Below are 72,089 nucleotides of genomic sequence, written 5' to 3' on the forward strand. Positions count from 1 at the left end.
AAAACGTCGAGTTACAAAAGCAGAAAACTTCAAATCAATTTAATCAACAAACGAATTTTACATATTCTATATCTTAATAAGTAATACCAGCTGATTTTTATTATTTCATTTGAATGGAACTGACCTGAAAATCTGCCAAATAATAAAACAAAACAAATAATTTTCATCATTTCTATTGGATGGAGCTGACCTGGCTTTCAAAAAAATCCGTCATGAAATGTTTCAATCGACTTCTCTAAGAAAACATATTTTACTTGTGCTATATCTAAATGAATGCTTCTAGCTTATTTCCATCAATTTTCTTGGATGTAGCTGACCAGGCTCCTCAAAAATCGTTGAGAAACAAAACTAAAATAAAAATCCTTGCAACTTTCTCAACAATCTAATTTAAAATGATATACGTAAATTTATAATGCTAGCTGATTTCCATCACTTCTTTTTGAATGAAGCTGGCTATTAAAAAATCCGTTTAGTAACAGAACCAGACAATTTCCAGCCAACTCTATCAACAACCGAATTTTACAAATCTCATCTATTATATACTGGCTGGCCAGGTTCTGAAAATATGCCATGTAACAAAACCAGAAAAGTTCCAATTAACTTTCTCAACAGAAGAATTTACATGTTAAATATTTGATTTTGATGATTTTAATCTCCGATTCATGTTCTTAAAAACATCCAACAAGCAACCATAAAACTTTCAATCAACTCTCTAGACAAAATTTATTTGCTCTATATCGCAATAAGTTATACAACCTGATTTCCTAATTTTTCTTGGTTGGAGCCGATCTGGCTCCCAAAATATCTGTAAAGCAACAAATCCAGAAAACTTTAATCAACTTTTTTACGATCAAAATTTACAGGTTCTATATCTCAATAAGACATACTAGCTGAGTTATATCACTTATATTAAGCTGACCAGGTTTTTTAAAATATGTAAACTAACATAAAAATTTCAAATCATGTTTCCTGAAAAACTAATTTTGCATAAAATATATCTCAGTAGATAATACTAGCTGATTATCATTACTTGTCTTGGATGGACCAAACCATGCTCCTGAAAAATCCATCAATTAACAAAACCAGAATTTGTCCAATCAACATTTCAATAAACGAAGCTAATTTCCATCATTTATCTTGGATAGAGCTGACCAGGCTCCTGAAAAATCCGTCTTATTGCTCGACTAAAAAAATCTTATCTACTTTCCAACAAACTAATTTTACATATGCTATATCCCAATAAGTAATACTATCTGGTTTTCAGCACCTCTATTGGATGGAGCTGACTAGGCTCCTAAAATATCCGTAAAGTAACAAAACCAGTAAATTTCCAAACAATTTTCTTATTGTTGTCAATTTTACATGTTCTATATCTCAGTATGTCATACAAGCTGATTTTCATTACTTCTTTTGGATGAAGCTGACCAGGCTCCAAAAATATCCGTAAAGCAACAAAACCAGACAATTTCCAATCAACTTTCTTATTGTTGTTAATTTTACATATTCTGTATGTCATACTAGCTGGTTTTCATTACTTCTCTTGGATGGAGCTGACCAGGCTCTTAAAATGTCCTTCAAGCAACAAAACCAGGAAATTTACCATAAGCATTAATAAAAACACGTTTTCTTTATCTCAACTAGTAAAGCCAACTGATTTTCTTCACTTATCTTGGGTGAGGCTGACCAGATGACTGACAAATCCGTCAGGTAAAACCCAGAAAATATGTAATCAACTATCTTAACAAACAAAATCTACATGTTCTAAATCTCAATGAGTAATTATAGCTTATTTTCAGCATTTTTCTTGGTTGGAGCAGACCAGACTCCTAGAAAATCCGTTAAGTGACAGAACTAGAAAATTTTCAATCAACTTTCCAGCCAATAAAACTTACATATTCTATAACTCAATAAGTAATAAAAGCTGATTTTTATCACTTATCTTGGATGGAGCTGACCAGGATTCTGAAAAATCTATCATCTATCACAACGAGTTAACATATTATATATCCTAATAAGTAATACTATCTGATTTTCATCGCTTCTCTTGGATGGAGCTGACCAGGCTCCTAAAATATCCTTTAAGCAACATAACCAGAAAATTTTCAATAAACATTGATAAAACAACACATTTTCTATATCTCAATGTAAACTGATTTTCTTCACTTATACTGTGTGGAACTGACCAGATGCCTGAAAAATTATTCTATATATAGGTAAAACCCAGAAAATATGTAATCAACTATCTTAACAAACAAATCTACATTTCTATATCTCAATAAGTAATTATAGCTCACCTTCATCACTGTTGTTGTACGGAGCAGACCAGACTCCTATAAAATCCGTTAAGTGACAGAACCAGAAAATTGTCAATCAACTTTCCAACCAGTAAAATTTACATATTCTCAATTTACATATCTCAATAAGTAACAAAAGGCTCTCAAAAAAATCATTGCTTCTCAACAAATGAATTTACATGTTCTATATCTCAATAAATTTTTCATCGTTAAAAATGTAAACGTGCTTCTCTTCATTACTTTATAAATCTTCATATGATTTCTTATTCAAACTACAGAAATCTCATTAGCATTGGCGACAGTAGCCCACTCGCTCTGTCTTTCAGCTCTCATACTTCCTCCTTCTAGCATATACAGAATTCTGCTCATCTGCGTTGTCAGCTGTAGCCCACTCGCTCTGCTGTTTTATTCTTCATTTCTCTTTCTTGTTAAGCATCATGCAGGAATCCGCCCTTCTGCATTGCTAGCAGTAGCCCACTCGCTCTGCTTTTTGTTTTTTTTCTTGAATTCTCTTTATTATTCTTTCTTTTTTTTTTTAGTATCATACAGGAATCCGCTCATCTGCATTGCTGGCAGTAGCCCACTCGCTCTGCTATTTTTTAATTCATTTTTTTTTTCAATCATAATGCAGGAATCCGCTCATCTGCATTGACAGCAGTAGCCCACACGCTCCGCTTTTTTTTTTAATTCTTCCTTATGACAAGTACGATGCAGGAATCCGCTCATCTGCATACTGAACAGTAGCCCACTCGCTCTGCTTTATCTTTTGATACTTCATATAATTCTTATATGCCGAACAATATGCTAGATTCGCTCGTCTGCAATGCTAGAAGTAGCCCACTCGCTCGATCTATGAACTGATTACTTTTTTTTTTTAAATTATTCATCTCCAGGCATTCCATACGAATTCGCTAATTTGATTTTATTTTTCAAAACAGTTTAAGTCAATTTTAGGCTTGCTTTTCTACATAATGTAAAACTTGTCAAAAAACGATAAGCGGCTTAAGGTTAGAGCAATTTCTAGCAGCCATTATTTTCTTTAATTTAAGGATATTTTCATAAATTTCTTCTGATAATTTGCGATACATTCATGTTTAGCTAAACATGGCCGACCAATCCGGACGGACTTGTACCTTTATTATGTCGAAATACATCACGAATAAGAACTGAACAGGGGTAATTTTATGCTCCATATATACATTTCCAAATTAAAGCTTCAATTTAACTTTCAATCCCATGTGCGTAAGAAGTCATCCATCACTGCTCAATTGCAAAGTCTGAAATCAATCAATTTTCGATTAATTCTCTAAGTGCCAATAAATAAGCAAAACATTTGTTTATTTTCTTTCTAAAAGTGTTGGTCGGTCGTTGCTCATAATGATCAAAGTGGATCCGAAATATGAGTGTTACATCAAAACAAAACTCTCCACTGGCGGTCCAACGCAAAGCCAAAATGCGTAAATGGCATATTTTCCAATCTGAATGGATTCTACCGACAACTTTGGAAACAAAAACGCCAGTCATTTTATTGATGGTGTTTTAAACCATAAGATACCATTTGATTTTATAAAAACTTTATTACCTCACAACTGATCATCAGTTACTTTTCACTCTAAATCTGTTTCAATCTAAATATCTTACCTCAGAATTTTGACCACCATGCATGCGATCTTCCCCTCTGTCCACTACAGACCACACCAAACTTGACCTTCCACATAATACTTCGTCGTACAAAACAAAAGACACTTTACACAATAATATTTCCTACTGTAATTTGTCACAAAAACTACCGGCTGCGCCATGTCGTATTCTTTCAAACAAGTAAAAACTATTTTTTTCTTCAATGGCATCACCAGCCGTTATTTTCTTTTCTATTTTTCGCCATTTTCACAAACCGATCAAAACCGAGTTAAACACGCACCAACTGAACCGTCCGTGTCAAAAATCGTTCTTAGACTGAGGAGGATGCGCACCGATACCGACTCCGACACCGAAAAACATCCTCTCTCTTTTCTTCCTTCACTTCGCTTCGTTCCATTCAGCGTCAGCGGCTACGACTCAATCCACGTATTTCTCTCCTGCATTCATTCAGCTCAACCCCTCTGCCGTCGGAAAACCTGGGTTTGGCACTTACAATTACACTGACGGGAATTCTCTAGCGATTATAATATGTAGTGTTGATTCTTTTTTTTTTTTTGTTTCGAGTATAATCTTTATATTACTTTTCCGATGCAATAGATATACTAATGTATATATTTTATTTATTTACTCACTAATACTACAGTATTGTTCAAATTAACGGAGGTGTACGGTAGTACGATGATTTTTGTTTATTTTATCATTCATCATAATGGGCTCCGCCGGCTACGCTGCCTCCTTCCTTCACCGCGGTAACCACATTTAGGCTCCAAGCACAATGTGAACGGCAACGCGGTACAACGGCAAAACGGCATGCCCATCTTGATCTACACTTTACTTATCAATCCCGTGTTGACTAAATCCTTTTCAACATTGACTTGACAAGTAGAGTGTAGCTCAAGATGGGGTTGCCGTTTTGCCGTTGTACCGCGCTGCCGCTCACATTGTGCTTGAGGCTTTACCGCTTCGTTCGGTTATGACCGCATCCGGTAAACACCTCCATTTGAAATGACATTTTGTTTCAACTGCGATCAAAGAAAAATGCTTTTCTTGACCATTTCTTGCAAGATTTTTTTCACGCATCGAGATAGGTGATTACTTTTCTGTTGAAGTGCCTACTTCGCTTTAGGGTGCAAAAACATGTTTTGAAAGAAATAACAATTTATGATGCCAACTTGGCTTTATTGATTTTCATTCATTGGCGTTATGAAATTCGTGAATGAACCCTAAACACTCTTGTGAAACAAGACATGCATGTGGCGATAGTGTGAAACGTCAAACGCGAAAAATGATACGCGCGCCTCTGGTTGTGAGGTTTGAATCACAGATGTCTGTGTTTGAATCATAGAAAATTTGAAATGATCGTTTAATGAATGGTCGTTGGAAATTTCTTCAGTGTAACATTTGTTTGTCTGTACCTAAATGTCCGTTATGGGAGAAAAATCACTCTGACACCTCATCTCGATATCACGAATACTTACGACCAATTCAGCAGTGATATGCAATAATATATGGGTAGCTAACAAAAGCCACCGTAGTAAATCAATGTTTGAAAGAAATTGACTGCTGATAGTTTCATCAGATCAGCAGAATAGATCTGTTTCAAATGAGGTTTTTCGAATCAAATAACATAACATCGAGCATGTAATCTTAAATATTATTTTTTATTTTTGTGCACATTTTCATTCCTACTTAAGTAACTTACTTCAAAGGGGAAACTACGCTAGACTTAGTTGTAAAATCTTGTTACAAGATCTCTCAAAATATCACTTTCTTTGGTGTTGTCATCTTTGCTTTGGCAGGGCCTCGTTTTCTGCTTTGGCAGTATCTGATTTGAGAATTATCGTTCGTTTTCTTTGGCATCGATTCAATTAATTCTAATCTAAATTTCTAAAATCGTAACTATTCGTCATTGGCTCACTGAAAGCACACGGCGCCAATTTCGATCCAGAACTGTTGATTCGACTCGCCAACATCCCTCACGGCTATGTCAATTATCGGCAGCCTCGTTGGTTTCTCCGTCTTATAGGATAAAATTGTTTGAGCATAGGTCGAACTTCGATGTTGACACTCATCCAGGACCGCGTCGTATCGCAATCTCTGAGGACCTCTTGCCGTCAGTTCAGCATCATTCCATGCTAGAAGCTTCAAGCTCTGTCGATAACTATTTTTCTCCTTATTGAAGAATGCTATGCTGTTTTTGCAGTGATAGGTTACATTTTGCGTTGCCGATCCAGACAATAGTTGAAGGAATCCGATTTGATTACTATCAGCCTTATATGTTATTTTCATACCGGTTTCCATCTCGCCTAACCAAACTTCATGTTCTTCACCCACGTAATGCAGTTCTTTTGTTCGCAAAGGTTGTGGGAGAATACATGATGATCTCTTCTCAGCATCACAATATACTAGAATTGCATCTCGCACATCACCTTCATTTGGATCAATCCAGTAATGTCCGGATTTGTACTCTGGGTAGGCAGCAAAAAGATCTCTACAAGTTTTAGCTGGTGATGATTGCTTACCGTCAGGTTTTTTGAATGTATTGAAAGTAGTTTTCAGTCGTTCGTAAGCTGTCTCAACCAGTTTTCGCCTTTCTTCGTCTGTTAGTTCAAAAACTTTGTTGAATTGCATTGGTTCATCTCCTTGGTTTGGATCTGGTCCTTTCATGTTGCTAACCTGACCATGACCTAATAAAGCAGCCAATGCTGCTGCATCATAGCCAATGCCATCGCCTGGTGGTCCGGGAGGACCTGGAGGACCAGCTGGACCAACTGGTCCTGGTTTTCCATCATTTCCAGGAGAGCCTCGTGGACCCGCAATACCCAAGATTCCCTGAGGGCCAGGAGAACCATCTCTACCAGGTGGACCTCGTGGGCCAGATTCACCAGGTTTTCCAGGCTGACCTGCAGCACCAGTGTCACCCTTATCTCCAGGAAGTCCAGCAGGACCGGGTAGACCTTGCAGACCGATTAAACCTCGATGCCCTTTCACTCCCTTGGCGCCAGGTTCACCGGCATCTCCCTTTGAGCCTTCCGATCCTGGTGGACCGGGTTTTCCGCGAGGACCTGTGGGTCCATCGATACCTTGTGGACCTGTTTCACCTCGTAAACCTCGTTCTCCTGTTTGACCAATGAGACCCTGAGGTCCTGGAGGACCAGGCAGCCCAGGAGCACCAGGCAAACCTTGACTACCTGGTGTACCAACAGGGCCCTTATCACCGGTACGTCCTGCAATTCCTGGAGGTCCCTGTTTACCAGGTACACCTTCAATACCAGGATCACCGGCTGGACCTTGCTGACCAGGTGGTCCAGCGATTCCCATGGGTCCTGGTGGCCCATCATTTCCAGGCTTGCCAGACTGTCCAGGTTCCCCAGCAGCACCTCGTAGACCTCTTGCTCCAGGTTGACCTATCATTAAATACTAAATTAATCAAGGAATCATCAAATAAGAAACACATTAAAACATACCACTTGGTCCAGGAAGGCCAGGCAATCCACGATCACCATGAGGCCCTTGAGGTCCTGGGTTCCCTGGAGGACCTGCAGGACCATCACTTCCAGCTGCTCCTTTGAGTCCCTCTGTTCCAGGCTGACCAGGCATTCCTTGAAGACAAAAATATATTACCGTCTGGTATGAACATTTGAGAGCTCCACTAACCTGCAGGACCTGGGTTGCCAGGTCTACCAGTATCGCCTGGATTCCCTTTCAAACCAGGAATTCCTGCACTTCCAGGTGGACCTGGGTTTCCAGGTTGACCCTATAAAGGCAAATGATTTGAATATGCTCAATTGACGAACGTATCGAACATACCGCTGCGCCTTGATCACCGGGTCTTCCAGGAGGCCCCATAGACCCAGCTTCTCCTCTTAAACCAGGTTCACCGCGCGCTCCCTTACTGCCAGTCAAACCAACTAAACCTTGTGGTCCCTGTTCACCAGGTGCACCAGGGTTGCCACTATTTCCTTGTTCTCCTTTCAAGCCCATCGAACCACGATCACCTTTTGGCCCAGGTAATCCACTTGTACCCTGCGGGCCAGGGAATCCTTGTAATCCTTGTGGTCCCACAGGACCACGTTCTCCAATTGCTCCTGGTGTACCAGGCTCTCCTGGAATACCTGGTGTACCCGGTTCCCCCTTTTCGGCAGGTTCTCCTGGTGGACCTGTTTGACCCATGGGGCCTTGAAGACCTCGTTCGCCTTGTCTACCAGCTGGGCCTTCTGGACCGATTGGACCCAGAGAACCTCTTTCTCCCTTTTCACCTGCCGGTCCTGGTAATCCTCTCAATCCTGGCATACCAATCATACCGGGAGCTCCCTGATGACCCTTCATGCCAACTGGACCTGGTGAACCCTATTCACATATTTTCTTCCATTAATAGATTATAGATAATAATAATAATGTCAATAATACATACCGGAGGTCCATCATTTCCTTGTGACCCTGGTTCTCCTCGCAAACCAGGTGTTCCTGGTGTACCTATTGGTCCTCTTTCTCCAGGGAAGCCTCGTTCGCCTCTGATACCAGTTTGACCAGCTGGTCCAACAGGACCAGGTTGTCCATTTTGACCATCTTTCCCTGGTGCTCCTGGGTTGCCTGGTGTTCCTGGTAATCCCTGGAAACCTCGTGGCCCTGTAAGACATAATTGTTAATTCATATTGTCGTTGTAATTAGAATGAGCTTCATATATACCGCCAGGTCCTGGTGGGCCTCTATCCCCATCGTTTCCGGGTGGGCCAGGTGGTCCTGACACGCCAGGTGGACCATCTTTTCCCGCATCTCCTCGGGGACCTTGTGCTCCTGGAGGTCCTATGTCTCCATCCTTTCCAGGCTCACCGGGGAAACCTATGAATACAAAAGTATCAGAGTGTACAAAGTTTATTATTTTGTTAATTATTAATTATGTTTTACCCTTATCTCCTGGAAGACCTATGGGTCCTGGAAGACCTTGAAGTCCTTGTGATCCTGGTTCCCCAGTCTGAAAAATCCATTATTTTAATGAACATATCTTATGCATAAAATAAATTTCTATACTTTTCCATCCGCTCCAGCAGGGCCTCTTTCGCCAGGCGCACCAGATTTTCCTTGGGCACCTGGTTTGCCAGTCATTCCTCTTAATCCTTGAATTCCTGGTTGACCTGGTGCTCCAGGATCACCCGTTGATCCTTTGTTGCCCTGCGGGCCAGGTGCACCTCTGTCACCGCTTTGTCCCTTTATTCCTTGAGCTCCATCTGGACCAGGTAATCCAGGGACACCAGGTAATCCTCGTTCTCCCTGCGGACCTGTTAGACCGGTGGGTCCTTTCATGCCACGTTTGCCACGCTTTCCTTCGGGACCAACAGCACCTGGAACTCCTCGTGGACCTGGCATTCCATCTTCTCCTTTGATTCCCGCATCTCCCTTGTAACCTCGCTCCCCAGGTAGGCCCTAAAAGAAATAACTAAATTATTTCCTTTCGTTTTCAGAACCATGTTATGGTTCATACAGGTTCTCCTTTGATTCCTGGATCTCCGGGACTACCGTTTGAACCTGGAGCCCCACGAGGTCCAGGGAAGCCTGGTGGACCAGCCATACCAGGAGCACCGACGGAGCCTTTTTCGCCAGAAGCGCCATCTTTGCCTGGAGGGCCATTCAAACCTGGTTCACCAGGTTGGCCCGGTCTCCCAGATTCTCCTCGTGGTCCTTGGGGACCTTGACTGCCTGAATTTGATCAAATTAAAATATATGATGTATTTCTGATTTTTAGATGGATTACAAATTTATTTACCTTTTGGTCCCTGTGCTCCCATGTCACCTTTGTTTCCAGGCGTGCCAGGGAAACCAGGAGGGCCTGATTTACCAACTGGCCCAGGTTGACCTGGAGGTCCAGCGATGCCATCAATGCCTCTCAATCCTGCCGGTCCTGGTGGTCCTTCGCGTCCTCTTTCACCGCGCGGTCCGGCTGGGCCCTAAATATAAATGTGCTTTAGAAGTGTTGTTTCTAGTTTTATATAAAGCTATATTACAATTGGTCCTGGTGCGCCGATCGGACCTATCGTTCCTACTGAGCCCTTTTCTCCCGGTGCCCCTAGTTCTCCTTTTGGACCATCTTGGCCAGGCAATCCTTGGTGACCTTTGATGCCAGGCATTCCGGGTAAGCCCGGTAATCCTCGTGGCCCTGGTGCTCCGACAGTTCCCTGTGGTCCTTGTTCGCCGTCATCACCAGGCGCTCCATCCTTTCCAGGGGGACCTGGGAGACCACGTGGACCTGATGGACCCGAGATACCTTGTGGACCAGGTTCTCCTGGTTCACCGCGCATGCCTTGAAAACCTTGAGGTCCTGAAACTCCGGATGGACCAGGAGGACCCCTAGGGCCAACAGGGCCAACTTGGGCTTGCATGAATTGGAAGTTGTCTGGTGAAGGCCCTTTGTCTGAACCAGCCATTGACTCTTGAAGCTGCTGTGTGTAAAACGTTAAATCTGGTGGTGGTCCGGGTGGACCTGGTTGTCCAGGAACTCCAGGTGTACCGGGTGTACCCGGTAGTCCAGCTTCTCCAGGGACCCCAGGTTGACCACTTGGGGCCAATGGCGCTCGGTTTCCGATTTGTGCTGCATCGAATTCCGGTATTTCGGTCGTAGTCGTGGTCGTAGTTGTCGTTGTTGTGGTGCTCGGTGGAATAATTTCCACGTTTACATCGGCTTTAATCTTAGGGCAGTCAGCTTCATCGCAGATCACAATACTGTTGCGGCACTGGCAGGTGGCACATCCTTTGTAGCCTGACTGGAACTGATCTTGCTCCCGGTACCATTTACCCTCGTAAAAACAAGTAAACGGCTGCACGATGGATTCGGGCTCCAATGGACTCACGCTGACAGTGATGTGGGGCGATGGTACTTCACCACGTGGAATTTCGTCATCAGGCTGGCGGAATGTCGACTCTGTTCCGCGATTGCCTGTAAGTAGGAAGTGGTAAGTCAATTTTTAGTTCTGAATAATAGGTTAGTGTGAATTTTATTTCAAAAGGTGAGGTGGTCAAAACTCCCAATACCATCTAATTTTGGTAAATATGAAAAATGTGCAACATTTCAAAAGGTAGTGACAGAAGTACTGTGTGTTGTCCAATAAGTATTTTAAATTATTTTTTAAGTTTTTGCTGCAACTTTTGTAAATTGATGCTGAGATCTATGCTTGTGCTGGAATATATTGTATTTATTTATTATTCATATCTTCGACTTAGTCTTAGATATGAGAAAATACAATATTACATAAAAGGTGTAACACCATATTTATTAACCTACTTATAAAAACAGCTTTCGGCACATTCAAAACGAATATATCGGTGTGCTAGAATAGAATGAGTGCTAATGAAGATAATAAATTTTTTCTCGCCAATTTCTCTCTTCTGCATGACTTCTTCAAAACTATAGGCCTCAATCAAAGATTTTCCAGAAATTATACACTGGTTTCATCAGTAATCTTCCACAGGTATTGCTAAAATTTTGTTAAAGTTCATGTTGAATATACTCTGGTGTCCACAGGGGACTTTTTCAGCAAATCTAGAAATAAATATATTCAAGAACTCTTCGAAAACTTCCACCAGAATTTTCTAATGAATCGATAGTTTATGAATCATTTGTACGTTAAGATTTTTTTCAGAAATTAATTTTAAGAATATCACCCAAAATTACTCCAAGGAGTATTTGATGAATACGACCAAGGGGTTTTTAGAATCCATTCCAATATATTATCTAAGAATTCATCCTGAAGAACATTTTTTTTTCAATTATATGTAAACAATTCAAACATACGACTTTTTTTTAGAGAACATTTAAAGAATTTTTTATGCGGTGAACTTGAATTTCTTTTAAAAATCCATCAAGTTTTTTGAATAATTTTTCTTAGATTTCCACTGCAATAATTCTAGAATCTTTTCTAGCCTTCGTTCACTAACTTAATTAAAGACATTTTAAAGCATTGCGGGGATCAGATAGCCGTGACGGTAAATGCGCAGCTATTCAAGAAGACCAAGCTGAGGGTCGTGGGTTAGATTCACGCCGATCGAAGTTATTTTTGGATTGGAAATTTTCTCGACTTCCTAGGGCATAGAGTATCTTCGTACCTGCCACACGATATACACATGCGAAATGAGTCAGTTGTAATAGGAAATTCTAAGTTAACAACTGTGGAAGTGCTAAGCTGAGAAGCAAGCACTGTCTCAGTTACGCTTGCTTTAAAATTTGAGAATCTTCTAGAAATGTCTTCAGGGATTGCTCTAAGCAATTCTTATCGAGATCCTACAATGATTTGTTCAAGAGTACATTATACGTATTTTACTAAAGAGTATGCAAGTATTTCTCAAACATTGGAATTTTTTCCTTTTCTTATATTCCTTGTGAGTTTTCCTGGAATCTCCGAAGAAGGAATCTCTCTAAGATTTATACTTTTGAAGAAAATTCTGATCAAGAAAAATAGTGAGTTTCTGGAAATTGTTAGAAAAAAACTAAAGCAATTAATGGCTAACATCCTTAAGAAATTCTTGTAGCAACTTTTGAAGAAATCGCTGGTGTTTTTTTTTTGACAAAGTATTTAGATAGAATTCTTGAAGAAATGCTTTGACAAACATCCTAGGAAATTTAAGAAGCATTAAAAAGGAGGTATTCTTAACTGAATCTTAAAAAGTAGAATGGTTCAAAAAAAAAAAAACCTAAACGTAAATGGATCTTGTGGAGTACCAGAGCGTCCTCCGCAATATTGTTCCCTTCCAGCGCTGCTCGAAGCAAAGAGACAGGTAACCTTGTGTTCATCCTAGATAATTAGCTGTCCTTCCATAGTTTCCAATAAGCTAAATAAGAGTGTGATGGTAAATCCATCTACTATTGATTTTGTCTTAACCGACTCTAGTCATCTTTGTAGCCAATTGATTACTCATGCTGATTTTGATTCTGATCATGTCCCTGTTACATTTCAAATATAAGGAATTGGCAATTTCAACGCACTTGCGATCCTGCTATGAAAATTATATGGCAGGATATGTAGAAAGAAATCAAGAAACGTTTTGCACAATTAAGAAACAAAAATTTTGAAAATAAGATTTCTCAATTGGACCCTGGCTCTAAGCTCTTTTGGAAATTATCTAAAATTTTGAAAAATCTCAGAAGCCAATACCGGCATTGAAAGAGGAAAACAAATTATTACTAACTAATTGCGAAAAAGCTCATAAACTTGCTTTGCAGTTTGAAAGGGCGCATAATTTTAATTTAGGACTTACTAGTCCAATAAAACAACATGTTACTCAGGACTTCGAAAATAATCTCAATCAAGAGAACGTTTTCGATAATTCCTGGCAGACTGATTTGGAAGAAGTGAGAACTATTATTAAAAAAAAAAACAAAAATATAAAAGCTCCTGGCGATGATGGAATTTTCTACATCCTCATCAAAAAACTTCCAGAAAATAGCTAATCATTTTTAGTTGATTTATTTAAGAAATGTTTTCAATTAGCATATTTTCCTGACAAATGGAAAAATGCTAAGGTTTTTCCAGTTTTAAAACCAGACAAAAATCCTACAGAAGTTTCTAGCTATCGTCTAATCAGTTTGCTTTCCTCCATCAGTAAACTTTTTGAAAAGGTTATTTTAAACAGAATGATGGCCCACATCAACGAAAATTCAATTTTTGCCAATGAACAGTTCCGATTCCGCCATTGACATTCAACTACTCATCAACTTTTACGTGTAACAAATTTGATCCGTTTCAACAAATCTGAAGGCTATTCTACTGGTCTTGCTCTTCTAGACATAGAAAAAGCATTCGACAGTGTTTGGCATGAAGGTTTGATTGTAAAATTAAAAAACTTTAATTTTCCAACATACATTGTTAGAATAATTCAAAGTTATCTGTCAAATCGTACACTTCAGGTTAATTATCAGAACTCCAGATCTGAAAGACTTCCTGTAAGAGCTGGTGTTCCCCAAGGCAGCATTTTGGGACCAATATTATACAATATTTTTACATCTGAATTATCTGAGTTACCTCAGGGATGTTTAAAATCCTTGTTTGCGAGTGACACAGGCCTCTCCGCCAAAGGACGAAATCTGCGTGTCATCTGTAGTCGATTGCAAAAAAGTTTGGATATTTTTTCTTCATACTTGCAAAAATGGAAGATTTCTCCTAATGCTTCCAAAACTCAACTAATAATATTCCCACATAAACCAAAGGCTTTGAAACCTTCAAGTAGACATGTTGTCACGATGAGATGGGTTCCAATAAATTGGTCAGATGGAGTTAAGTATCTAGGGCTCATGCTAGATAAGAATTTAACTTTCAAAAATCACATTACATTCAAGCCATATGTAACAATATTATTATAAATTAATAGAAAATCAAAACTTTGTCTTAAGAACAAGCTTTTGATATTCAAACAAATTTTCAGGCCTGAATGATTCTGAAGCTTCCTCCCTGGTATAGTACCAATGAGTTACATAGAATATCCAATGTTGAAACATTGGAACAAATGTCAAATAAAATAAATAATAATTTCAGGCAAAAATCGTTACAATCTTCTATTGCCACGATTAATGAGTTATATGTTTAGGTTAAGTTAGGTTAAGTAAATTGAAAACGTTTTTTTTTCTTATAAGCAGGTGAAATCGACTCACCTGTTAAAAAATCTGAACTGCTACGGCAAATGAAATGTAATATGTTGTTAACAAAATGTTAATAAAATCTTATATTTGTTTTACCGAATTTGGGTGATAGTGTTTTCTAATAACACAGAACACCTAGATATAAGAAATGAATGTAATGTTTGGAATTATACTAATAAACAAATATAAAAAGAGTGTGATGGTGGTAGGTCATTTGGCATAAAGTCATTTGGTATATAGCCGTTTGGCATAATGAACGTTTGGCATAACAATCTTTTGGCATAATGAATTTGAAACCAAGAATTTCTTAAGAATACATTCGTTTTTAAGGTTGTCTTGAATCCTACTGACGACATCAGGCTTATTTTGAAATCGATCGGTACAAAAAATGCCTCTTTATTCAAAAAGGCATATTACGTCACATTGATTAAGAATAGTGAGAAAAATATTTATGAATAATGAAAAATGAATTAACAAAGAAAAAATGAATGAATGGAAAAACAGAATTTAGTGCTGTACCATTTTGTATTCTTTAACAGACACGCGTATTTCGACCTCAAATATAACAGCGCCGGTCACGCCCTTACGGTCACCGGGGAAGGTAAGGAATGTTAGTATGGCATCCATTGTTTACTATACACCGAGTATACCTCTGCATCCTTATGGTTGTCAAGGGAAGGGAAAAACTTAGTAAGAAAGATTCACCTTGGTAAGTGACGTGATTCAAGGAATCTCAATTAAAAAAGTTATCTATTGACATAGATGAAGAATGAATATGAAATATGTCGATACCTATGGTGACAAGCCATTTAAAAATTTACTTTATAACAAAACAGGACATGTCTGGACAAACATTTGAGAAAGGCATATCAACATTGGTAAACAATGGCTTTGCAAGGTGCTTCTTCTTCTTCTTCTTGGCATTTTCGTGCTCACTGGGACAGATCCTGCTTCTCAGCTTAGCTGCTTCTTATGAGCACTTCCACAGTTATTAACTGAGAGCTTTCTTTGCCAAAGTTGCCATTTTGCATTCGTATATCGTGTGGCAGGTACGATTATACTCTATGCCCAGGGAAGTCAAGAAAATTTCCATTACGAAAAGATCATGGACCGACCGGAAATCGAACTCATACACCTTCAGCATGGCTTTGCTTTGTAGCCGCGGACTCTAACCTCTTGGCTAAGGAAGGCGCTGTTGAGCCTAATTTAACTAGATCATGCTCACCAAGGATCCCAATCAAGTTGCTTGAAATTCTCTGGAAAAATTACATTAAACATTACTGCAGGAAGATCCTTTGCATACTTATCATATATGAATTCCAATTCTTAAAATATCATCAAGTAGTTCATTAACAATTTGTTTAAGATTTTCAGGAATTAATGAGGATTTTTTTAAGAAAAAAAAAATACAAGAAATACTAGGAATAGGAAAAAAAAACTTGAAGATTATCATTTCTTCCTAAAGTTTGTCCTCAGATTGCTTCAACAAATCTTTCAGAAAATCTCACGGAAATTCTTTTGGATTGCAAATTATCTTGGACTTCCTGGAGAAAACAAAAAATGATTCTTCCAGGTGTTACTCTAAGAAGGGTTCCTCCTAATATTCCTCAAGATTTTCATAAGCAATTGAAAAGGCCTCAATTGGGAAAATGTTCTTAGTAATTTGTCAGAGAAGTTATCTACAGACCTATCTATTCTTTTTTCATAGAAAATTCTCGAAGCATAATTTTAGATTTTTCTAAAAAATCAATTCAAAACACTCTCAGTAATAATATTTTAAAATTTCTACAAACATGCTTACCAAAGAAAATGTTGAATTAAATTCAAACATTCATGTGAAGTTTCTACTTTAAACTGTTTATTCAATTTTTTTTCCGCGAGAATACTAAAAATTTAGTAAATTTGTTCGGGGATTTCTACCCTGTCCTTTGGTTCAGAAAAGGGTATGGGCGCGTTCTGCCAACTCGGTCGAGGCAGATTTCTTGTGTGAACAAGTCACAACATGGACGTTCTAAAGTGCCAGAATGAAGTGTTGTGCTTGTGGGGAGCACTTGAAGATGGGATGAAAGGTCATTACTTCGCGTTCATGCTTTACTCCTGCTTATCTTAAAAGTTATATTTCTATAACCGACTCAAAGTTTAACTATCTAAATTAACAGTTGCAAATATAATAATCGCTCTGAGCTCACTAACATGTCGTCGCGTTAATTTTATCATAATGATCTTTTATCTACATCCGTCGAACCATTCTGAATGGCCGTTGTGAGAATATCACCAAGAACTTCTCACATGCAATAAAGCTGAATTGTCCTACATTGAAACATTGAGGTTTTCGCTCTTTTGGATTCATTTTTTGTTGTTTGTCATCAGTATTGTTGAGATGTCCTCAATGCCGCACATGGCGTACAGTTATCATTGCCATGGAGTTTCTTGTAAGCTGCATGGGGATTGTTACCATGGGAATCCAAAGAGCGAATTTTGTATGATTTCATTGTAGGCCAATACAGCAATAAAGCATGTAACAATCACTAACATTTCTTCTCTCTTTATCCTTGTTTTCATATCTAACCCGCCATTACAACGAGGAAAAATCCATTGGAGAGGAAAGACATGCAGCGTACTGGCCGAGAAAAGATAAGTATCATGTTTTTGTAAATATTCTTATTAATGATTGCAAGGTGAAAAAGATTAACTAAATTTTTAACTAATAACAAACTTGTTCCACAGAGCTATTTACAAAATACCACCCAAAATCCCTCCTTTCCCATATCCTTAGGCAAAACACTTCACTACCGCTATATGTATGACTGATTCATGTTCTTTTGATCTTGCATCATTCATACGTGTATTGGTAGTCAAGAGTAGAAGCAAAACTTAAAGAACCTTCTGGTCAAAGATGTTGCGTTGCCTACTTCCCAAACTCCAAAATTCCCTCGGTGTATTATGGACGGTGTGAGTTTTCAAACTTATGCTGGAGACTTGGCCCCTGACCCCCTTGTACATCAATAAAATAAAATAAAATAAAATAAAAAATTTGTTCAGGGATTTCTTTAGAGAATTATATTACTGTTTTCCGTGGGATGTATTCCTAGGATTGCTCCAAAACGTTCAGCCTAATTTTTCTTTTACAAATTTCGTTACAAATTACTGTACCAATCAATCCATTTCTATATCAAATTTATATCATATTTGTAAGGTAACACATGCAAACAAGTTTTGGAAGAACTTATTAATTCCAATTCTAAGTTGGACAGTTTCAGCTCCGGAAAAACTTCTGGATTCATATAAGATAAGAACAGGAAAGATCAAGTGCACGCTATGTCTGAACCAGACGATTATAAAAATCGAATGTACATCGGATTTTTTCTCGCTAGACTTTAGTATTTGGGTTATATTTTCATAATCGGAACGTTTTAAAATATTCCATCGGTGAAATTTTGATTTTTTTCAATTTTTAGCCATTTTTCATACTAAATCCCATAAAAATCACGTTTTCGACGCATTTCCGCCCATACAAAATGTATGGAAAAAATTTCACCGATAGAATATTTTAAAACCTTCCGATTATGAAAATATAGACCAAATACTGATCTCTAGCGAGAAAAAATCTGATGTACATTCGATTTTTATAATCGTCTGGTTCAGACATAGCGTGAAGTGGTTTGGGGACACAATTTTTATTATTGTGAAGAAGTTAAACGCTAAAATATTGATGGTATTTATAATGTTAGATTCAATTGAATTTCAATCTTGGAGGAATTGTTTGTATCACTTTAAATTGTTTTGGAGGAAAGATTTTAGTACACAGTTTTCCAAGAAAGCGTCATGCGAAGGAAGGAGAAACAACAATTTTATTGCAAGAGGAATTTGTAATAAACTTTTTGAGAAAACTATTTGATGAAACTTTCACGGTAATTCTCAGTATGAGATTTGACAGAATCAATTAGTTTTTGGAAGAATTGCAAGGAAACAGTTTTGAACTTTTGTGGAACATATTCCAGCATCAATAGTGAATAAAAAGAAGACTTAGAAAAAATGGACTTAGGGCCGATTTCTTCACCATGGCTTAAGCCGTAAACCACACTTACCCATATAGTTAAACTAGGTTTAGGACCTAAGCGGTGGTGAAGAAATCGGCCCTTAGAAGTAAGAAAATTTGTAGCAAAAGTTCTAAACCATATTTCGACATTTATTTGAGAAAATTGATCGAACTAAAATTTATCAAGAAATATCGAAGGGAGATTTCAAAAATTTTGAAATTTGTGAAGCTTAAGAATTCAAAGCACAAGCTTTCTTGGAAAAATGTAGTTCAGAGCAATAAGTTTATTCAAGCAAAATTATTTTAAAATAATTGAAGCTACCTATTTTACTTCAATTTGTTGAACTTCTTCAAGCCAGGTTATATTTCTGCCTTTCATCTGAAGTAAACTTAGCCGCGTTTAAATTCCTTGGTAAGATCTGATATGAATTAATCCTTATTTTTCGTCAAAAATTCTTGCTTTCTATTGTCTAAGAAATTCTGTAGTAATTTTGCTTACGTTTCAATTAATTTTGTCGGATATTATGCGTACGTATAACGTACGGATTTCTATAATAGAATCTTATAAGGAAAGTCAACATCACCTGATACCTCGAGCAGGGCAGCCTCCAAAAACATTGGAAATAGTAATGCAGTAAATATTATACTTCAGGCTAAAACGTTTAAAACAGCATTGTTCCCTTTTTACCTTTTACAGATACCTGATTGATGATTAATTAGTATAATGGAACTTCGCATAATTTTATATTTCGAGTTGGGTGAAGCTTCAGATCAATTCTTGAGCGGCAGGCACAAACAAAATTCCCAATAAAAAAAAATTTCCGAATGAGAGCTGAACATATAACAACACAACTACCATCGAGGTAGCTACGAAAACCAAAATTGATTATGGTTCTATAACTTGATATCGAGATACAGAGAGTTGACAGCACTAATATTACTTGGATTGTAATAGTTTGGATTCATGCCGTCTAACAAAATTGTACATTACTGTCAAAGCAGAATTACAGCCGCCTAAGACAAATATTCAGCAGACAGTTTCATACTTTGTACCTAGATAGTTGTAACTACGGAACTTCACATCATCGGATGTGTAACTGTTCCATTTTTGGTCAATTCCAAGTACCACTAGACAAACTGATCTCGGTGATTTCAGTTGATCTTAATTCACATGGCATGGAGCTATAGGATAGTTTTCCATATGCGTTTTACAATACTCTTTCCATAACTAAAAAAGCAAAACTAGAATATATGTTTTCGCGATTTTCCTTTTTTGGAACATATATCCCAATGGCGGGAAACATATTACTGAAATTTGCTCCTGAATAAAATATGTGTTATGTGAGCTTTCAAGTTTGTAAAACTATTGAAAATCAATCAGATTTGCGCTTCCAAAGCTTTCGTATAATATTGAGTTTGGAATCTAAACTATTGCAATGCAACAGTGTTGCATCTTAACCTTGCCCATGCCCATGACCTTACCATTCTCTCCATCATAGTCCCGCTCGCCATCCCCATAATCGTAGCTGTCGTAATTGTCGTACTCGGGATACGCCGGAGGAGCATCCGCCTGGGGTCTCTCCCGCGGTTTTTTGGCCAACGCTTTCGGCTTCAATTTGATAACTTTCTTCGACTTCTTCTTCACCTTCTTCACCACCTGTACCGTTCCATCTTCTTCCGATCGAACCTGATCGATCAGTATCACAGCTATCAACAGCAACGGCAGCAGAGCCGTATGCCTGATTCGGAACTTCATATCTGAACTGGGAGGATATTGCTACAGCAGCACAACAGAGTGGACACTTAGCACATTGTTTCTGAGTTCACCACACTTCCTGGGGTTGACGTAGGTACTGGGGAGCGCACAAGAGGCGCGTTGATCCTGCAATGAAGAAGGAAACACTCAATTTTGCACTTCTAATCGCGCTCGCACTTTTTTTGGGTATAAAGTTGATAACAATGTTGATTGCCGGTCAGAACCGGCTCGTAGCACATGAGAAAACGCGGAAGAATCATGTTGAGTAATTTTGCGTTTGCTTCTAGGGTTCACTGATAACGGGCGTTTATGTTGGATTCGAATACTGGCTGCGCTGCATCACGAGATTTTGGCGGTTATGAAGGAAAACGCGAGCTGGTCTAATTTTGTTGTAATAAAATTATGTCACTGAAGAAATGAGCCTGCTGATAAGGCTACAGTATTTTTAGATAATTTCACTTCTTTGTTGTACAGAGACACTGGATACAAGCACTTTTTCAAATACAGAATTTCATCCAATTGGGATAGCTAACGATCTCTTTTCAAATCGACGGTTCTTCAGTGACATCATGTTTCTCACTCAAATCATCAATCTTCTATTTAAAAATATAGATCAGCAATGAATCAATCACTTCTAACTAATGAAGTCTTTCAAAGACATCACTTGTAACAATCATGATAACATCGCCAGTAACAACTCATCACATCTGAGGTAAAGCATATCCTTGCAAGGCACTCACTTCTTCCAGATATCCTGTTTGGAAGAAGTCAGGAGATCACTGCTGCATCACTACCAAGGGGTCACTTTTTCACCAGCCTTACCACTTTTATCGAGTCGAATTTCCAAACCGCGCGCGCGAGAAGATCCAGAACAACTGAATTTGTTCTCGCGCATGGTGAGCTTTTTATAGCGTGAAAGGCGCCAACGCATCTCGACAAGATCGTCTTCGCAGACGCATTGGGCGCGATCAAAGTGCGGTGGTTGGAAGCGATGGCGAAATGGGAGATTGAAATTTGTTACATTATGATTACTATTCCATACATCTTTTTTGCGAATCGTTGAATGAACGAGATTGGGATAGATTTGTCATACAATATCGAAAGATTTAGAAGCTAAGGACGTTTTAGGAGCCAGTATATAGGCACGCAATATAAGCACCTATGCATTAGGCCGTCCCTTATTTTTCGAAAATGCGAAATGGTATAAGTTCGTCATTGTAAAGTGCTCGTTTTGGTAAGAAAAAAATCAGGTAAAAATTTGAAGTCCGTATGTGGCCGCTAAGTGGTCCCCCAACGACCCTAAAGGTATTAGACGTAGATGACCCAGTGCGAAAAATCGAGCTGGCTGCTCTAGTGTACGCAACATGAGTACGAAAAGACACTAGTAACAAGGACTAAGGACAATTTGTTACTGATGGTTTTTCGTACTCATGCTGCATGAACAGCGAGCTCGATTTTTCGCACTGGGTCATCTACGTCTAATACCTTTAGGGTCGTTAGGGGACTACTTAGCGGCCACAAACGGACTTCAAATTTTTACCTGATTTTTTTCTTACCAAAACGAGCACTTTACAATGACGAACTTATAACATTTTGCATTTTCGAAAAATGAAGGACGTCTACTATGCATCTATAGCATACCGTAACTTGATATTATTCAGTAGTTTCGATATCGACTAAACCTTAATTTTGATTTTTTTTTGGGTATTAGAAAAATGTTTGAAACAGCTAAAAATACCTCAATTAGGAATTGCCGAACTACAATAGAAACAATTCAATTCTTTATGAAAACCCATTCTATATTATTTAAGTATTGCAAAACCTGATCCAATTATCAGTTTGATATTTGTAGCAAATTTATGATATTATTATGTTTGATGTCTCTTTCGCAGAACACGGTTTCCACAGAGATGATAAATTAAAAAAATCAACTTCAACAAATTTGTGATATTTGTTCAAAAATAACTTTTTTATCCTTTTTCCACGACTTTGATCGACTATTTTTTTTTTACGAAAAAAGTTTTGTTTTTCATTTCAAGTTCTCAAACAAACAATGTTGCAATTAAGCTAAATTTCGTCCCCTAACACCCTCTTTTACGGTAACTTCAATATTCTCCTATGGTAACTAAAGCAGCAATTTTCTCCTGCTTAGTTTGCTTTACAAATAATGTCATGAAACACTTCCGATGTGCCATCAGAGGAGGTTCTTTGAGAGAACATATGTTGTTAATATATGACGTAACACATCTTTTTAAACATTTTTTAAACAAAACTCTAAGTTTTATGTGTTTAATATTGACTCTTTTACCACTACATTTCATTCAATAAATTTCAATCCACAGATTCGGCTGCCTAACCTGTATGCTTAATTTTCTAACCAAAATATGCCCTAAAACACTCAGCATCACCAAATTCTAGCGATCACGTTTCCTGCGGTGATCTCATAATGCTCTAGATTGGAATGATAATCGCTAAAACATTCTTCGCAAAACATTGTTGAGCCAACAAATGGGTATCATACTGCGCATGAAAGCATTGCGTTAGTCAATTGCACTAGATCGAGTCAATCGAATTGAAGTTCACCGGCAATTAGAATCAAACGGACACCCATATGTAGATCAGTACTCAGTCAGTAGTGGGTTAATAGGTAGCAGACATAGACCCAGTTCACACTTGTAAGTTCAATCAAAGTGCGTCCCCGGTTGACGCTTCCCAATTCACCGATCCTCTCCATTCGTCACGATATCAAGTGAATCTAAAATGCATTATTCACACGTATGTCGCAGTGGTCGGTTCTCTTCTTGGGGCTTTTCTTAGCCTGGTGTTAAGACCGTGGCTACAAACCATAGCCATGCTGGGTTCGATTTCCGGTCGATCCAAGATCTTTTCGTAATTAATTAATTACTACCACACGATACACGAATGTAAAAATATTAACTTTGGCAAAGAAAGTTCTAAATGAATATGCTCATAGAACACTTAACTCAGAAGCAAGCTCTGGTGCAAAGGGACGTAATTCCAAGAAGATGTTTCTCTTATTATATTTTAAGCTTCTCTATATGCTAAAACTGAATGACGATCTACTGGCTACTTGTGGGGCAAAAGAACTCTGCTTTTCCCATTATTTCGGCACGGCCGGCGTGAAAGATCCCAGCTGATGGCGACAAGTTTAGAGCGCTCGACGAATCTGGCAATAGCAGAATATGTAGCGCCACATGCGTTCTGGACAGCACCAGCGTGGTGATGTTGGCGAAGATTAGGAATTGCGATACCAAGCATGATTTGTGTGGATTCTAATGAGTTAGATATGATCATATGCATATCTGTCTTTTTTCTAGGATATGAAAATGTATTGAAAACTATTGTGTGGATTCGGAAAATTTCAAATTGGAAGATTTCTTAGTTTCCGCTGGCTTTTTTTATACCTTGCTAAATAATTAAATGTTTGTATCTATGGGATGGTACACAAATAATGTCGCGCTAAATTTCAACTTTTTTGACCACCTCCCCCACCCTTCCTATGTCACGTAATTGTATGAGTCCTCTGAAAATTTTGTAAGGCTTGTCACGCTTGGCGCGTGACATGATTGGTGCATGACCCCTAAGTCGGTGTCAAATTGTTTCTTTGGAATATGTTTAAAAATCTTCCTTTAGTTAATTAATGTCCTCAGAATTTATTTACCACGTAGTGTTTTTTTTCTCGAAAAAAAATGTGTTTTTATTACGAAATATACCTTTATCCTTGGAATTTCTTTTAAATAGATTTGAACAAAGCGTTCAAATTTCCAGGAGCAGAATTTAGCCAGACAAAACCTCTAGCGCGTTAGGAGTGCATTTTTTCGGGTTGGTGTCAATGGAGATTTATCTTGAATTTGTTTGTTCTTCAATTTGATGATAAAAGTTAGTTGGAAATTTCGCCGCATAGGTGGCGCTGCGATGCAAACTATTTTGTTTTGCGTCCTACAGCTTTCGCGTCTTCGACAATGTTTTAGAACGTGTAAAAATACGACAAGTTGTCGAAGACACCATAGTTCTAGGACTTCAAATAACAAAGTTATGGTAAAAAATGTATAAATCACTAAAATTTTACGTTTTTTCTACTTTTACGTCACAATCGTGGAATGTTTCATTATAAAAACCATGCGTCGCTTAATTTCGATAAAATACATGTACTGTATGAAAAAATTCTTATTTTAATATAAATATTTGAATTTTTGAACAAATTATTGTAAAAATATCATAATTTTTAACATAACTTTACTCAAAAAGTTGCAAGTTTTTGCAAAAACTCATCAATGTTCCGAAATACACTATATTTCATCTGCCAAATGTCAAAGTTTGTCACATGTATATTATGATATATTTGAGATATCTATATTCAAAATAACCATCTCTTCTTATAAATAGAATGGACTTATTATTTATTTTATCATTATATACTACAAGAGTTTTGACACATTGCGTCAGTTGAGACGTTTGAACCATTTTTAATCTGAACGATGTGCAAATTAGCGGGGTACAGATTAAAAAGTGTTCAGATTAAATGTGGTCAAATCAACGGGGGTACCCGGTAGTATTTTTAACACTTCAGTCGTCGCGCTGTTGAATTTTGTACAACACTGCTGAAAAAACCTCACTTTTCGTTCACAGGAGCAGCGCGGTGGGTCTGACGGTGGCAAACCGCGCGACGACTGGAAGGTTAACACTATATGAAATTATTTCGTACATAGCAACTGCAGAATATAAATTATTATTTTTTTATATATTGCGCCTTTTGACAGTTATTTTTACGAAGTTCGGTGTTTGTTCTAGAAAATAATGAAAAGCTACAAATTGAACTTTAACACTTCACTGCACTTTCGCAAACGATTTTTTTTAAAGGCATTTGCTTGCCTGAGTTGTGATTTTAAGTGTTTTGTCTTCGACAATGTTTTAGAACGTGTAAAAATACGACAAATTGTCGACTTATGGAACGGAGTGAAGTGAGATGGAACGGAACGAAGAATCAAAACAAAACAGTAAAAGAGGTAATCAGAAACACGTTTCTGGGTGGCTAGATGTTCAAATTAAAAATGAGCCCCGATATTTTGCATGAGGTGCCGTTCAAATTAGCGGGGCTGCACGGTATTATTTTTAGCATGGGACAGTACACTTTCTGAACTTTCTCAAATATTCTGAAAAAGTGTTTAAGAACTATGGTGAAAGGTGCTTTGAAATATCTTTTTATCAATGACAATTTGTTTTTTTTTCTGAAGCTCGATTCGTTACGAACTTTTTTCTCGGATATTTGTTTAAGAATTTCCAATAATGCTTAAAATACTCAATGTATCAATTCATTTACAGTATTGAAGTTTGCGTTACAATTTTCACGCTAGGAAACAGTTGATGATGGCTTAAGAATATAAATTGTAGCAGGAAAACGAAATTTTGTTTAATTCTAATACAGATAAATTCTAATATAGGTATTAGAAAGTATCTTTCTCTCAAGCAATAATTATTGAACCAAACATAAAGCAGAGCTTAAATGCTTTATAGCAATAAATATAATTTATAGTCAAAAGCATGCATTATAGCCAGAAACATGCTTTATAGCTTGCAAGCCGTATGGTACCATAAACAATATAGTTTCTGTACCGTTGACGTTGTGTGGCGCTAGCATGCGTTTATAGCGTTTACTGCCATGGACTTTATACATGAAGATAAGAGTCACTGTGACTTCATTACCTGACGAATAATTACAAGGAGTTAGACACACAGGTTGTGAAGGGTAAATTTGGTGTAAATTCAAACTTTCATGGCTGTCTTAAAAAATGATGATATTTGATGCGTCCGGAAGCTGTAGTAATATGATTTCATGACATATTTTAGTTCATAATAAAAATTCCATAGCCTAATCGGTTTAGTATCATATTAGTTTTTTCATATGATTTGTCTTATAACCTTCATTGTCTTTGGGCCGTTTTTTAATTATCATTATAAAGATTGCAAGGTTTCGTCCGTAAACCACGTGGATCAGATCTGGCCTAAGATCACGGTCTATACTAATTAGAAAATGTTGATATGTACAAAATATCAGGGGATTCTTAACATTCAAAAAATTATCACGTGGTTTATGAACAGCCCCTAAGAAAGATATGGGAGATGGAATTTTAAATTTGTTTTGTTATTTTAATCGTCACCCTGCAGCAGGTCACCGGTGTGCGAGGGGATGTGTCTAAATTGGAACATGTCACTAACCAACAATGATAGCACTTGACCTACTGACCAAATTTTCCAAACTCGTAGATTTTCTAAGCAGACAGCATCCTGAGATATCTGTGAATCAAAAATTGCATGCTTGGTCGAATAAAATTTGGTCGAAAGTACATTTAGTCGAAGAAACATCTGGTCGAATGGATATTTGGTAGAAAAACAATTCGTCAGACGACATTTGGTCGAATAACGTTTAGTCGAACGGTCGAAATAGTTTATTGAAAGATTGAAAGGCATATGGTTTGAACTCTATAACATTTGATAGAAAGTTTATTGACCATGAGCATGAGAATGGGGTCATGCACAAATTACGTCACGCTTCAAGGGGAGGAGGGGGTCAAGCCAAGCGTGACAAGCCTTACAAAATTTTCGTAGGACTCATACAAAAAACGTGACAAAGGGGGGGGGGAGGTGGTCGAAAAAGTCGAAATTTAGCGTGACATAATTTGTGTACCATCCCAATGAACATTGATGATCATACATTCGATTAACAGTTATCGCTTAGGTTAACTGGTATAAATTATCCATTACCAAATAACCATTCGACCGAATGGCCGTACAACCAAACGTCACTAGACCAAATATCGATTCACTAGATGTTTTAAAGTCCAAATGTCCATTTGACCAACCGTCCCTTCTACCAAATGTCCTAAAGTCAAAGAGAGTATTTAGAAATAGTTTGATCAAAAATATCTCAGCAAGAAAATTGTGCTTGTTCTATATATTGGGTGAAGTAAGGCAAGTAACTGAGGTGACAAAACTCGGCTTGCTTCCATTGAGATCAGCTCGTCTTGACTCGCAGAACAAGCATGAAAAAGAGTATTACGACAAAATGCTACTCTCGACAATAATCGGACTAAACGTTGTTTCTATACTATTTAGTTTCGACCAAATGTTCTTTTGACGAAATGTGAGTTCGATCAAATGTCAGAGGATTTCTATCGTAATAAAATGTTTTTGACCAAGATGAAATGCCTGTTTGACCAAACGTACTTTCGACTTAATGTCATTCGAATAAATTTCATTCGTCCAAATGTCCTTAGACCAAATGTCATAGATACGTCCAAAATTAGTTTGATCGTTTTAACCCTCAAAGCCCCGGGGCAGACCCTTTATTTGCAATCGACTGGTGCTCAGAAACTAATAAGTTTTACAAAATGCGGTTTTCACTATGTTCGATGGGATGAGTTAGACTTCCTGCGAGTGGTGTTTTCAAACCGGAAGTTCAAGTCTGGACATGTTTTTCAACCGGAAATAAGTGTTCCCTAGTCACATTTTTTACAACTTTAACAACGAAAAAAATGTCAAACGATAGGTTTTAGGCCTTTTTTTTAACATTATGTATCGGACCACGGCAATAATACATCATTTTGTTTATTTTCTTGCATGGGACCAAAGCCGGAACCTGGTTCCGGAAGTACTATACGGGTTGGTGCCGCGGTCAAGAAACACATGTAAATTTGTCCCAAAGCAACAATGCGGCTCCTTGAAATCATTTCAGAAAACCAATACACGACATCAACTCTCAATATTGTAAATTTTACCATATATCCAAGGCTGGGTTGTAGGGTCACTTCCGGTGAACCGGGGGACAAACATGGATGTACTCAAAACTAAGCTTGCGACTACTCGAACTTCATGAAATAGTTTAAGCGTTGCTGTAAGATTATGATTCTTGCCTATATGAACACTTCGGCCAGATTTCCAAACATTGACCGGATTCAGAGGTCACTTCCAGCGAATCTAGAGATAAACATAAATAACAGGTAAAACTAAACATCTTCTTCTATCTGGCGTTACGTCCCAACTGGGACAAAGCCTGCTTCTCAGCTTAGTGTTCTTATTAGCACTTACACAGTTATTAACTAAGAGCTTTCTATGCCAATTGACTATTTTTGCATGTGTATATCGTGCGGCAGGTACGAAGATACTCTATGCCCTGGGATGTCGAGAAAGTTTCCAACCCGAAAAGATCCCCGACCGGTGGGATTCGAACCCACGACCCTCAGCTTGGTCTTGCTGAATAGCTGCACGTTTACCGCTACGGTTATCTGGGCTCCTCACTAGACATGCGACCGCTCAAACTTCATGAAAGAACCTCAGCATTGCTGTAAGACCATGCTTTTTGCATGTATGGACACTTTGGCCAGATGACTGAACAATGACCGGATTTCGAGGTCACTTCCGGTGAATCAGGAACAAACATAGATAATTGAAAAAAATAGGCATGCAACCGTTCAGGCATCAGAAAATAATCTCAGCGTTGCTGTAAGAACATGCTTTTTTGCGTACTGATGCGTCGGTTAGATGAACAGAAAATGGTCGGTTTCTGAAGTCACTTCCGGTGATTCAGGGAACAAACATGAATAAAAGGTAAAACTAGAAATGCGACATTTCCATTATGGGTGTGCTGGAAATGCGACTACTCAAACTTCATAAAACAACCTCAGCGTTGCTTTATGAACATGCTTCTTACATGTACTGTTACTTCGGCCATATAACTAGACAGTAACCAGATTCTGAGTTCACTCCCTGTGATCCAAGAGACAAGTACAAATTAAGTAAAACTGGACATGTGACTACTCAAACTTCATAAATTATACTTATCGTTTCTGTAAGAACATGTTTCTTGCATACTCCAGCCAAGATTCGTTCTGCTGAATCAGGAAACAAATATGAAAAAAGAAATCGATTCCACTCATTTATACACTAATGAGCTATGGTAAAAGGCGAATTAAAAGTCTTATTTTTTATATCTGCCTTTTAACACTTCAGTCGTCGCGCTGTTGTATTTTGTACAACGCTGTTGAAAAAATCTCGCTTTTCGTCCAAAACAGCGGCGTGGTGGTTCTGACGGCGGCAAACCGCGCGATGACTGGAAGGTTAAGGGTCCCAAACGATTTTTTCAAAACCTCGGGAGTAAAACAGTTCATAATTTTGTTAAGGCGAAGTAGGCCGTCATTGAAATTTGTACGCGTCGTTGATGATTGTTGCTAATTCATTTCACGATTTCGAATTAAAGAAAATCAGTTGGTTTTGCACTGACACAGCTGAAAAAGTATCAGCATACTTTATGCATGTTAGCGCGTACAGTGATACTTTTTCAAGTCAATATAAACTATCAAGATTAAGTTTTCTCACTTTGAAATACAAGCTTAAAAGTCATTATTGTTGCTAAAACGAATGACGGGCTGCTTTGCCTTAAGTTCAAGAGTTTCTTTAAACGATTATGTAATACCAGCTTTGGTCTCTCTACTCACCTAACTTCTACATACATATTGACAAATGTGCCAGCGGCACATTACTAAACTCGTTTCATAGAATTTTCACATATACACATGAAAATCATGAAATTGTGTTTGTGTTTAACGTTCAACGCTCCGTTATTGTTATCATCGTCATCCTCGAAACTTTAAAAGCAGTTTTTTTTGTTCAAAACTAAATATTATTGGATAAAAATGAGTTCACTGTGTTTCGGTTTGAGAATAGAATACAGTGAACACATTTTCCTGTAAATGTTCTTGATTTTGAACGGAAAAACTGCTCTTGAAAATTCAAAATCAATGACGGATCCTGTCCCCTTAATTATTTCAAATACGAGATGACCAAGAAGTAGAAAATGTGTTTGGACCACAACCTGTACAATTACCTTTTTCTAGATAATCTATTATGTTATCAGTATTTCATACTTCTAGTCAACCTCCCTGACTACCTAGACAATTGTTCGGGATATTGGTGCCATGCGAGGTAATAATTGTTTTATAGTTTAGTCATAACAAGATTAGATAACGGGTTGCATTGTGCGCGTCAGTTTGATATCTAATCGAAGTTGGAATACGTCGCCGTTGTCATGCATTTATTTCGATAGATGACACCGAGAACGAAACACTTGTCAAGCTATACTTCTCTTTACATTGTAGAGCAATAAATGTTTTTATATTCGATACAAAATTCAGTTACAACCGACTCATCCATTTTTCTTGCTGAATATTGACTTTTACAAGATACTTTCGGACGATAGGTCCCAATCAAAACACGATTGCGATTGCAAAACACGGTACACTTCTACATTTTATTATCACAAAAAGTATCGAAAAATCATAGCATCATACGCCAAGCATTTCACAAGTGTCTTTATCTCCTGGTAGACACTGTTGGAACTGGTAGCTGAAGATGGATCCGTCCATGCACTCCAGCTGCTGCACTATCCCATTGTGGCAGCGGAAATATTTTGAACAGTCACTCGGATGGGGCAGATACTCGGTACTGACGTTGGAGCAGATGATATCCGGAGACGAGTTGTCTGTATCTTCACTCGGAGTTTCTTCCTTCCGTACGCAAGTACTGTCTTCAATGCATTTCAATCGCTGGAGGTCGGGTATGAATCCAGGACTGCTACAACGGAAGCCTTGGTTGTAGGCACCATCCAAACACTCGAATTTGACGTTACAACAGCTGGGCGACGACATCCAGAATGATCCGCTTGTTTCAGCGCAGTAGATAGGAGGCTCGTCCAAGGGAAATGTATCACAGAATTGCGTCTCACCAACTGTAATTGTAGTAACTGTAGTCGGTTCGAGTGTGGTAGTTGTTATCCGCACTGTGGTAGTTGTCGTAGGAGCTACAGTACTTGAAGTATCAATACAGGTAGGCTCCTCAATGCACTTCACCGTTTCACTATCCGGAATGAATCCAGAAACACTACATCTTAAGCCCTGGTTGTACTCTCCATTGACACACTCCCACTTCACGTTGCAGCAGGTCGGCGAATACATCCAGAATGTACCCTCGGAATCCGCGCATTCGTCGCGTGCTTCTTCATCCGGGAATGAGCTGCACCAATCCAGACCTTGTCGATTGTCACGTTCTGAAGAACCGCTTCCAGCGTGTATCGAGAAAACCACCAACACCGTCGTCAATCCGACGAAAACGATTACGTTCATTCTAGAAATTCTTGTGCAACTATCGGAACGCGTTACCCGTTGCAGCAGTTGCGTTTGCGAAGCGTACTTCAACTGTTGCGGAGAAAATCTTGCTCCAGACGCCCGGGACGATCATTTTAACAGCAAATGAATCTATTGACTGGCCCGTAATAGCTCTTTATTTGGAGTCTTATCTCAACGGTTCGTCGTCCGTAAGACAAGAGTATGCGACGGTAGGCTCTTCTCTTCGTCTTTTGGTCGTTCGCACATGGCGTCGTCGTCGCGCTGACTGAATGATTCGTGGGGTGCTACGTCATTATTCGATACATGTCTAGGCAGAGGGTCATATGCGTACATTCTTAATACAATGTTTAATGCACCAATGATAAGAAATGAATGTTTGAAACTGAGGTTCAAGGCTGAGAGAAAGTACAATTCTAAAGTGATGATACAGATGAATAGGGGTCGTCCATCAACTACGAAAAGGTTCTATGGTGTGAGATAAAACTTCCAATTAGACGAATCAATATTGAATTGTTATGTTCTCAACTGTTAGCAGAACTTCCGGTAAATAAAGCTTATCATCCAAGGCTACCTTATCAGAAAAGATGCGGAAGCTAAGCATTACGAATAACAATAGGGCGTCACTTCAATGGACTACCTGCTTCACTCAAGTTCACAGTTGATCAATAGAACTAATATACTTTTAAAATGTGGAAATAGATCCTAATTAAAATTGGGCGCAATAAAAAATAATGAAAACTTTTGCCGAAATGAAATATATTTAGGGTAAATCGCCAAATGTTGAACGGTTAAGAAAGACGTTTTTATGTTATTTGATTTTAATGGAAATTCTGATAGAAAGGTTTCTAAAAATGCATTCAACACCGTAGGCGATTGTTTAACATTATTCCTGCTACATTTTTGGCACTGTAATGTCCATTTTGAAATAAAAAAATATATATTTTAAAAGATAGTTCTATATACAATTCTCGAAAACTTATTCAAATAGTCTCAAGTCAAAAAAGTGAAGAAACTTACTTTATTGATCCTACGTGTTTCGCAGACGAAATTCCACATGTTCCGCTCCTACCCAACTAGATTTTTCACTTTTAGAACGTTTAATTTCCGGATTTACAAAACGACGAAAGTAAGATTTTCAACTTTCGCAACCTAACCACTACTTTCGCCGCCCCGCTGTATAGAGAGACAAAGTGACTTAACCACGAATCAAAACAAAACACTATTTGAGCCGATTTTACACTGGTAGAAAAACGTCGAAAGTAACTGTATGAAACGGCTTATCATTTTGTTACAATTATTTTTGTTGAAAATAATAGAAACTACCTAATTTTTGGACGCGATCTGATTATATGCAAAATTTGAGCGATGTATACGGCGAAAAAATGTTAAAAAGGTGATTCATTTTAAAACAGTTTTAGAAGACAGGTTGTGATTCTTCTCAATTAGTTTTCTCAAAAGCGTATAAACGTTACTTACGTCGATTTGAAAAAGTAATCGAGAATTGTTGAACACATGCATAACCCATCTTATCTTAATGTTGAACGATTGTCGCTAAATGTTGACCGCTTTACTCCCGCACTCATTCAACTTGAAAGTTCACGCTCCGCGTCGGCTGTGAGGTCCGCGAAGCACTTTCCCTGACCACTCTGGGCTGAGACGGAAGTGAATCGTCCCCTTCGGCACTCCATAAACTTTAGCGGCTTCTCCTAATGTACATTACCTTCGACATTACAGCATCGATCGCGAGATTGAGGTTATACTCCGGATAAATCGGCAGCCGATGCGTAATTGATGTAAACAAACAAACAGTGATGGCATTGATGCCATAGTGAAGATAGTGAAATTCGAAAAAGATTCAGGGTATAGCCAGGGATGCAATTAATTATACTTTGCTGAATCGCGTTTTTCATGATTGCAACTGATACCATTATAGGATTTTTTTTTAATAATAATTATTCAACAGACAATTAAAGCAATAAACAATACTATATTGTGTAATGCAATATTCTATTTCAATATAGGTGTTTGCTAAGAAAATAAAAAATCTGGCACTACTGTTGATTAAACCAAGCCTGTCATGTTATGCTAGTGTTCAACAAATGGAAAATGTACGTGAAACGAAAGTGCAATTGAAAATGTTCTTATGTAATTAAAAGGTACGAGTAAATTGTACAGATGTTTAGAAAATAACTAAAGCAGACTTTTACTCATACCATCGGACGGGGCTACTTTGGACACTCATCTTTTGTATTTATTACCAGCATAAATATTGATCTGAGCAATTTTGTGTCTTCAGCACTTTTATTAACCAATATATGCTCTACCACTAAGCATGATTTTTTCTTGGAACAACATCAACAATAACAGGATAAACAAGAAAGCATTTCAAAAAAGCCCGAATAAATATTCACAAGGTATAAAACATTGGCTATACACACATTGTTTGAATTTTATCCATGTCGTGGCAACTTATTGGGAGCATCACAAAACTATCGAATCGTCATGTTTCATGAAAATCTTGTGATTTGTTTTGCTTAAAATTGTTGTTTTATTAAAATAATTGATAAATAAGACCTTTTTGCGACTTTTATTTTATTATAATGTTTTGGTTTGTGTATTTTATAACATAAAAAAATAATAATAAATGTTTGTAAAAGTGAATAGACATAAAACACACATATTTCAATACGTACCAATGCCAAATTCACAACATAATCTCTAAAAAAAAACAGTTTTTTGTCATATTTTACATGAATTTGTAGTACAGAACAGTTGCATCTTTCAAATGCTTAAATTAAACTACTCTTAAGCCAGCTCTAAACTGCTAAGAAGCTAAAGGCATATTACAAAAACTTACTTTTTTACGATCTTGCTAAACTTTGCTTCATAGATTGCGTTTTTAATGAAAATTATTTACTGGTATTAAATTAGTTACCGGTATTAATGTGATCCTTCAACATATCGTTCATATAACAGTAAGAATAAAAAAAAGAGTTTTTGTACATAATTCATTTATCATCGCAGTACCTAGTAGTTACGTCGTTCGTTTATGTCAACTTGAAAATCGAGCATTCGTAACTGATGGTTCCATTTTAGAGGAGGTTGAATATTTATGTTTCATACTGCAAACTGAAAATAGTGAATGGCATGTTTCGCTGATATTTGATATATATGTGTAATTGATTCTAGCTTTGCAATTTTCTACATTAAGTTTATCAATGAAAAACGTTCAATAACATCACAGTGGACGACAATCTATTGAATCAGTTTGAAAGTTATAAGGAAAAATCATTTCATTACGAAATTATGAAAATGTCCAAAGTAGCCCCTTTGTTGTCTTGAAGGACACACTTTTTTCGCTATTCAAGCATTTTTTTTTATTTCTTGATGGATTTACCTCATATTTTGCACATTTGTTACGCACATATGAGCGGTTCCAAAGAAAATGATGACTTTTTTTCCCAAATTTCATTGTTATATTTTTTGATTTGGATGAAATTTTGCACATGCTTTCTTTATGCCCAAAAATGCCTTTTTGCATCATCGGCTCACCATTTTGACTCTAGCCTTATTTTTGAGAAGGGCCTAAGAAAAAAATCCTTAATAATTTTAAAAAAATTATAACTTAGAAACGGTTTGTCCGATCAGTTTGGTGCCTTCCGCAAAGTTTTAGGTTATTGTTGGGACTATCTGGAAAAAAAAATATACACTGTAAAATTTTTTTTGTAATTTTTTATATATCGAAAATAAAACTTAAAAATCAATTTTCTCAAAAATCGTATTTTTGATTTTTTTTATTTTTTTATATGTTATAGTAGACAAAAAAATGAAGTCTTTTGCACAGTGGGTCAAGATGGAGAAATCTTGGACAAAAAAGTTATAATTTTTTGAAAATAGGTGAATTTTGGAAAATGGTCATAATACACTTTTTAAATTTTTTTAAACTCGATTTTAAGAAAGTACGCAAAATTTACAATAAAAAAGGTATTCAGAAAAATCAGGGTAACTTTTACCATTTTAAAGATACAGCGATTTTAATACAAAATTATGATATACCCAAGTAACCAGTAAGCACGATAATGCGGCACGGTAATTATGATGCTGATTAAGGGCTTATTATTAGTGCTTATGGTTACTTGGGTAATTTTCAATTTTCGTTCATTATAATATAACTTAGAAACGGTTTGTCCGATCAGTTTGGAGTCTTCCACAAAGTTTTAGGTTATTGTTGGGACTATCTGGAAAAAAATATACACTGTAAAAAAAACGTTGTAATTTTTTATATATCGAAAATAAAGCTTAAAATCAATTTTCTCAAAAATCGTATTATTGTTTTTTTTATTTTTTATATGTTAAAGTAAACAAAAAATGAAGTCTTTTGCACAGTGGGTCAAGATGGAGAAATCATGGACAAAATAGTTATGATTTTTTAAAAAAGGTTGATTTTTCAATATGGTCTAAATAAACTTTTTGAATGCTTTTCGACCCGATATTATGAAAGTACGCAAAATTTTCGACATGTTCGAAAAAACCAAGATTTTTTATCAAAGCAATTGCAAATTTTCTAAAACATCTGAAAAAAAGATATGGGATTGGTTTTAATGAAGTATAAGTCATTCATCAATAATTGGACTATCAGAATCACAGGTATTCGAAACCATGAAAATTGAGCCGTCGCATGCCTGGTTTCGGTACAAAAACTGAAATGTCCCACAATACGGGTATCTCCGGTGATCATTCCTGGGTTATTTCATGGTAACAATGAGCCAGAGTGGTCATTCATCTAAAATTGAACTAGAAGAGTCACAGGTATTCAAAATCATGAAGATTGAGCCGTCACATGCCTAGTTTTTGTACAAAAACTGAAATGTCCCACAATACGGGTATTTCCGGTGGCCATTCCTGGGTTGTTTCGGTGGGCCAGAAGAACCAAAGTGGTCATTCATCAATAATTGAACTATCAGAATCACAGGTATTCGAAACCATGAAAATTGAGCCGTCGCATGCCTGGTTTTGGTACAAAAACTGAAATGTCCCACAATACGGGTATCTCCGGTGATCATTCCTGGGTTATTTCATGGTAACAATGAGCCAGAGTGGTCATGCATCTAAAATTGAACTAGTTGAGTCACAGGTATTCAAAATCATGAAGATTGAGCCGTCGCATGCCTAGTTTTGGTACAAAAACTGAAATGTCCCACAATACGGGTATTTCCGGTGGCCATTCCTGGGTTATTTGGGTGGGCCAGAAGTACCAACGTGGTCACTCATCAATAATTGAACTATCAGAATCACAGAATCACAGGTATTCGAAACCATGAAAATTGAGCCGTCGCATGCCTGGTTTTGGTACAAAAACTGAAATGTCCCACAATACGGGTATCTCCGGTGGCCATTCCTGGGTTATTTGGGTGGGCCAGAAGAACCAACGTGGTCACTCATCAATAATTGAACTAGAAGAGTCACAGGTATCCAGAATCATGAAGAATGAGCCGTCGCATGCCTACTTTTGGTACTAAAACTGAAATGTCCCACAATACGGGTATTTCCTGTGGTAATTCCTGGGTTGTTTCGGTGGGCCATAAGAACCAAATATCATCAAGTATCATCAATAATTGAACTATCAGAATCACAGGTATTCGAAACCATGGAAATTGAGCCGTCGCATGCCTGGTTTCGGTACAAAAACTGAAATGTCCCACAATACGGGTATCTCCGGTGGTCATTTCTGGGATATTTCGTGGTAACAATGAGCCAGAGTGGTCATTCATCAATAATTGAACTAGAAGAGTCACAGGTATTCAAAATCATGAAGATTGAACCGTCGCATGCCTAGTTTTTGTACAAAAACTAAAATGTCCCACAATACGGGTATTTCCGGTGGCCAATCCTGGGTTGTTTCGGTGGGCCAGAAGAACCAAAGTGGTCATTCATCAATAATTGAACTATCAGAATCACAGGTATTCGAAACCATGAAAATTGAGCCGTCGCATGCCTGGTTTCGGTACAAAAACTGAAATGTCCCACAATACGGGTATCTCCGGTGGCCATTCCTGGGTTATTTGGGTGGGCCAGAAGAACCAACGTAGTCACTCATCAATAATTGAACTATCAGAATCACAGGTATTCGAAACCATGAAGAATGAGCCGTCGCATGACTACTTTTGGTACAAAAACTGAATTGTCCCACAATACGGGTATCTACGGTGGTCATTCCTGGGTTATTTGGGTGGGCCAGAAGAACCAACGTAGTCACTCATCAATAATTGAACTATCAGAATCACAGGTATTCGAAACCATGAAAATTGAGCCGTCGCATGCCTGGTTTTGGTACAAAAACTGAAATGTCCCACAATACGGGTATTTCCGGTGGCCATTCCTGGGTTATTTGGGTGGGCCAGAAGTACCAACGTGGTCACTCATCTAAAATTGAACTAGAAGAGTCACAGGTATTCAAAATCATGAAGATTGAGCCGTCACATGCCTATTTTTTGTACAAAAACTAAAATGTCCCACAATACGGGTATTTCCGGTGGCCATTCCTGGGTTGTTTCGGTGGGCCATAAGAACCAAAGTGGTCATTCATCAATAATTGAACTATCAGAATCACAGGTATTCGAAACCATGAAAATTGAGCCGTCGCATGCCTGATTTTGGTACAAAAACTGAAATGTCCCACAATACGGGTATCTCCGGTGGTCATTTCTGGGATATTTCGTGGTAACAATGAGCCAGAGTGGTCATTCATCAATAATTGAACTAGAAGAGTCACAGGTATTCAAAATCATGAAGATTGAACCGTCGCATGCCTAGTTTTTGTACAAAAACTAAAATGTCCCACAATACGGGTATTTCCGGTGGCCATTCCTGAGTCGTTTCGGTGGGCCAGAAGAACCAAAGTGGTCATTCATCAATAATTGAACTAGCAGAGTCACAGAGATGCAAAATTATGAAGATTGAGCCGTCGCATGCCTACTTTTGGTGCTAAAACTTTGTGGTTCCATATTACGGGTTTCCCGGTGGCCATTCTGGTGCTCCAAAACGACCAGAATAACCATCCATTCATTCTTTTGGCAACATACATCCAAACATAAAAAATCGTAAAGAATTGGACACAATTTATTTGGGTTTGGGGTTCAAATCTGAGTAATTTCATCGAATTGTCCACCTCCCGGGACTTCAGGAACCGGTTCCGCATGGACCATACTGAACCGAATTTTTCAGGGAATGTGCGCCGGTAATTGGTTCTTTATTACAGAAAAAAATTATGCCAAAACATACATCAACCGAATTGTGCCGATGTGAATTACATATACAGTACTGCGATGGAAACTTACTTTTCGGATGTTCCGGGTTTCCGGAACCGGGTATGAATAACTAAGTGATTTGAGAATCTCTACTCACAGTCCACGTGAATACCTGTGCAACAATATGAGGACGGTTCAGATTACTTGTTTAGTTACGAAACTACAGGTCGTCAAAGTAAGGGTCTTTAAAGGGAATTTTTTCATATGCAGCAGGTTCCCGGTGGCCACAGTGACCAAATCCGGATCTCCGGGAGGGTTTCAGAAACTAGACATGTGTGCCCTTCATTTAAGCCCAACAGAACTAAATTCGGTCAACACACTGATTTTTGCGAGATGTTTGAATTTTCGGGTCAAAAACGACCCTAAGTCACAATTTGTAACTTTTTTTTATGGAAGCTCCCCTAGGGGTCATTCTAAACTTTTGTTCCCACAAAAACAAAATTTTCTCACAAAAAAATAATTGTCAGAAAGTTTCAAATTGCTAGGTTATTTCAATCAAAAGTAACATTGATTTGAATTTTGAAATGGGTCGAAAAAGACCCAAGGTCCTTACTAAGGTTAAAATTGGGCGCAATAAAAAATAATGAAAACTTTTGCCGAAATGAAATATACCTAAACCTTTAAAAATAAAGTTATATAAAATTGAAATCTTTTGAATCTGCACATTATTGTATTGATAAATCCCCAACAAATCGCAGCAAATCCTTCAGAGAAAAAAGCCGTTGAAATGAAATGCCTTAGTAGATAAGTTCAACAATAAACAACCATCATGGTTGTTTCTTTCCACAGGGGAGGACCACATGCATGCTTTTGAGCAAATTCGGTAATATCTTTAATCAGTCTAGACTATTTCCTGGGTCAACCGATTCATCGTATAATCTTTCATAGCACTTTGGGGTAAAAGCACCGGTTTTAACCAGCCTAAGAGAAAATGTCAATAAAATATTGTATGAGAAGCCGTATTTATATGATAAATATGTCAAATGCAAGCTTTCAATGTATATTATGAATGTAAAATATCAAAACTGAGTTAAAACCATTTATTCGCTTTGAAAATCACGTTGGTCAATATAGGCCACCAGAACCAGTTTCGGTCAGAGATTTAATTTCAGTTCCTAAATTGGCCAAACGCTTTGATGGGTGGCCAAATTAGGAATACCCTGGTCAAATTAGGCGTTTGGGAGTTAAAATTATAAGGGAAATTAATTGTTTTTCTTATGCTTTGAATCGATTTGGACGAGTAAATGAATGTAGCTCTGTCATGTGAATGTGATCTATTGAACACAAAAGGTTTCATATTCTGATTGCCTATGTAAAACGGTGTATAATCCACTATGGCTACAACTGGCGTATGGCCAAAACCGGCGCTTCTACCCTACGATAAATCGTATCGTCTGGGGGTTAGGTGACGAGACGCCGAATGCCAAACGTGGAAAGAACAAAACGTTGAAATGACAAAGCGTCAAAAGGAGAGAATTGGGAGAGCACGAAAATATCTTGGAAGAATGATTCTGTTCCGGAAGAATAAAAAAATCATTAGGGTAAACAGGTATATTACATCCCGCGCCCCTAAAGAAAAACTGCACTATCGCAGTAGCAAATGCATTACTTCTATAGTTTTTGATGTCAAGGTGTTGTTTATTAAGTTGGTCATGCAATGCAAGCAACTTTTTCATGCCAGACTGCTAAAAAAAGCGTACAAGACGTTTTTTGTAAACGGCCTAAATCTTGACGTTTGGAAACTGCCCGGTTAATATGCCCTTCCCGTAGAAAAAAGTACACAGCGTTGTCGAAATGTTTCCAAGTCGAATTCCACCACTTGCTAAGCTTAAAAAGGTCCATTAGCAGTCGTCTTCCGCTAAATGTTTTTGTAAGAAGTAAAATAGTAAAGGATGGGCTTCATTAACAACGAGGCTTGCAAAATTTTCCGAAAACTGACAGCAATTTAACGACATCATTCCTATCCACCTCGAACAAATTTGTTGAAAAAATAATCTAGTATATGCAACGATAAGAATGACGTCACATGTTTACAATCAAGATTGATGTTTACATTAGTAAAGAGACTGTCTTGCTAGTGTATGTCGTGCGCAAGTCAGAGATATTCAGAATTCAAGCAGGCGTGTTCTTCAAGAGTTTTATTGTTTGTTCATACAATAAATAAATCGTGTTCAATGTTCTGAAAGTGGTTCATAGATTACTTTTTTTTGTGAAATTATAAACGAAAACGCTGAGGTCAGTAAAGCAGTTTTTATTTTAAGGATTTTCAGAAGGTCTCAGAAGCAGATTCATCATTGATTCGTTCGGAATCATCTTCAAGAGCATGAGCATGCGCATAGATGACCGTACAATTCGGAGTTGCTACTCCGTGATTGACCAGACCAATCGAAGTTGCACAGGGAATTAATGAATAGGGCCTGGGATTAGCTTAGCTACAATGTGTACAAATCGAAAGCTCAAATTTTAAAAGTCAATAACGGTCATCTGAGAAGGGAAAGAATTTTAGTTAAACAACCTTTGTCATTAGAGACCGAGTATACCTCTGCATCTCCACAGTTGTCATGGATAGGATATTGGGTTAGTGGGATAAGGTAAAGGTCTGGGAGTCACGAATGGTTGGTGATGCGATCCATGTATAATCACGCCGAATCGCATTGTACGCCGAACAAGTGTTCCTCACTCGCCCACGCAAGAGTAAGTAATGCGATCAATAGATCAAACACTACTATCGATCCGTGGCGCTATTTCATTTCACTACGCGACATGTTTAATCCTGCCCTCATCGCCCGCCTCCGCAAAAGCAAGCGTCAAGGTCGAAGGATCTAACACAATTTACGTCCGGAATTATCTTCAGGAACAGTTTTTATTAACTCTTCAGGGAAATTTTGTGGGCTTCGTAGCCGTGCGGTTAGTGTCACCAAGGCATTTAGCCGCATCGTGCTAAGGAGTGTGGGTTCGATTCCCGGCTCAGGCCGAAAAACTTTTCGACAGGAATGTTTTCCGACTGTACCACTGGGCGTTGCATGCTTGTCCGTTGTCTAGTGTGGTGCTTCCTTCAAAGGGCAAATAGCCTATTGGAAGCATGAACGTGTAGCGTCTTTTTAAGTACATTATTTAGATTCAAAAATTTGGCAGAATTTTGCTTCCATAGCTACTTTTTCCTATAAATTTCCGTTGTACCTTGTACCTAGAGCCATCAAGCTACAAGGTACTAGCAAGGACAGGACGTGCTAGCTCAACTAAGACAGCCCCGTTATTTTTCAGTCGATTACCTTGAAGTTACAAAAGCCAGTGCTACCAATATCCTTTTTTAAGCAAATCATGTGAACAAATTCAAATATAAAGCCTCATAATTTGTTTTTTTCTTTCACGCTTCATTCTTTTAGTGCAATAGGCCAACGTTTTTAAAAATCAGGTTAATATTCAGAATTGGCAATATCTTTGAAGAAAATTAACTCAACCTGCATTATAATGCTCTCAATATTTTTTTTAAATTTACTTAAGTATTGTAGATTCCATAAGTTTAACATCGAATGTAAATAGATTTCAGAACTGTAGAACAAAAAGATTTCATGATAAATATCCAAACTTTTGAAAAAACTTTAATTTATGAACTAGTCGGCAGGGCTAGCAACAAAGTGCCCTGTTGCAATCCAACTCTGCGATGTGAAAGTAGGCATTTGCCAAAACGACCAATGAGAAGTCTCGATTACTTTTTCAAATCGACGTAAGTAACTTCCATAGGGTTTTGAGAAAATTAATTCAGAAGAATCACAACCTGTCATCTAAAACTGTTTTAAAATGAATCACCTTTTTAACATTTTTTCGCCGTGTATATTGCTTAAATTTTTCATACAATGAGCTTGCGTTAAAAAACTAGGGAGTTCTTACTATTTCCCACATTTTTTATGACAAAATGATAAGCCGTTTTATTTAGTTACTTGCGACGTTTTTCTACCAGTGTAAAATCTACTCAAGTAGTGTTTTGTTTTGATTCGTGGTTAAGCCACTTTGTCTCTCCATACAGCGGAGCGGCGAAAGAGGTTGCGAAAGTTGAAAATCTGACTTTCGTCGTTTTGTAAATCCGGAAATTAATCGTTCTAAAAATGAAAAATCGATTTGGTTCAGAGCGAAACGTGTAGAATTTCGTCTGTGAAACTCGTAGAATTGATAAAGTAAGTTTGTATACTTTTTTGAGTCTGTTTGAATAAGTTTTCGAGAAGTATTTTTTTTACAGGCAATTGGTTTCGTTTTTGTACTTTGACCTCACACGTCTTGTCTTAAGCTAAGTATGCTCTTTCTCTCGAGAAAATTTAAGAAATTCCCACACTGAATGGGTAAAGAAATTTCCTACAGAGAGACCCCTTTGCAATGACTTGTCTTCTCAACTGCGTATTGTTGCGATCAGATAAATGTGATTTTCTGGACCATTTCTGGGAAGAAATTTGTCACGCATCGAGATAAGCGAATCCTTTAATTTTCAGTAGCAAACTAGCCTTGAAGGGTACAAGCAGTGCTGTAAACATTCGACATTTTGAGAAACACAAAAAACTGCCAAAGAAATGTCGTCGTGTAACATTTGCATAAATCATAAGTTTTGCATAGAATTCAGAGTTGTAAGGGGACGGACCTGGTGTAGTGATTAGAACACACGCCTCTCACGCCGAGGACCTGGGATCGAATCCTATCCCCGAGATAGTCACTAAAAATTTCAGTGACGACTTCCTTCGGAAGGGAAGTAAAGCCGTTGGTCCCGAGATGAACTAGCCCAGGGCTAAAAATCTCGTTAATAAAGATAGAAAAAAAAAATTTAGACATATTGGATCAAGAACAGCATGAGAAGTTTGATCAACATGGTTCGAACGAAACATGCATACTTCTGTGACATATGATTCACATAATTGGAGCGTGACATATCACGGATATTTATATGATATGTCATATAAACTTCAATTATATCTCATGTAATCCAGCAGTGTCTTGTGAGATTACGTGACATATAGCAAATTTTCATATGATTTCACACTTAAATTTACATGACATCACATTTACACCTCAAGTAATCAAATAGCACTTCAATTAGCCCTCCGTGTTAGTATCGTGCTAATATAGAGCTGACATGCCCTATGTTTGAGTCGTATAATAGCCCTATGAGCCAAAAAAAGGCGAATTAGCAGGCTAGTGGTTACTTGAGATCGATTCTACCCCAATACCCCGAATTCCATTTCCCCGAATGCCATCATCCCGAATTCCATCACCCCGAATGCTGTTTCCCCGAATTTACAATTATCTTGACATAATGATATTGATGACATTTCCCCATCATATTGGAATTCGGGGTGATGGGTCGTTCGGGGTTTTGGAATTCGGGGTAATGGCGTTCGGGTTAATGGCATTCGGGGTAATGGGATTCGGAGTAATGGGGTAGAATCCTTGAGATCGCATAAATTTACATTACGCACACTGGGGCAGATCACTGTTTTCGACGGCCAAAACCTCTAGTACTCTGGATATGCATCCTAGAGGTTGGTGTTTTCAACAAAGTATTATGGAATAATTTGTACTACATTTTGTCTCGTTCAGATTTGATCTAGATAAGTAAAAACTGACCTAGATCAGTTTTATCTTTGGTAGGAACATTCAAACAAAAAACTTTCTTCGAAAAAGTTGTTCATTGAGGCATTTTTGACATTTCTTCTGAAGACATTTACACTCTATCACTGACGTGGGTGGCGTTGTATGTCAATTTAGTAAAAACAGTCAAAAAATGATTTTGACCATTTTTTCATATAATAAAAAGAATAAAAATGTTTTGTCAGCGAGTTTTCAAAGCTCAACAATAAGAAAATAATTAAATAACATTAACCAGCAATCAATTATTCAGCAATAAATTTTCAGATTTAATGATACAGTCCAAAAATAGTGTTTTACAAAATCCTGGATAATTCATGAACCGGCAGATAACGGCAGCTAATTTTTTGCCCACGACTAGTCAAGAACATAAGTTTCATTGTCGCGAAGAAAACAAAATGAGGCCGAGTAAGGTTTTTTTGCTAGAATAATTTTGGGATAGAAAAAAAAACTGTTTTATCAGTATGTGATTTAAAATGGAATATATTTAATCTGCTCTCAGATCTAGAGAATAATCGGATTTAGAAAACAAAACTCCAAATAATATGTCATATTTATTGAAAAGAATACAGAGAAAAACTTCTATTTAAATTCTAATGGAATACTTCAAGCAGTCACTTGCCGATTTCTGAATATTTTTTTAGATGTATAACAGGGTTTTTAATCAGAGAAAATAATAATAGGTTGGTGGTCTATTGGCTACTGCTTACAGACAGAAGGTTGTTCGTTCAATCCCAGGCTCGTCCCTTTCATTGCACTTTGTAGTTATATCTATCACTTGCTTCTTCGTTTTTCCACTCTTAATTTCTCACACTTGATCTACATATTCGTTCATAGCAATCGCTAGAACCAGAGATGGACAAGAAATCGTTCCTACGCTTCCATTGTTATAACTATAACGAGCCTTTCCTTACGCTGTTACATAGGTAGTCTGTCAACTGAAAGCAATCCTCTTTGCCATAAAATTGCCTTACCCCCAACCCATACACTCCCGCATGAACTGGCATAGATGCAACCGGACTACACGGTCTGCAGTGACGTTGGGCGATTTTGAATCGATGTTCTGAATATCGATGTTTTTATTCCGATTAGTCGATTTTGAATCGATGTTTGGAGCATCCAAAATCGGGTGAATCGATTCTCTTCATTCGATTTTTCAATTCGATTTTTTTTGTTGAAATCTTTAAATATTTCGCAATGAGTTGACGGTAGAGAACACAAATTTTGAACTAGTCTCGAAGTAGTAAATCTGTTCAATTGATTTTATAAAAAGATGTTTAAATCAAATTCAAATGCATTTGGTCTTATTTCAAACTTCAAAAATTCCAATTTGCATTCGATGCGAATCGATTCAAAAATATCGATGAAAACGATTCGATAAAATCAGTGAATCGATTCAGCAGTTCAAATGCGAATCGATTCAGTAATATCGATGTTCTGGACAAATTTGCCCAACGCTAGTCTGCAGTGGGTTAGTAAAAGTGCAATATCAATTCCTCCCCCTTCCCCTCATTGGTCTGCATTCTGACCGGGTAGGTGTCATCGTTGCCTAAAAATAAAAGATCGTTAGCACACACTGAGGATGGTTGTTAGTCCCAAGCAATCGTCTGGTATTTCCTTATGCAAATTCAGCTGATCTGACGATACTGGATTAGCAACCACGGGCGACCAATCGAGCTCAGCTCAAGCTCAAGCTCAATATTACAAACCTTATATAGTTTTAACAAATCTGTTGAAAGTTGTAGTACATTCTACTCCCAAGAATATGATTTTCCGTAATTCAATATCGAGCTTGGGATCTATAGTCAAAGTAGGTCTCATGAGTCATGACTACCTCGAGCTACGTTGAACCTCAGTTGCACTGATTTCTGTTCATTAACTTACGGAGGTGCTCGTTGGTCGATATCGAGTTCTAGAGAGTTGATTGTATATATAATTAGAGTGGTATTGATGGCTGAATATTTCGGGAAAATAGTTAAATAGCGAAACTTAAAAAAATTGAGATGGAATGTTTTTTTTTGTGTGTGTGAAAAATGTCAGACTGTCTCATTAAAGAAAGTGGACACGTATTTTTTAAAGCAAACTGTTTATTTTCGAACAAATTCATGAGTTCTCTTGAAATACATGGAAACCAAAGTAATCTCGACCAAATTCACATAAGTTTGAACATTTATTGAGCATTCCTGGATAATGCTCTGACTTTTCTCTTGATGCCTCCCATCGGGTTCTGCACAACTTTCTTCGTAACTTTTCTTTGTGTTACTTACCACATTTTCTTGAAAAAATCCATGGAACTTGCTTATCTTCCATCCTTCTTAAGATGTCGTTTGATTATTGCCCAATATTTCCAAATGGGGCGTAGTTATGGGCAATTCGGTAGAATTTGCCATGTTTCAACAAATTTGACTTTTTCCTTCTTAAACATCTTCAAAGTAGCTGAAGCATGGTGAGTCGATGCCAGGCCTGGCCAAAACAATGGAGGTTTGTTATACTTTCGGTAGATGGGCAGAAGACGTTTTTAAATGCATTCAGTTCTGTAATTTTCGCCGTTGATTGAGCCCGTTGTGAAAAATGTAGTATTTTTCATACCGCAGGAGCAAATTGCTTGCCATAAAAAAACTATTTTCCCAAATTTTTCTGTTCGGATGTATTGCACGTTGTCATAAGCATTTGTTTTCGATACAGTGTTGAAAAATTGGAATTTGGACACTTCGCGATTTAAGCCAAATCTCGGAACGACAGCTTTTCAGAACACCATTTGTGCAGAATAAATCTGCGTATCGCCATGTTAAACCGAATTATCGCTTGGAATTTACAACTGTTTTGATGTCAACTTTCTTCTGCTGTCAAAATTAACACTTGAGTACACACTGAAACAAAATTTGAATTTTTTCCTTGGAATGTTTACACCAAAATGTTAACAATCACTTTCTTTAATGAACAGCCCTTAGCCAGGTAATCGACATCATTCCTTCAAAAAGTCTCTTATAAATCGTTCAATTTCCCGCCTAAGAATATTCATGCTTTTTTTTGCCTGAAATTTGTATATATTCGAACAGTCAAACTTCCATGAGTCAAATCATTGACTCATGGAAGTTTGAAAAAGTATTGAGTCAAAAAACAGAAGTTCTTCGGAAAGCTATTTGAAAGGACCATGTAATCATGGAATTTTGTTTTTATTCCATGAGTCGATATCGAGTCATGGAACATTGACTCATGGAGGTTTCACTGTATGCCGGAACTAGAGCTGATTGAAACCATACAACTATCACGCTTTTGTTTTTATATAACAGATATGGAATAACAGGGAAAAACCATAAGCTTCAATGAGGCTGTTCTGGCAGTGATTGATCGCACGACAGCCGGAAGGATTAACAAAACTTTCTTTATTTTAACCTCAATTCAACACATAATATGGTTTCGTGTCAACATGGCTATGCATTGGAATATTTTATTAGTTTTTATAATGGAAATCATCAAAAATCTAGGGATCTGGGAAATTTTGAACCTTCCTTTTCCCTAGTCAATGTCTAAAAAAATATAAGAAGAGAAATTGTTCGAAACACTAAAAACATGTAGTTGACATTACATGCAATGCAAACTTCATGTTACTATATTTCTCTGTTGACTATAGCTAAACAGGTCAGTAGCCAATTAAAACACAATTCACTAAAATATACAATGATCCCCGAAAATCCACGTCAGTCACCACTACAATTTATTAAACCGTAATATTATAGCAGCGAACGATTTGAATAATTTCCCTCCAAACAGCCGCTAACAGTTTCTCACATGTAAACCAACAACAAGGCAACAGAGAACGATAGAGGTCGTCCTTAAGCTACGTCAAACTATTTGCTATGATTGAAAACGTGTTGTGCTCAAATTGTCAGATATCACATGGTCATTCAGGGAGCGGAAGCGGTGTTTTTATAAATGGATCACGTGGTTTATGGCCAACCCCATTCTGTTGGCTTTAGCCCAATGCAGATTAATCTGCGTGATTTTGCGATTTGGTGAGGATATCGTGAAAAATGATGGTGTACCCGGTTACAATCGCCACGCTTTGTGATAAATAATGTGCCGTAATTTGATGAATTAGCTATCGAATAAACATTTATAATTGCCCGGAATAATTTATAATGGGTCGAGCGTTTTCGTAGCAGCTTTCTGGTTGACGTTCAAATGATAATCTGAATTTTATGCTCTATGTTGCTAGGGATAAGCTAGGGCTAACGACAAGAGTGTGACATGCGAGGTATAGCTCAGCGATCATTAAAAAAACATGTTAAAATAAAATTGAGTATCTTTAAGATCGGAACGAATACTTTTCGTGATATCAGAAACCTGAATTGTGTACTAACTATTATCTATTGATTATTACACCATATTGATGACAACAAATAAAAAAAAGATACGCCGCTACAGTACGAATTTCTCTACAACCATGGCTTTCAATTATCGATTAACAATGAGTATATATTATATTGACAGCGACTACATTGTTCTACATATAACCCGCAGCCTGATGTAAACCCGCAGATGTATCACCTGCAGGGTAGATGGATTTGATAATGCAAGCATCACCGGTGACTGCCAGATGATGTATCTAGCAGATTTTACGCAACGCATTCCCTATATGGGTCATTCCATACCAAGTGACCTGTGATTGAAAATATGACAAATCCCATGATGTTGCTTACATTCATTTTATATTTTCAAAACTATTAGACATAGAGAAAAATGACCTTCAGCACTTTTGAATGCAATCGTGTAAAATGTCGAAATAAAGATATTTTTTACATTGATGCCAAATACTACATGAGTTTATTTTGATTCCATCGTGTTTGTCAGACTAATCTTAAGAAATTACTAAGTTAAAAAGTTCGCATTATCCATATAAAAATCCAATCAATCTTGGAATTCGACGAAAACCTTTTTGCGCTTTGAAAAATTAAGATATTTTCGGATGATTCAGAAATAGCAATTACGATTCAGCTTGATTCACATCTAAGCAGTTAGTGAACTTTAAACCAAAATTGGGTTAAAATTGGTAATGGTCGATTTCACGTTTGTATTTGTTTTATGAAAACCTGTAATGGAATGACCCATATCCAGTATTGATCGAGAACTTAGTCGCTACACCCAACCAACGTTACCAAATACCCAGGCTCGGTACCACCGTTGGGTGACATAGAAAAACATTTATCCAACTACCTCGGTCTTCCTGACGACGGTGTGGAAGATAAGTCCCGAGCGCAGCATCCGGAAGCGAATATGAAGACCCGTTTATTGAAGCTTTGATGTCGCTTCGAATATTATATGGACATTAATTCACCACAGGCACGCATACGATTCCATTCATGTGTGGCCGGCATAAGTGAAATGGTGCGCTCTCGTTTCAATTGGTGCTCAGGGGTGTGCACAGAGTTGAAGGTACTATCGTACTATGTAAAATTGTGCAAACAATAGCAGTTTAAAAATATAAGACTTTAACTTGACATTGAGTTCTTAATTTTTATATTACTTACTACTTGAACAACTTCCACCTAATTACCAAACTTACATTCAACCAAAAATATTTCGAACATTTGTAGAAGTTAAGTTAGGACTATTCATAAACCACGGGGTCTTTTTTTAAATTTTCAATTTGACCTCAAACGAGCAGTATAAGCTAAAAAACATGGTATAAAAATGTATGAGTTTTGTGCATTTAAACGTATTTTGTTTGTGGCTTCAATGAAAGTGTTATTTAACCCTTAGAGTAGTTGTTATATATCCGAGATCTTTGTATTTTGCTCTTGTTGGTATAATTTGCACTCCCATACACGTCACTGGACCCATACTATAGATCCAGCGTTTACAATCCACGATGTCACAACTGGCTACACCATCACCTCCATGACCAGCAGGAACAGGATTGAGCACAAAGGTTATCGCATATCGACAACGAAAGCTTATGATAATGTTTCGCTTCGATTCTTCGTTATAGCAGCAGAGCAGATCAGGCCCGCTGTTCCAGCGCCTAGCGTTATCCACGACCGCATGAATGGATGAGAAAACCAGCTGACGATGATGCTGACCGGGGATGTGAGCCATACGGGACAAACTAGGGCTTATTGTGTTGATTATAATAATAACGATAGCATTGATCATTAAAAATTTATCAACATCCCGGGAACGATGATGAGCCGACAGCAACGGGGTCGGAGCAGCGGCCGGAAATCAGCTCAACGAATTAATATCGCTCTGGTCCAGATGTACAGTCAGCCTACAGTTGTAGATCGGAATCGGATCAACTATAGAATTTCTAATCAAATAAATTCACAAGCAAGCAAAAATCATGTCATACACGTGAGCTTTTCATCTATACAGCGTCACAATCAATAATAACGGACTTTTACACATTTTTCTGTCCATTGGAAGTAAAATGTGAACCATATGCACTAGGATATATGTAGTATACATTATTCTTGTCAATGTTCTTTTACCGTTTTTAAATTGGAAGGCAAGATAATTGTGCCAAATGATGTAGACATTGTAAAAATATTCTTGCCATTTTTATTGTATTACTAACCCGTATAGGCCTGAGTGAAAGCAAAAATACTGAAACCCTCACCGCTCAGCGAATTCTTAACGGATTCAAATGATTTTTTGTCAGTTCACTGGTCCACATATCTAGTTTCTAGAAGTAGCCAGAGGATCGCGGAAATATTCCAGTGGCTGGAGTTATTCCGGTGGGCAGGGATGCCAGTACATTATGGAAAATGTCTGGCGAATTCAAAATAAAAAGTCTTGCAAAATCTGGCGGACACCATTGTGTAGGAATGGTATACTGCTTCGCGACTAAAAATGGGTGAACCACCGTGCGAAGTTTGATTTTTGACCAACTTCGCCGCGTCGCGAGTCGCTTCGCTATAGTGCGCATCTATGCCCTCTGCAGTGTGCATTATGCGCACTATTGAGAATCGAGTTGCGACGCGGTGAAGTTGGTAAAAAATCAAACTTTGCACGGTGGTTCACCCATTTTTAGTCGCGAAGCAGTATACAAGATCCAAATTTCGACGGTAACAAAACAATAATATGATAATGAAAAATTGATCTAAATTCGCTTCAATCAGAATTTCAGTAAAAAAAAACACTAAAACTTAAACTTGGCGTTTTGAAATGCATAAGAATATATTGGAAAATATTCTAGTATTTCAGTTTTATTTGTTATTTATTTTCTTAATTCATCTGACATAAGTCTCAATGATTGTTACTGTACTAATTTAAACAAATCTAGGTCTCATCGAATCTAAAATTTTTCGTCTGAACACTGTTGACGACATTCCAAAATCAAATAGGTACGCTACATCGTTGAATGCTCTCATTACGGAAGACAATGGTTCGTTGTACCCGAAAAGCGAACGGTGGAACTGTGGAGCAAGCATCCTTTCCAGACTCCTGCGTTGAATCCTGTTTGGAGCGTTCAGAGCTAGCTTTGCAGTTGTTTTTTTTTTTTGACTTTATTTGTGTGAATTTTAACTCATTAGGCTAGTTCTTCACTCACTTTGCAGTTGTGGTATTTATCATGTAAGTCTTTTATGGTTGATTTAGATCGTAGTACTCAAACTATTTTTATTGTGAAATTTTATAGAAAAAGATGAATTCGTGAACAAATTTATGTCTTTTATGGTTGATTTAGATCGTAGTACTCGAACTATTTTTATTGTGAAATTTTATAGAAAAAGATGAATTCGTGAACAAATTTCGCCAGTTTTCAAAAAATCTATATCAGATTTATGAGCAAGAACTGGGATCTACTAGAGTTAATCTGGGCAAAGTCGAAACTACTAACTTGCTAATTAGTAAATGAGCCAGATTGTTTAGGAAAAAAAGCAAACTCCCAACTATCATCGTATATTACGGTTATTAAGGCCGCACGGGACGTCATCATAATCACCCTATCCATTTCAAGAAGCAAATCTCAAGAACCACTCCATATATCGATGCGAAAAATGTATCACTATGATTCTTTATATGTAGTGCACAACCCGATACATTTTCAGCTTCATCAATTTACTAAAACTCGAGATTTGCTTCCACAAAGTTTTGATGATAATTGTTAGAGTGAGACGAAAGATAGGGAAAATAATACGGTCTCCCGTGTCCCCTTAAGAAAACTTTCCAGTTTACGGTAACCGCAGAGTTCTACCGCAGCTGTCAAAGTTCTACCGCAGGCTTCGAAATCATTCTATCATTGAAGCAAACGATTCAATCATAGTATGCTTGAAAGAGAAAACTCTATGAAAAATAGTAACAAACAACAATCATCAAGACGGTATCCAAGGTATCATTGAAACCTACCGATGATTTACAAGTGCAAATCAGTGATGTGACTGCTGCGGTAGCTTTTCGTTGAATCGTAAAACGGAAAGTTTTCCGTGAAATTGCAATAATAAGTTAAACAAAAATACAAGAATTATACAATATGATTACAACATATGATGTTAATTCTGCAACACGAGTATTTTCCTTTCCTGGTTTCTCCGCCACTATATGTGTTTTACTAAGCGCCGCAATAATGTTCATTAGAAAATCCTTAAATAATCTACTTGTTGCTGTAAAGTCTGGCTGGAATTGGAAAAATCTTGCAAAATGACCAGTTTGTCTTTTTGTCTTATTCTCAATAAAAAGTCTGGCAGTGCCAGATTAATCTGGCATAATGGCAACGCTGCCGGTGGGTCACTTGGTCAAGTCGGGTAAAAAAGGGTTATTTTCTGGGACATGCCAAGTTACCTTTATTTATTTGCAATAACAATCATTTTAATTTGCATAAATCATTAAGATCTGATATTCAACATTTATTATTTATTTCGAAACATCACCATTCCTTGATATTCATCCTTAATATTTTCATTGCTCAGTCATTGAAATATTCAGCATTGTTGAATTTATTATTCTTTCAAAATGTCATCGTTCTTTATGTGTAACTGATCTGTTCAAATGAGTATTTTTAGTGAGTCTGAGTGTTCCGAATCTTTATTAAGTAGGTAACAAGTTTCAAAACGTATGGCCGTCAGTAAGAATTTGGAATGCGGGGGTCAGATTTTATATAGTTGGGCATAGGGCAACTTAGTCACCAGTAGTGAACTGCTTATAATACACTTTTATATGTAGAATATAGTTTCATATGCTTGAAAGCTGCATCCCAGTCAACATTTTGGTTAGTATATTTTTTGCTGTACATCATTATTATATATATTAATATATATGAATCAAATTACTCGTATAAAATGCATGAAAACGCTATATACACACACACACACACACCAAAGTGGAGGCCATATACGCACTTCCCACGACTTTTTCAGACTTTCCATGGTTGGCAATATGATGCCACAAAATTCCGATAAAAATAAAAAAAAGTTTCCATTGAGACTCGAACACCGGACCGTTGAATCCCTAATCCGGTACCATACCACTACACCACAGACCGCTTTATGAGTAAAGTGTGATTATTTGCTATACAGCAAACACGCTTTGTTGTTTTTTGAAGCCCACCGCCAGAAGATACCAACCTCGGGTGGCAAATTTTGCCAAGTTATTGCGATTTCATTCGATGCTAGTCTGCAATAATATATGATCTATCAGTTTATACAACTTGATGCGATTCTAGATTATACTATTAGCGGCATGGTTCGTTGTCAACAAAGTTTGTCGACAATGAATCGTAGTGAAGAATTATATACAATTTGTGTTAACATTTATTCGTTTTGATTTGACATATTGTGCGATTCTGATTTTTGACGTATGAATATGAGATTTTATCTTTTGACGAACTGCATCAAATGTTTCGCCCGTAGGATACAGGATACTTGATCATCGTAGGATACATCATGAAAATTTGAATATTTCTAAGTTTATGAAAAATCGAATTTAGTATCTCACTAGAGTTTGTATCCTTTGGCAGATACGCGTATTTATAGAGAGCAAATAGAACATTGAATACCTCTAGGCGTTTAACATTATACGGAAATTCCTGACTGTGATTACAAAAAAGCCCCAATTTGTACAAATGATCATCGCTAAGAGATTTGAAACCGGATTCATGTTCTACTATTACTGGGCTGTCAGGGATAGGCGGCAAACCCTTTCATTAAATCAAATAATGAACCAAACCTTTGAAATTTCATCAAATAATGATCGTATAACAGATTATTTGTAAAGATTTCAAAATGCTAAAACATCATCAATTTTAAATATTAGAATATAAGGTTTCATATGTTATCGCTTCCAACAAAAATAGTTCTGACATAAAGTGTCATACTGAGCAATTCTCGCTGAAACCAGGCCGCCATCGGCACCCATCGTTAGAATTCCAATTTTATGTCACTGATCGCTAGTTTTCGATAAAACTTAAGGGTGGTCCTTTCGGTTTTCTCAAATTGGTGGATCCCTCGTACGCCAGCTAGCTAAACAGCTTGCGAAAAAGCCCATATTTTGATAAATATAGGGTATTTCTTCACGTGATATGTCTCATATTTCGCTTAGAACACATAGCAAACTTAATGGCATCGTATAGAGAAAGGATATAGCTTTCATTTAGTATTAAAAAAAATTTGGCGGCCATTTTGAAGAATTATTCTGTTATTAAAAATCGCATTATAAAAGAAAATTCATATTTAAGAACCTGTGTTTATAACTAATAAAGCTGAGTATCAGGATCGGTTCCAGTAGAAACGTAACGTCAGGAAAATAAAGAATAATAAGAGGAAGAGTACACGTAACCTTGCTTTTATTATTTTTATTTAGAGGTTAAATTCAACATGTTGAGTGCTAACAAGGTGAAAACTCATTATACTACAGTTGAAGCTCGTTATAACGACAACTTTTATTGCGACAAATGCTCTATATAACGACATTTTTCGGTCCCTTGAAGTATATTTCAGTGTTATAATAATTCTCTATAACGACTTTTCCCTATTACGACGGTCCCTTGCGATGTCGTTATAACAAGCTCCGACTGTACTTAAAACCAAGATGGCGTCAAAATCCAAGATGGCCGCCAGATTTTTTCACTCAAAATAATACTCTTATTCTTCACTCGACTCGAATAAAACATCAACGATTGAAAACTTGTTTCTTTGTTGGTCAAAAGATAATGTTTGCATTGATTGCACTCGCCATATACGTCAAAATCGTAGAACATGATTTATAAAATCGTTCATTTCATAGGGTAAATATCATTGCTCACCTACTTTCTGTAGCCTATCTTACGCAATTTTTCCTCAGCTTTCTGATGGTGATCTCAGAATTCAAAACGAGCGGTGCGCTAATGGTGAAAAATCAATTTTTCTAACAAAATTCAAAATGGCGGCCAAATTCAAAATTGCCGCAAATTTTTTTTTAATTTTAAATGAAAGCTATATCCTTTCTCTATACGATGCCATTAAGTTTGCTATGTGTTCTAAGCAAAATATGAGACATATCACGTGAAGAAATTCCCTATATTTATCAAAAAATGGGCTTTTTCGCAAACTGTTTAGCTAGCTGGCGTACGAGGGGTCCGCCAATTTGAGAAAACCGAAAGGACCACCCTTAAGTTTTATCGAAAACTAGCGATCAGTGACATAAAATTGGAATTCTAACGATGGGTGCCGATGGCGGCCTGGTTTCAGCGAGAATTGCTCACTAATGCACTTTACTTCTGCATTTTTTTTTGCTTAACTGATTGACAGAAATTATGTTATTTCGTTTAGTTGTGAGTCTCTTACTGGGGATTTTTTTTTATTTCCGTACGGGTTTGGGCCGAAAGGTCTCAGATTTTCATGAAACTTTTTTCACAGGCAGGGCTCATCAATATATGGATAAAAAAAATTGAGAAAAATTCAGGGTCGCCTATTTTCCCGGAAAACTCAGTTGGAATTTTTTTGTTTTCCCCTGACACTACTTACTTTGAAAAATCATAACTCAAGAACGAAGCATCATAGAAACAATTTTTTTTTTGAAAATGATTTACAGAGGAAAACAAAAAAAAATCCAACTGAGTTTTCCGGGAAAATAAGCGACCCTGAATTTTTTTTAATTTTTTTTATTTATATATTGATGAGCCCTGCCTGTGGAAAAATTTTCATGAAAATCTGAGACCCTTCGGCCCACTTTGTACGGAAAAAAATCCCCTACTGTCAAAATTTCCCGCATAATCAAAGTTATCCCGTTTTACGGAACACCATAACAGATTTCTTGCACTCTATCGTGTTGTTCTAGCATATGCAACATCCAGTAATAGCACATACAATATATGCACTAGTCTTTTTTAGTGACCAACCACTGCATATATGCCGTTGTATGTGAATGACCCCTAAAAATCATATATTCTATCATAATTTTTTTCCAAGATTTTTAACATTTTTTGTGTTTTCTACAAAGGTGCTTGTCATGGAAAACCCGTGTTTTTGCTGAACATATCATCACCCTATCTTTTGAAGTAACAAAGTTATTCATGAATTACTCTTTTTTCAATGGGTAGTTTAGGCCTCTATAACTGGCTTCTGCGCAAAATGGCGCAGACAACTCTTACAAATCATGATAGTATATTTTTCATGTCTAGTAAAAGAATTATCAGTCGAACTCGTTTTAATAAGGCTTATTTGTTTGGTAGTAAAAACCCATGCAAAGACGCTTGTAGACAAAAGTTTTTATCAACTGCCGAAAGGGGAGATATGGTACTTTCATGATTTGTAAGAGTTGTCTGCGCCATTTTGCGCCGAAACCAGTTATAGAGGCCTAAACTACCCCTTGAAAAAAGAGTAATTCATGAATAACTTTGTACTTCAAAAGATAGGGTGATGATATGTTTAGTAAAAATTCGGGTTTTATATCTTCGACAAAGTTGTTTCAAATTGCCAATTCTACAACTTTGCCGAAGACACCATATGTCTATCCAAATTTTTTTTGAAAAAATAGTGTTTCTATCTCACTGCTAGGTGGATTGATCACAAAACTTTTTTCTTCAAAAGTTGCGCTTTAATATACGAAGAAACTTCTCCGAACAAACTATATCGCTAAAATCAACGGTTTGGGCGCTATTCAAAAAGCGCATGGAATCGAGAAAATAAAACACAGTGCAGTGCCAGCCATGTGCAATGATCGAAAACGGAATTTGGTGACCGCTAAAACAGCGGTGGCGGCCAGGACGACGGAGTACTTCCAGCAATTGTTAAACAGTGAAAATGGAAATGTAGTGAGAAACTTGGTGAACATTGATGATGACGACCAAGTTGTGGACCCACCATGGGAGAGGTTAAAAAGGCTATCAGTGAATTGAAGAACTGTAAGTCTACTTAGTAGAACGAGATCCCGGTCGAGCTTCTCAAGCACGGAACATTGCACACGAGGGTGCTCTTAGGAGATCTGGCGTGTATTAAAACGGCACTATCATTACACGGTCACACATGCTCTCTGGCTTTGCGGACGACATCTACCTATTGAAATCGATCGCAAGACAGTGGAGGAGGCCTTCGTTCCTCTGAAGAAAGAGACAGCGAGAATAGGCCTGATCATCTACCAAAACAAAGTACAGGATTGCAGGTAGGTGTAGACTTTGTGGTGTAGGTGCTGAAGTAGTGTTTGCTGGGGATGTGTTTGAAATTGTTGAAGAATTTGTGTATCTTGGAACACTTGTGGCATGCGACAACGACGCTTCCTGCGAAGTGAAAAGACGCGTTGCGACTGTAAATAGGGCCTTTTACGAACTACGTAACCAGGTTAGGTCCCGCAACTTTCAAACGGAAACCGAATTCGCCCTGTATAAAACATGGATTGGTTCTCTACGGGCACGAAGCGTGGACGTTGAATGCGGCAGACCGGAAAGCCTTCAGTGTTTTCGAGCGTAAAGTGCTGCGGACAATACTCGGTGGGATACTAGAAAATGGTGTGTAGCCCAGACGCATGAATAACGAGCTGTATCAAGATTGGAATATTATTGAGCGTGTGAAATACGGCAGACTTCAGTGGACTGGTCACTTAGTGCGAATGTCAGAAGGAAGAATTGCGAAAACAGTATTCAGCAGGGGTTTTTTTTCCGTTCGGGGCAACTGGAGAAGTATCGCCCAGTACCAATGAAGATAGAGCTCTACAATACGCCCGGCAATAGCGTGTTAATACGCTATCGCCATCAACCTTCTAAGTTTCTTCTAGAAAGGGGCCCTTAGTTGATTCATAACTGTCGGGTGACTGTACTTGGTCTGCATTCGTTGCTGGGGATCAGAGCTTTAAGAAGAGGCAGGATGGGTGGATGATAAATTCAACAACAAACGCCCGAAGCTTTGATACGGTGGTAAATTATTTAATCGATGTCAAATCGAAACATGGCCGTAGTGACCGAGAGTGAGCCATACATATGCTGTTGGTTGTTGGATCGAAGGGCTCGTTAGGTTAATTGGGTCGTTGGAATTAGCATGGTTTGTTGACGTTTGTGCTCTCCGTCTGTTTTCAATGAAGTGATACACACTGGTGGATAATCGATTCATCTACTGTGTCTAGCAGTGTCAATACAAAATTTTGATAAGATTTATATTTTTTATGACGGGATATGTTTTATTGAATTAATTTATTTCAGATAAGGTCATTATAGCTGTAGACCTCCAAGTGTTCCAAGTGTGGGTCAGAAAAACCATCACATTTTTTCCGAATAAATTTATGATTTGATTGCAGGAGGTTTCTACCTAATGAAACGGTTCTAAATAAAGTAATCTTACTGTAGATCTTCAAGTGTATACAGTTTACAGGCTTCTTTTTTGCCAGGCAGACAAACAGCAAATGGTGCGTAATAAACGTATCCTTCCAGACAATCACGAACGTTGGGAACTCTGTCAATGCATTCGACGAATTTCGTACAATCAGTAGGGTGTGGAATGCGGCCATTCACTACGGTTCTGCAGTTGATGACTACTTGGGACTCAGTTGTCGTAGGAATATCCTCCTCAGTAGTCATGTCATCTCCTCCTGGTCCTCCACCGACGTAAGGACACGAATCTTCCGAAAACTCCTCGCAGCTTTCCAATGACGCATCATAAACGTATCCTGGAGCACAGAGGTAGATATTCCAAATGCCACCGTTCCTGCAGTTGTAGGCTCCGTTACAACAGGATGGGAAGTAATCCCACACCAAATCGTTCTTTCCCGTACAGTCCACGTTCTTTGGGAAATCTTCTTGGTAGAATATGTCACACCACCGCAGAGAGTAGCCCACCATTTCTGATCTCTTCTTCAACGCAAGCGTGGCTCTGGAATCTACAGTGATCTCGCCAACGACGCCCCCGATCAGGCAAATCAGCATAACAACTTGATTAGTACTTAGACCCATCCTGGCTCTTAATCAGACAACTTCAAACTGACAAACTCACAATCAATTTTCCACTGGAGCTCGTCGAAAGACAACGGCTCATTTTATAGCAGTGCAATTTCGGCTCATCACTAAACCGAGGGCGTCATCGAAGTTATCTGTGCAATAGTCACCTGGATATGATTCAAGATGAAGACTTTTTGGCTTGGAATTCGTCGGAGTCATAAATCGATAAAGATATTGGTACCGTTGGTACGTGCTTCGGTTTCGGTCAAACAGTCCAATGAATGAATGGGCGTGTGACTTGGAATTGATTAGACTTTTTTACAGTCACATACTACTCATCATGGTGTTGCACATGATGCTTCTGTTTGTACACTCATCAACAAATTATGCACCAGAATTTGACATCGATAGTATTTCTGCAAATAATGCTAAAGCAATATAAATATTTGGCAAGGATTAGGCAGATATGAGAAAAAATAATCAGTTTGAAACATATTGCTTTTTTCAGTTCAATGTCAATCAAATAAGTGACCCTGTGCACTACTTGTTTAAGGGTACACTTGTAATGATGCCTATCTTTATTGATTTCTCCGATAATTTGAGGACTGCTCATGAATCAGGCAGGTCAATTTCAAAATGTTCAGAATGTGATAGATTTCAATACTTTGGAAAGAAATTCCTTACCATCGAAAGGTTGATTCATAAACAACACAAGTAACATAAGACACCTATTTTGCAATCCAAACACTTGATTTCGAACCATCCAGCGTTGCACGTCTTCTTCTTTCTGGCGTTACGTCCCCACTGTGACAGAGCCTGCTTCTCAGCTAGTGTTTTTTATGAGCACTTCCACAGTTATTAACTGAGAGCTTACTATGCCAATGACCATTTTTGCATGCGTATATCGTGTGGCAGGTACACGATGATACTTTATGCCCTGGGAAGTCGAGAAAATTTCCAACCCGAAAAAATCCTCGACCGGTGGGATTCGAACCCACGACCCTCAGCTTGGTTTTGCTGAATAGCTGCGCGTTTACCGCTACGGCTATCTGAGCCCTTAACGTTGCACGTATCAGTCTTATTAGTTTCGCCGAAAAATTATGTTCAGATATTATCTGCCAAGCTCTATGCATCTCTGCCTTCTCAGCAGCCTTACAGTTAATCAGCTCGCAGGCATCTATACCGTAATGAAGGCTGAAGCAGCAGAGGGTGGGAACGCAAACGCGTTCGCGAGAAGCGGAAAGCTACAACTTTCGCCAGTAGCACAGCAGGAGACACCAGCAAGTAGCAGCAGGGCGTTGCAAGGTGGACTAGGGTTTCAAATCCCATCGTTCACACCGAAATCGAAACAGCATTTTACAGGAAGGGTTAACGGGGCATTCGAAGTTAATGGAGGTTAAAAAGAAGGTCAATGAACTCTACGAGTACATGAAGAATAGGACTAATGTGCATCACAAGATTAAGAATCTAGAAACGAGCATAAAATCCACCATAATGCTGGCAACGGAGACAATTGATCTGGTCGAAGATTGAATGGAGGGAGTGAAGCTTAAGATAGCCCACATCAAAACAGAGGTGCTACTAGTTAGCAACTGCAAAGCATTCATGCACGGTGAGATCACTTTCGAAGGGCATGCTATAGCATCTGCTGGACTTCAACAGTCACGTCGATTATGCATGCGAGAAGGTGGCGATAGCGAGCAATGCGCTCACAAGACTTATGCCCAATATCAACATCCCTACTAAGATACGTTGTGCCAGACTGGGGCGCGGCGCTATAGACCAAGCAGATCAGAATTGCTTAATATCAATCATATCAGCTGATGGCTGATGGCCTAAAACTATCAATATCACTTGCGAGCTATCAATATCACTTTGATTTGACAACCAACAGCAGTGATGCGACATCGCACTCTAGATCAAAATCACTGCAGAATGAGTGATCACGTGGTCATTATCCATGCTATTAATGTTTTTCAGTGACCAACACATAGTTTCAATTTATCTGCAACACCTGTCGAAAATAACGTACTGATAAATTGCCATTTTAACTGCTAAATTTAAAGCTAAACTTAACCCATCAGTGATATCCATAGTCTATCGCCATCAATGCACTGGTGATGGAGTAGACAGCATGATGTTGATCACGGTGTACTATATTAAGATGGTGATATATTCCGAAAACTGACAGCTATTTGTCGACGTCATTCCTATCCACCTCGAACAAATTTACGAAAAAAATGATCTAGTGGTCCGGTAGGTATATGGTACGATAGGAGTGACGTCACATGTTTACAATCAAACTTGATGTTTACATTAGTAAAGAGCCTGCCTTGTTAATTTTTATGCCGTGATGTTGATGTGATATCGAATGATTCAATTTGTATCGCAGTCGGCCTGTACAAATCAGCAAATTTTAAGCATTGATAGTGACATCGAGCAACTCTGATCAGGATAAGTTAAACAGCATGTTCCGACTCATCACCATGCGGGTGGTGACCGCGTGCAGGACTATATCGTCGGAGGCGGCAAGCGTAATCGCCGGGATGATCCCGATCTGCATCATCCTGTCCGAAGATATCGACTGCTATCAGCGAAGAGAAAGCAGGCAGGCGAGGAAGTTGGCAAGGGGCGGTCCATTAATTACGTAAGGGGTTATTGGGGGAGGGGGGGTTTGAGATTTCTTACGCGCCATACAAATTATTTTTAATTTTAATACAAAAAATCTTACCACGGGGGGGGGGGGGGGGGGTGTGGGGTATCAAAAAACCGCCAAAATTGTCTTACGTAATTAATGGACTGTCCCCAAGAATTCGTTTGCTGGCTAAATGGCAGCAAGAATGGGATGTCTTCTCGAAAAAAGAAGGTGGACCCACAGGCTCATCCCGAATCTATCGGCCTGGGTAAACAGGGAGCATGGAGAAATGAACTTCCACCTGACACAGTTCTTGTCAGGTCACGGCTGCTTCGAGCAGTATTTGCATCGATTCGGCCATGCATCTTCACCATTCTGTCCTGAGTGTATGGAGATTGAAGAAACGATAGAATATGTTGTCTTCGACTGCCCGAGGTTTAACATAGAACGAAACACGGTGGCGGCTGCTTTTGGTGATTACTTCAGCGTAGAAGATGTGGTCCACGGAATGATAAGCGATCCCGATCTTTGGAATATGATGACCAACCTGATAGAGCAAATAATGTTTGGCTTACAGCGTAACTGGCGAGCAGAGCAGCGAAACGAGACACAGAGAGCAGCGCTTGACGTCGGGTCGTCGGGGCGCTGATGAACTGGAAGCCAACCTCCCACCGGAATTTTCGGACCGACCTCGGCACTCGACAAGTCAGTCTGTTGATGAGAGAAGACCATCGGGCGCGATCGGAGTAGGCTAGATCCTCCGTTGGGGACTAGACCTAGTAGAACGAGCATAACGTATTATCGGTAATAAGTCGTCGAGGTGCCTGTGAACCTGGAAGTCACCCTCCAACCGGAATTGCAGAACCGTCCCTGACACTTGGTCGACCACTATCGAGTCGAAGTAGGCTAGATCCTCCGCCGGGGATTAGCTGAGTAGATCGCGAAACAGTACCGGCAAATGGTCATCGGGGGCTCCTGTGAACCTGAAGTTTCTCTCCACCGAAATCGCAGGACCGACCTCGGCATCTGCCCGGCCAGCTTCGGAGTAGGCTAAGTCCACCGTCGGGGACTAGCTGGGTAGATCGCAAAACAGCACCGGCAAATGATCGTTGGGGCACCTGTGAACCGGAAGTTTCCTTCCACCGGAATCGCAGGATCGATCCCGGCATCTGCCCGGATAGCATCGGTTCAAAAGATCTTACGCCGCCGCGGAAATCTTCGTCGGAGTAGGATAGATCCACCGTCGGGGAGTATTCTGAGTAGTACGAGCGTATTACCGGCTTCAGTCGTCGGAGCGCCAGTGATCCGGAAGCCATCCTCCAACCGGAATCTCTGGGCCGACTTCGGCACTCTACCGGCCAACAACGGAGTATGAACAACGCGTAACGTTACCGGTTTCGGGAGATATTCAACCGTCGAGGTACTCTCCATCTGAGTAGGCTAGCTTCACCGTCGTGAACAACGCTGAGTAGTATCGATCGCAACGAACCGCCGGCTGTGGGTCGTCGAGGCGCTTGCGAACCGGAAGTCACCCCTCAACCGTAATCGCAAGACCGACCTCGGCATCCAACCGGTCCGCCCGTAGAGCATGACGAGCAGAAAAATGGAGTCAAGTGTACCAACAAAACACAGTAGAATCCGTCGAAAAAGTCTCACATGGCCTAGACGTGTGGTCGGCCCCAAAATATGAGTGACGTTGAAGAGACAAATTGCAGCCAGATCGAATAGAGCAAGAGGTGACGAAAAAGCGTAGAAGCATCAACAAGCCCTCCGCCCCATGAAGTAATACCATGAGGTAGTTCCAGGGGGACATCGGACTTGTAGCCGAAAAAAAAAGAAAAGTGGCGTGGTACAGAGTTGTATTCCCCTTTTTTCTCTGTTACCATACTCGAGAAGTGAATTCGCAGTAGACCGTTGAATAATAGACCGTTAAGTGAGAACAACAGAGCCTAAGCCCCATGTGCTCCCCAGATAGTTAGGTTAGGTGAATGTTTCTAGCTTTGCTAGAAGTGCGAAAATTGAATTAAAAAAACACACACACTTTATACAGGTAGAGTAAGTAGAAGGAATAAAGTGTTTAAAATTGAAGACTGTTGTAGTTGTTTAGCTTTATGATCAGCCAGCGTGTCTTCCCGTTGTCTAAGCAGACCCTGAGAAAAGAGGCTGATGTGGCCCACCCCAGATGGCTTCCGTGGGTTGACTTGAAATCAGGAGATTGCTTGTTCAAGATCCTCCAGGTCTTGGCATTCCAGGAAATGTTCCCAAGTAACAATACTTGAACGAAGTGTTGGCAATGGGATTCTCCGCTCGGAATTCACATTCTCCGGTTTTCAGACAGTGTATATATTTCTTGGATAGCTGCCACACTCACGACGACATTTCGCAGTTTACGAGCCAGGCGCCCAACACGCGCGGGTTCATTCAAACTTTTCATGTCCCAAGATCCGAATCTCCAATCGTTGTCCTTTATTCGTTGCCAGGTCTGTTGACGTAAAATCAATTCGTTTGTTCTACTTTTGCCTTTCTTCGTTGGCGAAGAGTTCTTGATAGGCCATCTAACCAGGGTTGCGCTTCCTACATCGTGCTGGAGGGGCTACCTCCTCGGCGTTGACACTGTATCGTTGTCTGTTTGTTCTTAACATGATGACCACGGTAATAGTCATCACAAACGTCCACCTTTATCAGGTCTTTGGACAGGGAAGGTCTGGTTGTCAATAGTTTCAAGTTCTTTCGGACATGCTACTATAATCAGCAGGGATTGAATCCTGAGAAAATTGAGAGAATCTCTTCCTTATACCTCTTTATAACAATCATGATTTGAAGCACATTGTGAGGACGTAAAGCCAAGGAAAAGGAGGAAGCGAATTGTGAGAGCATGTTCATTGTATATTGCAACAGCCTCGATTACATCGAAGGATAACAGTGTATTATAAAAGCAGTGCATCTAACTTGTTAAGACTCCAAACTTGGTGGACACTATTGCTATCGGATGTTCGGGGATTGTTAATCGTACCAGTAAAATAAAACACCTACCCCCAATGGTAAACAAGCGAGAAAAACTGATTTTAATATCTCTCTTTCTGTTGGGCCCTCTTTCGCTGCTCTTATTTATCAAACTTAATACAACTTGCGATACATTGCCGAACATGAATCGCTACAAATGGGATGTTTTTCTGCGCTTGCTTTGATCGTGCTTCAAAATAAAGTTATAATGAATTCGGCAATGTTTGATGGTGAGTCGTCATGCGCTAGCGGTGCAAATATGAGTAAATAAAATTCATGAGAAACACTTGATAAGATTTTGATACCAGATTCTACTCGGGTAATCAATGTTCGTTTTGCCTCCAATCCAATGGTGTTTTTAATTTTGAGATTTATTCCGTTGATATAGCAGATAAACTGAAATCTACTAATTGTAGAATTTTATTCACACAGTTTTTGAATAGTTCAAAAATAATGTTCGTTTGACGCTTAATGTTCAGTGACAACCTTTGGATAGCTGAGAATGCTTTGCGGAAAATTTACGCTAACTAGACGTACTAGTACTGCGTACTAGCATGATGACACATAATCTTCTCGTTAGTGGCAAATGCTTCTCTCATTCGGGTAGGTATTTCTTCTCGGTTTGTTGCAATCCTTCATTAGAGTATACGAAGCACTTGTATTGTGTGTCAGTTTAATAACAGACAGGATGCCAACGCTGAGCATGCATATGCATACCAGCTTGCCAAGCAGACAGTAATTGCATTGGGCTCTGGTAACGTCTCTTTGTGACAATAATAGCATAAAATGGCAGCCAACTTTGCAAAGCAGCTTTCAACCTTTTAAAATAAGTATCAAAAATACATACGTGTATTTAGTTTGCTTCTTACATTTTGGTCTACCGACGCTCTGTGATTCATAGTTAAATTGTATTACGTTGGTAATTACTTCGAATCTACCTAGAGTGCAATACAAACCACACGAAACATCGAAACCACACCACATCAAGTACAGATAGAGCAACATCCCCGAGGAGTGCTCGGTTGCTCGCATATACATCAAAGCCACTTCCCGGATCTCAGCGACGACGATATAAGTGGCAAATATCCGCAGCGGTTGTCAGTAGCGGCCGGTAGGTGGTGCATTCTTGCGCTCCGCCATGAAAGCATTCCAGGGCCCATTAGCGAACCTCTAATCAAGGCACAATACAAGACCTTGGTTGGCAAGTAAGGGAAGATGGGATAATATGCGTGCCTAAAAAAAGGTTTATGGACAAAAGGTCGAAAGACAAAACGTCGAAAGGACAAAAGGTCGAAAGATAAAAAGTCGAAGGGACAAAAGGTCGAAAATGATTTGCTTGGTGGGAATTTTTTCCTTCTTTGAAAAAATATTTTCGACCTTTTGTCCCTTCTTTTTTGTTCTTCGACCTTTTGTCCTTTCGACCTTTTGTCTTTCGACATTCTGTCCTTTTGGCCTTTTGTCTTTCGACCTTTTGTCATAGATTCGCGGAGGCAAGTGATGAACACTTGTTCGGCGTTCTCATCGATAGTTACTTAGAAACCATTAAGTATGGCGCATTTTGCCCACGCCATTTACCTAAAAGGATGCCAAAATCGTTTTTGAATTTTTTCGTATGAGATGATCGAATTTTACTAAAATATATCTTATTTTGAAGTTATTGCAGTGGCGTTTTTACCCCGACGACGCATTTCACACCTAGTTCCCCTAAATGAGTAAAGCGGGAATCATCGCTTCCCGCCCGTGACGAACTGAGTCTAATGTGCGGGGAAGCTCTCTCAGCCAAACCGCACGCCATTATGCTGACTTTCCGAGTCATAATCAATATGTATGACCTGGGCCGACCAAACGTGCATCCGCGACAACTCAATTCATTCTAGCACTTGTGGGAGAAAGCTAACTATAATGTAATATATCTGGCGTCTGGTTTAATTAAACTTTGATGTAAGATTGGCATGGGCTTGCTGAAAGCCGTTTACTTCTGCATCTAAGCAATTGCTTGCGTGCAGGACATTGAACCGTAGAATGTTAAGGCGTGCTAAAACACGCATATAATATGCGATAAGTTTTATTTGCCATCGGATCAGAGATCGAATCTTAAAAAGTATGAGTGAAGAACTAGTCATTCTTTATTAAAATTCATATTAAAAGGGCCTAAAAAACTTAAAAATGTAGATTAAAGTGCTTTATTCTACATGTGACGAATGGAAAAAAATGGCGAGATGCCAAAATTGTACCCCCTTGAATTAGTTAATTACAGATTGGATACCCTCAAAATTATGCTGAAAGTATGACCCTTGGCTGGGTCTTGAGCAAACTCTTGACGTGAGATTTACGCTGAGTCCAACGAAAGATCATTGAAATTGATCTATTTCAAAACGTTATTCTAAGAAATTTGCTGAACATTTTATCAGAAACTCATCAAACATTTCCATTCACCTACCAACTTACCAGGAATCAGTCAAAATTTATTCAATGATGAATGGATACTATAAGGAAATGTTATAAGGAGCATGAGCTAAAGATCTCACCAAGAATTCATACAGAACTGCACGAAACGATCCGTTTTGGATATCGAAAAGAGTGCAATGTGCATAACACACACAATCTCATGAGATATCGCACAAGGACTTAGATCAATAGCAAGTAAAACAATCCAACATGAATCTAACATTTAATCCAACAACCTTGCTATGAATCTATGCAAATATATATTATACAAATTGTTAAAATCTTGCCCAGAACATTACCTGAATTATACTGAACATCTGCTACCAGAGTTTGGAATCTAGCTTGAAATTCGCTATTATTCTTCCAAACATTCGATAACATGCTGAAGATGTATCGGAAATCTGCCAATAGGTATCCCAAGCAACCCAAAGTTCAGATATTTCTTAATAATCGAACGCAGAAGTTCATATTTAGTTCAAATTTGGTTCTGCGGAACTTTATCGCTGATTAACAAGAACGTATGTGTATCGATGATACTTGATTCTCTCGGAAGTACCAATTATAATTAAAGAAACCAGCAAGTACAAATAAATTTAAACAGAACTTCAATCGAACCTCCAACACAAAGTTCGTTTAAAGGACAAACCGAACTGATCGTGTACTTCTTTGAAACGTGAGGTACCACTAATGAAACTTGTTGATAAATCAATTTGATGCATTCACTAGTCTTCCCTTCTGTTATTAATAAATGTTCATCACAAAATATCATCATTTCCTGATTTCATGGTCGTAATAGTCCGCAAAGAAACATTGTGTGCACTCTAGACAACAGCCGTACTTTATCTGCAGCACTGTGCTAGAAACAGCGGCGTGTTGTTTAACTCAAGCCAGTTCTGAATGCATTTTCACTTTTTCTAAATAGTTCATTCAAACGTACCTGTATAGGATTCTTCAATTCAAATATCTCGATTTGGATGCCTTTTCGTTCGGCTGAGGGTTTCGTAGAGCTCCACCACCACTAGTTCGACATATTCGCCAAAGAAAAAAAAACAGCTCTTTCACCGATATTCACTTTTTCAGTAAATTTAAACCAATATGTAGCTAGCCGTCATATATACATTAGGTCCACTATTCACTATTTATATATGCTTTTTCACTGTGTTTATTTTTATTTGCAATCTAATTAGTAGAAAAAAATATTACATCGCTCGGAATCGAAACAAACTGAGAAATGTCAATCTATGAAGTTCGCAAACAGCTCATCGTGAACTTTTGCAATCTTTTAAGTTCGGTTTAGTTTAAAGTGAACTCTTAGGAGAACTTCAAGTTCAGAATAAGTTCCTATGGGAATAGATTTAGCCTCGATTCATGAAATCACCATCAAAGGAATGTGCTATTTCACTACACGTACATACAGCTGTTGTAGGCACTTTGGTTTCAATGCAAGGAACTCGAGTTCGAGTCTCAACGTAAGTATCAATACAAATATATACATGTGACTAAAAAAAAACTATAAGGGTACATCCCTATGGGGTTGTTCGAACTGGTGACGTAGGACCACGATGGTTAATTTAACTGAATGTGATGTCGTTCTTGTTGCTCGTTTTGACTTCATACTGTTTTCAGTGCTCGAAACTTAAATATTTATGCATATAACGATTTGCAGCCAAGTGTACGTTTAATCATGTTCCAAATAAACATTATCTTTATCCGATGAATTCGTCATATTTATCTATGAAAATGTGAAATTTCACTTCAGGTTGTATGATCATTTTGAAATTATATTAGTAACCTCCTATGAAATATATGGTAGCATTGGAAAGAACAGTAATGATTGAGGTTTGTTCAGTAGGCTGAAGCAAAATCTAAGTAATTCTAATTAAATAATATTTAACAGCAATGTGTCTATAGGAAGTTATTCGAGAATTATATTGAAAGCTTCAGTCATTATAATGTTGATCTTATGGTTTGAGAGAAATATTATTCGTTGCTTGGCAATGTGATAAATAAAGTCGGAAATATTACTCTGTTAATTCTCTTACACACATTTGGTGGCCCTGAAAAGAGCCAAAGGCTTTGTTAGCTCGGATGCTGTCATAGATGAATCGCACTACATGATGTTATCAGTTGATTGCCATGGTCAAACGAAGAATCCCCAACTCAAGTGTAGAAATTTGTATAGGTTCTCTGCTTATAAGACGAACCAGTTGAATGCTTCGTGGTGTGGATGGCACACATCAGCAACAGGTATTAGATCACACGGCTGAAGCCGAAATCTGAAAACGTAGCTTAAGTTTGAAATCTTGAGCGATACCACAAGCCGGACGCTCGATTTGTCTAATAATAGTAATAATGATGCCTAACGGGCTTGATTCTTGACTGCACCACAGATGAGTTTATCACGAGCCGAAATCTCATAAACCAGATGCTGATCAACAGCTCAGCAGGCTTCTGGCTACGAGGAGCTCCTCGCTAAGCAGGTTCGGAGGAGCTCTTACCAGCTCGAAAGCGAAAATGGAATGAAGCCGAATCCGGCGAAGGAAGCATGCTTTAAACCCTTAGATTAGCAGATTATGCTCCTCCCATTCGTGCTCTTCTCTTCTAGTCGACCAATCTGGAAAATGGGTATGTGCCAATAATGTGTTGGGCTTAGAATTACTTGATAATTGCGAAAAATGATATTTCGTGAGAAATTGATCAAACATGAATAGTTGGAATGCTTAACATTTACTAAATATTCTCTAGTTAGCTATTGATAATCACTAGTTTTCTTTAGTATGAAGTTGAATTTCTGATTCATGGGTGCCAAAATGATGAAAATTGTTCAATCAGAATTTCTCTTGACAACCATTCTAAATATGTCGCAATTTTGTTACATGTGATAATTTTCATAATCGAAGTGCTCCCATAAAATATGGCAAATCAAAGACACTGTTGGAAATGCCACTCTAGTTTACAATCGTTGTGAAATGTTGAGCACTCACCCGACGGCACAGCAGCAGCGTCCAAGAATAGTCTCAAAATGTCTTGCCTTCAATTATTCATGACAAATTAAATTTTGTACGAAACTGTGAGATTGATTGAGGAATATAAGATGTAATAAGGTCGGAAATATTATTCTTTCAACTCTTTTCCACAAATTTGATGGCCCTGACAAGGGCCGATGGCTTTCTTAGCCTCGATGCGGTCACAGATAAATAGCACTGCGGGATTGATCAGTTGATTGCCATGGGCCGTGGATGGCGCACAACAGCAACGGGTAGTGGATCACCGGGCACAAGGTGAAATCTGGAAACGATTCTCACTCTTGAAATCTTGAGCGATTTCATAAGTCCGACGCTTGATTCGCTGCTCTTTTCTCTTCGGATCAGCTTCTGGAATTTAGCTCCTAACGGGCTTGCTTCGTGACCAACGATCACCAAACGCTGGATCGCTAGCTTAGAGGTCAGCAGGTGCGGACGTCGCTGCACATGATCGGAGGAGCTCTTGCCAGCTCGGAAGTCGAAACGGAATGAAACCGAATCCAACGAAGGAAGCATGCTATATACCCTACGATTAGCAGATTATGCTCCTCCCATTCGTGCTCTTCTCTTTCTTGTCGACCAATCTGGAAAATGGGTATGTGCCAATAATGTGTTGGGCTAAGAATTACTTGAAAATTGTGGAAAATGATAATGCGTGAGAAATTGATCGAACATGAATAGTTGGAATGGTTGACATTTACTAAATATTCTATAGATAGCTATTGATAATCAATAGTTTTCTTTGATATGAAGGTAAATTTCTGATCCATGGGTGCCAAAATGATGAATATTGTTCAATGGGAATTTCTTTTCAAAAGCATTCTAAACATGTCGCAATTTTGTTACATGTGATCATTTTCGTAATCGAAGTGTTCTCATAAAATATGGCAAATCAAAGACACTGTCGGAAATTCCACTCTAGCTTACAATCGTTGTGAAATGTTGAGCACTCACCCCGACGGCACTGCAGCAGCGTCCACGAATAGTCAATTATTCATGACAAATTAAATTTTGTACGAAGCTGTGAGGTCGGAAATATTATTCCTTCAACTCTTTTCCACAAATTTGATGGCCCTCATAAGAGCCGATTGCAGATAAATAGCACTGCGGGATGTTATCAGTTGATTGCCATGGTCAAACGGGAAATCCTCAA

The 72,089-nt window shown here is 38.3% G+C and overlaps 2 protein-coding genes across 3 annotated transcripts; both read right to left on the bottom strand.

Annotated features, from left to right (window-relative positions):
• Positions 1 to 5,577: 5,577 nt before the first annotated feature.
• On the bottom strand, positions 5,578 to 21,228 carry LOC110678066 (collagen alpha-1(I) chain-like). 2 transcript variants are annotated; one of them, XM_021850601.1, is made up of 13 exons: positions 21,095 to 21,228; positions 20,081 to 20,480; positions 9,938 to 10,866; positions 9,700 to 9,880; positions 9,418 to 9,632; positions 8,967 to 9,359; positions 8,844 to 8,910; positions 8,625 to 8,777; positions 8,350 to 8,564; positions 7,746 to 8,285; positions 7,593 to 7,692; positions 7,403 to 7,537; positions 5,578 to 7,342 (listed from the first exon to the last, which is right to left on the bottom strand). In XM_021850601.1, exons 2-13 carry the CDS (start codon positions 20,352 to 20,354, stop codon positions 5,850 to 5,852), a joined length of 4,695 nt encoding a protein of 1,564 aa, XP_021706293.1. In that variant the 5' UTR covers positions 20,355 to 20,480; positions 21,095 to 21,228; the 3' UTR covers positions 5,578 to 5,849. The 2 variants fall into 2 exon arrangements, with proteins under 2 accessions (XP_021706293.1, XP_021706294.1); XM_021850602.1 differs by having other exon boundaries at positions 21,177 to 21,223.
• Positions 21,229 to 59,016: 37,788 nt separating this feature from the next.
• LOC5568259 lies at positions 59,017 to 59,909 on the bottom strand. Its single transcript, XM_001657903.2, has one exon. It carries the CDS (start codon positions 59,840 to 59,842, stop codon positions 59,231 to 59,233), a length of 612 nt encoding a protein of 203 aa, XP_001657953.2. The 5' UTR covers positions 59,843 to 59,909; the 3' UTR covers positions 59,017 to 59,230.
• Between the last annotated feature and the right edge of the window lie 12,180 nt (positions 59,910 to 72,089).

This window comes from Aedes aegypti, chromosome 3 (assembly GCF_002204515.2).
Source record: "Aedes aegypti strain LVP_AGWG chromosome 3, AaegL5.0 Primary Assembly, whole genome shotgun sequence".
Lineage (NCBI taxonomy): Eukaryota > Metazoa > Arthropoda > Insecta > Diptera > Culicidae > Aedes > Aedes aegypti.

Excerpts from the sequence above, each read along its gene's own strand:
- LOC5568259 (XM_001657903.2), bottom strand. The coding sequence starts at position 59,842 with ATGGGTCTAAGTACTAATCAAGTTGTTATGCTGATTTGCCTGATCGGG.
- LOC110678066 (XM_021850601.1), bottom strand. The coding sequence starts at position 20,354 with ATGAAGTTCCGAATCAGGCATACGGCTCTGCTGCCGTTGCTGTTGATA. Across the intron at positions 9,881-9,937 it reads TCGGCGCACCAGGACCAATT|GGCCCAGCCGGACCGCGCGG; the intron begins GTAATATAGCTT and ends ATTTATATTTAG. Across the intron at positions 8,911-8,966 it reads CTGCTGGAGCGGATGGAAAA|ACTGGGGAACCAGGATCACA; the intron begins GTATAGAAATTT and ends TGGATTTTTCAG.